This window comes from Rutidosis leptorrhynchoides, chromosome 3 (assembly GCF_046630445.1).
Source record: "Rutidosis leptorrhynchoides isolate AG116_Rl617_1_P2 chromosome 3, CSIRO_AGI_Rlap_v1, whole genome shotgun sequence".
Taxonomy (NCBI): Eukaryota; Viridiplantae; Streptophyta; class Magnoliopsida; order Asterales; family Asteraceae; genus Rutidosis; species Rutidosis leptorrhynchoides.
Window position 1 is genome coordinate 606,546,891 of NC_092335.1, and position 72,089 is coordinate 606,618,979.

At 32.1% G+C, this 72,089-nt stretch overlaps 1 protein-coding gene across 1 annotated transcript; it reads left to right on the plus strand.

Moving 5' to 3' along the window:
• The first annotated feature begins 1,632 nt into the window (after positions 1 to 1,632).
• On the plus strand, positions 1,633 to 37,394 carry LOC139902222 (uncharacterized). The gene is made up of 3 exons (XM_071884869.1): positions 1,633 to 1,701; positions 36,339 to 36,770; positions 36,882 to 37,394. The coding sequence occupies exons 1-3, from the start codon at positions 1,633 to 1,635 to the stop codon at positions 37,392 to 37,394; spliced, it is 1,014 nt and encodes a 337-aa protein (XP_071740970.1).
• The last annotated feature ends 34,695 nt before the right edge of the window (positions 37,395 to 72,089 follow it).

Here is a 72,089-nt window from a genome sequence, read left to right on the forward strand (position 1 = left end):
GGATTAAATTTAGAGGGCAAAGTGATAGGGTGATTGTAGAAATTTCCAATTTTTAACCTGTAAATCGTGGAACAAGTAGACGGATGCCGCTGAACTTACTGCCAGCATAAGAGCATCGTCTAGTCCGCGATTATCATCATACACACATCATAATATCAAATGTCGCTGAACTTAATGCCAGTCTTTGAAGTTCAAGCATGCTGCACAAAATAAACAAACCACACAAAGCATATAAAAAATAACGGTGTTTATACAACCACATCCGTTTAATCAAACCACACATTAGTATAATTATTACAAACCATAAATGTATCCAAATACATCACACAAATAAAATAGTCTCAAACCAATAGTACAAAATGATCAAATAGGCACGCAGGCCTAGTTACCGTATGGCCAGGAGTAGTTACCGGAACCATCGCGGTACGGGCGTCCATGCGGATATTCTCTCTCAAATCTTTCCCGGGCTTCTTGCATCGCAGCTGAGGAGTTATAAATCGGATGAGGTGGAGGTGGGTGTTCCGGATCCGTGTAATACTGTGGCGTCAGGCGTGTAGTACCGTAGTACTGTTCAGGGTTAAAATAAAATAGCTCAGAGTTATGGTTATTCCAATCAATACCATAACTGTTCCACCCCTGATCATGTACTTGAGCGATCTGTCGTCGCTCCATTCTTTCCTGACTATCCCACATTTGTTGGTTGTGCCTCCTTTGTTCATTCGGGCTCAATCGCATGTTGTTAACACTACCAACCAAACTGTCCCAATTCTCTTGGGACGGTTGCCACGGAACCTGCAAATTAACATTAGTTTGGGCCTCCATTTCAGCCTCCTCTTCCTGCTCCTGTTCCTGTTGAACACCACTGCCACTCGCGCCACCTGCACCGGCTGCTGCAAAGGGGACCAAATGCCCATTTCTGTCTTTCATAATGATTTCGGCATTAATATAAAAAACCTTTTTCAAAGGTTTCATTATACTCGGTAATTCCTGTAATCTGTCGAAATCAATGTTAAAGTGTCGGGCAAATCGGGTTATGTAGTGTCCTCCTAAGAGTGGCTTCCGTACCCGCGTCTCGGTAGCAATGGAAAGAAAATAATTACTGATTAACCCAGGAATATCGGTATAGGCCCCCCGCTTGATCTGATCCATAATCCACAAATCTAAGGTTTTCACCTTCTCATTACCCTCTATCCTTGCATTAAAAGTACATGCAATGAGTCGGTGAAGCAGCTTATCATCTCGGGCTGCGATTTCATTGTACCGATGTTTGCTTGATCGAAAATGAGCAGGCGCAATATTTGGCTTACAAATTCTGCGCCAATAAGAAGTGTCATCAAACTGATGTCGGCCAACATAATCCGAAGCCCTCAAATATTCACCTAACTGTGTGTCGGTGAATTCTTCAAAAATACCCAAAATTCTACACACCTGAAAACTGCTCAAACCCCTGTCTTGGCCTCCAAGACGAAACCGTAGAAACTCAGCGGATAAATAATCGCTTACATTGCTAAACCGCATTGTAGAGTAGAATTCTTTAAGAAGCACCGGGTAGATTGGTTCATTGATGCTAAAAAGATGTTCCCAAGCATGGGTGACTACTCTATTGTATGGAATGGCGAGTAAATTAGTAACATGACGGCGCATGCCCGCCTCCTCCAATGGCCCCCAAATGAAATACCAAGTAGCATTAATGGGCCTGCGGTTTATTCTTTCAAAGGTTTCGGTGTAGTCATCGTCATTCTGTACCTGATTTAACCAAACCCGAGGATCATTGAGATCCTCCCCTTCTTCTTCTCCCGAAGAAGATGATGAATGATGTTGTTCCTGTGGTGGTGGTGGTTGTCTTGGTGGAGCCAAACCCGATGGCCTTCCCCTTTTAGCCGCCGGTCCTCCCCTGCTAGTTTGTCCCTGCAAAACATTATACACAAAACCAAAAGAACATAGAAATCGTTGTGTTAATGTTAGCCAAAATATAACCGAATAGCAGGAGAGATTAATCACTCAATTCCTAGTTCAAAAGTAGTATGATTCATTTACACAAAAGTGCACGTTCACAAGTTTATACCAGAGTCAACCAAAGTCAACTTGAATTCATTAGCACACTTTCAAAAATGAAAATCATAACATCACAATGTAACACAAACATAGGACTTAAAAGATTCAAGTATGATGTGTCATAGGTCATAGCATTTAACTTTGCATTCTAAACATATTCAACACAAATCATAATGCAATTTTCACAATTTAGCTCAAATGACCATCTTAACACATACATTATGGCATTCTATTCTATTAAATTGATTCAACAGGCCCATACATGTGAAAAACAAGCATACATACTTCAAAAGTTCATTACAAATCCATAATATGCTTAGAAATTTACTATCATTCAAAAATGACCCGGCCAAATTGACATCAACATCACCAACACAATCAAATACTTCACAAGAATCATAAACATCAAACATTAACCCAACATCATGAATTAAGCACTCAAAATTCGGATTTAAATTTACAAACCCTAGCATCATGAACAAACCCTAAAGAACATGTAATCTTAGCAAAATAAACACATTAGGGCAATTTAAACAATCTAAGGCATGTTAATCTTAAAAATAATCAAGCAAATCAAACACCCCACACTAATCTTTAACCAATTTAAAGATATAAACATATAATTCAAGTAATTGATAAAGAAAAGTGAAGAAATGTAGAATCCATACCCAAAAGTTCATGATGAGAAGCTTGAAATCGAAGAGAAAATCACGAATTTGATGTAGAAATTTAGGGTTCTTGAGAGTGGTTCGGTTTTTGGGCAGAGAGAAATAGATAGAATGTGTTTTGTGGATAGGAAATAAGTGGGTAAGGTTTAAAAACGCGTAATTTTTCTGTAACAGGGGTCCGGGACGGCGTCTTCCCTTTTGGAACGGCGTCCTGTTCTTAAAAGTGAGACGGCGTCTACCCATTCGGGACGGCGTCTTGATATTAAAACCGGGACGGCGTCTTGGATATTTGGGACGGCGTCCCGTATAAGTAAAACCCACTGATCAGTTTTTTTGAGTTTTTCGCGTTTAGGGTCGTACGGTAATCATTTTGAACCAAACAAAAATTTATAGCACACACAATACTAACCTAATTACAATGGTGAACCATTTTTTACGAGTCGTGCACCCAACTCGTCCCCGTTTTGATTTAAGCGTTTTTGTTGAAGTTGAGGCTAACCTCATCCTCAATTTCCAGGGGACCATCAACGTAGTGTTTTACCCGGTGGCCATTCACTTTAAAAGTATCGCCTTTCCAGTTCGCTATTTCAATGGTACCATAAGGGTACATTCTTCTAACCACAAATGGTCCCGTCCATCGGGACTTTAGCTTTCCTGGCGATAACTTAAAACGAGAGTTATAAACAAGGACACGGTCTCCTTTCATGAATTCTTTTGGATGTTTTAACCTTTTGTCGTGCCATTGTTTAGTTTTCTCCTTGTAAATTAGAGAGTTGTCATAGGCTTCAAGCCTCAACTCGTCTAATTCATTTAATTGGGTCAAACGTAACCGACCCGCTTCTTTGTAATCCAAATTGCATGCCCTTAGCGCCCAATGTGCTTTATGTTCAATCTCCAACGGGAGATGGCATGCTTTTCCGTATACCATACGGAAAGGAGTTGTTCCAATCGGTGTTTTGTAGGCCGTGCGAAATGCCCACAATGCATCATATAACTTGTTGGACCACTCTTTTGGATTAGCACCAACGGTCTTCTCTAATATGCGTTTTAATGACCGGTTGGTGTTTTCTACTTGCCCACTCGTCTGAGGATGATAGGATGTTGAAATTTTATGGATTACTCCATATCTTTTCAACACCTTTTCCATTTGCTTATTGCAAAAGTGGGTGCCCCGGTCACTTATTAGAGCTTTAGGCGTGCCAAATCTAGAGAAAAGCTCCATCAAAAAATTTACTACTACTCGGCCATCATTTGTTGGTAGAGGCTTTGCCTCCGCCCATTTAGACACATAATCTATGGCGACAAGTATGTAGAGATAAGAGTGAGATTTTGGAAAGGGGCCCATAAAGTCAATTCCCCAAACATCGAACACCTCGCATACTTGGATGCTTTGTTGAGGCATTTCATCCCGTTTAGTTATTTGACCCGCCCGTTGGCACGCGTCACAAGCTTTGCAAACAGCGTAGGCATCTTTGAATATTGTAGGCCAATAGAAACCGGCCTCATAAACTTTCCTCCCCGTAATTTGGGGACCAAAGTGCCCACCTGTTGGACCACGGTGACAGTCAAGCAGAATTTCGGTGCATTCCTTCCCCGAAACACACCTGCGAATAATTCCATCCGCACATCGCCTGAATAAATAAGGGTCTTCCCAAAAATAGTATTTTAGGTCACTAAAGAATTTCTTTCTTTTCTGATGTGACCAACCAGTTTCTAGGTACCCTCCAACAATATAATTGGCGAAGTCAACAAACCACGGATCCTCCACCTTCTCTACTCTCATTAGGAATTCTCCGGGAAAATCATCTTTAATACTCGATTCATGGAGTACTTCAAGATTGGGATTTTCGAGTCTAGAAAGATGGTCCGCTGCAAGATTTTCTGCACCTTTCCTGTCCTTAATCTCGATATCAAATTCTTGCAAAAGCAAGACCCACCTTAACAATCGAGGTTTTGCATCCGGCTTAGAGAAAAGATATTTTAATGCCGAATGATCAGTAAAGACAACAGTCTTTGATAGGACAAGATAAGATCGGAATTTGTCAAAGGAAAAGACTATCGCAAGGAGCTCTTTTTCTGTTGTTGTATAATTTAATTGGGCTCCTTGTAAAGTCTTGCTCGCATAATAAATGGGTTGAAAACGTTTCTCAACCCGTTGGCCCAAGACTGAACCAACCGCAAAATCCGATGCATCGCACATTAGCTCGAATGGTAAAGACCAATTTGGAGCTATAATTATTGGTGCGTTAACAAGTTTTTCCTTTAAAATTTTGAATGCCTTAGTGCATTCACTTGTGAAAACAAAGGGTGCATCTTTTTCAAGAAGTTTATTCAATGGCGTTGCGATTTTTGAAAAATCCTTAACAAACCGCCGGTAAAACCCGGCATGCCCAAGAAAACTTCTAACACCCTTTACGTTTGAAGGAGGTGGAAGGTTGGCAATGACATCAACCTTTGCTGGATCCACCTGAATACCAACACTTGAGATTTTGTGCCCTAAGACAATGCCCTCTTTAACCATAAAGTGGCATTTCTCCCAATTCAGCACTAAGTTCGACTTCTCACACCTGATTAGCATTTTCTCCAAATTTAGAAGGCATGAATCAAAAGTGTCACCGAAGACTGAAAAGTCGTCCATGAACACTTCCATGCAATCCTCAATCATATCGTGGAAAATGGCCATCATACACCTTTGGAATGTCGCAGGAGCATTACATAAACCAAAGGGCATACGGCGATATGAGAAGGTGCCATAGGGACACGTGAAGGTAGTCTTTTCTTGATCTTCGGGGGAGATGGGAATTTGAAAGTACCCCGAAAATCCATCTAGGAAACAATAAAAGCTATTTCCTGCAAGTCTCTCTAACATTTGATCAATAAATGGTAGAGGAAAATGGTCTTTTCTTGTGGCTTCGTTTAACTTTCGATAATCTATACAAACCCGCCACCCCGTAACAGTTCGTGTTGTGATAAGCTCGTCCTTATCATTGGTGGTAACAGTTATACCACCCTTTTTAGGAACACAATGAATCGGGCTTATCCACGGACTGTCTGAGATTGGGTAGATTAGACCTGCATCTAGCAATTTTATGATTTCCTTTTTGACAACGTCTTGCATATGAGGATTTAGTCTTCTTTGACGTTGCACCACTGGTTTGGAATTTTCTTCCATTAAGATCTTGTGCGTGCAATAAGAAGGACTAATTCCTTTTATATCATGGATTTTCCATGCAATGGCCGGTTTGTGGGCCTGTAACAAGGAAACAAGACGTTCTTTCTCATTTTGAGAGAGAAGTGAGGAAATAATTACCGGAAGCTTTGAATCTTCCTGAAGGAAAGCGTACTCAAGATGATCAGGGAGCGGTTTAAGCTCCAAAATGGGAGGTTCCTCAATTGAGGATCGACTCCGGTACTCGCTATCCTTACTCAGGGTTTCTATTTCCTCATCAGTTGGTTCACACTCATTGGCCATCAAAAATGTGGCCATCACATCCATTTCTTCTTCAGTGAATTCATCATCTCCATTTGCCAAATCGTATACACCTGTTTCATCCGATTCGGGAGATTCCTGCAAGAACTCGTAATGCGAATCTATGCTTTGCATGAAATAACAAGTATCATCCGAAGATTCGGGATATTTCAATGACTTGTCAATTGCAAAAGTCGCACTAGCTTCACCAATTCTAAGGGTCAACTGCTGGTCATAAACATCAATGACACATCGAGCAGTATTTAAAAATGGCCTACCCAGAATAATTGGTATTCTCTCATCAACTTCCATGTCTAAAACCACAAAGTCAGCCGGAAAGATCAGATTTCCGGTCTTAACTAACAAATTCTCTATTATTCCTCGAGGGAATTTTATAGAGCGATCAGCTAGTTGAATAGCCATTCGTGTGGTTTTGAGTTCCCCAGGGGCTAATTTAAGGTAAATTGAATAGGGCATTAAATTGATACTAGCCCCCAAATCGGCTAATGCCCTCATGCAATCAAGGTCACCCATTAGACATGGAATAGTAAAACTACCCGGATCTTGAAGCTTTTCAGGAAGTGTGTTAGACACCAGCGCGGAACATCTAGCATTTAAAGTGACTGATGAAACGCTTTCCATCTTCTTTCGGTTAGTAAGTAAGTCTTTTAGGAACTTAGCATACTTTGGCATTCCTGAGATAACATCAATAAAAGGCATGTTTATGTTTATCTGTTTAAACATATCTAGAAATTTTAGCCTTTCGGCTTCCAGCCTTTCTTGTTGTTGTTTTCTTGGGAATGGGAGCGGTGGTTGATATGGTTTCACTACGGGTTTTTCCCGTTCTTCCTTTTCAACCACTTTTTCCGGCTCCTTAACCGGTTCATCGTTTTGGTTCAATGGAACTCTGAAATCAGAATTTTCGGGCATTTGTGGAGCATCGTATGCTAAACCACTCCGTGTGGTAATAACATTTGCGTGCTCATTTCTGGGGTTCTTGTTGGTATCTCCCGGTAAACTACCGGGTTTTCTCTCACTCAGTAAATTGGCTAAACCACTCATTTGTTTTTCCAAATTTTGGATTGATGCTTGTTGGTTACGAAACTGATGTTCGTTTTTCTCGTTGGTTTGATTTATGTTTGTGACAAGCTGAGTTTGTGATGCAATTAACTTCTCCAACATATTCTCTAAATTTGACTTTTTCTCCTCCTGTTGGGGTTTTTGATAATAACCCGGAGTTTGTTGTTGGAACCCACTACTTGACCCTTGTTGAAAATTAGAATTTTGACCTTGAGGGTTGTAGGGGTTGTTAAAGTTACGGTTAAATTGGGCTCTACCCTGAAACTGGTTATTATTTCTTTGGCTTATAAAAGCCACTTCTTCTTTTTGAGCCATGGTTAACCCGGCATCACAATCTTTTCCTAAGTGTAGACCACCACAGTATTCACAACCTACTTTCATACTATGGATTTCTTTTGTGATTTTGTCCATGTTTCGGACAACACCGTCTATTTTTACACCTAGGGAGCTGAAGTCATCATAAGCACCGGCGCTTTGGACTTGAGCATTTCGAGTAATTGGGCGTTCTTGATGCCACTCATGAGAATAATCGGCTAATTTCTCGATTATCTCATAAGCCTCTTGCTCGGTTTTGTCCATAATTGAACCTCCGGATGCTTGATCAATGGAAATTCGGGTTGCAACTTCGCAACCCTTATAGAAGATTTGAACCTGTTGAAAGGTATCCAAACCATGGTTTGGACAACCTCTAAGCATTTTGGAAAATCTATTCCATGCTTCGTACAAGGTTTCCATAGGCTTTTGACAGAACTGGGTAATCTCCTGTTGGAGTCTCGCTGATTTAGATGCTGGAAAATATTTCTTAAGAAATTTTTCCATCATACTATCCCATGTTCTTATCGTAGCCTCGGCTAATGAATCTAACCAACTTCTTGCTTCCCCGTGGAGTGTCCACGGGAAAAGTCTTAGAAATATAGCCTGGTCAGTTTCTGGTTTTAATTTGAAAAGAAGACATATCTCTTCAAAGAGACGAATATGTTCGTTTGCGTCTTCATTAGGACCGCCACTAAATTGACACCTATTATTAATCATTTGAAGAATAGGTCCTTTAATTTCAAAATTTACCTCACCCGTGAGCGGAGTAATAGCACTACCTTGTCCGGTTTGCGTCGCTTTCATCCTTTCTGCCATTGATTGTCTTTGTACCAACGGTCTTTCTCCTTCCATTTCAAAATTTGGTGGTTGAACTGGTTTACCAAAGTCTGAATATCTAGGCTTGGTGGTACTTGATTCTGAATCAAAAGTTTCCTGCTTTGATGAAGATTCAAAAATATCAAGCACTTCTTTTGGAATTCTACCAAGCTTTCTATCCGGTTCTGTCAATGGTGTAAATAATGGAGATTCTGAACTTCGGGTATGTGGCATATGCAACCTATAATCTGCCAATCACACAACTAACAAAAACTATCACACATACCGATTCTACAAAATTAAAAATCAAAAACTATTAATAATTTAAAATAATTAAGAAACTACTTAATCACAAATTAGTTAATAATCCTATTTTGACACAAAACTGTCCCCGGCAGCGGCGCCAAAAACTTGATGTGCGAAATCGTGTCTATAATTTATCTTATGGAAAATACCGGTTTTAAAGATTGCTACACACTAACGGGCAGTGTACCCGATCGTGTAGTAGTATAGATAATGGTAAAATCCGTGTATCGTTCCAAGGACAGTTATATCAGTCAAACTAGAATTAGCAACTATATTATGATTAACTAAGTAATTAAAGTTAAAAGTACAAGTTTTATATTTTGTGGCTGTTTTAACGATTTAGCCAAATCAAAGAAGGTTAAATGTAAAAACAATATTTTTAGTCTTTTGGTTTATAAGATGCAAATAAATACAAATAAGCAAGTAAGATAGTTTTGAATTAAATCAAAGAGATGAAATGTTCATCTAGATATTTTACCCTCGGTATTGGATGTAAATTAGATATTAAGTCCTGATTGAATAATTATGTGTGTAGTTATCTAATAGGTTTTACTAAGAGTTCTCTCGGATAAACACGCAAATACAATAACAAGCTCAAGGGTTCCCTTTTCACTATAGTTCTTGTATTTGTAATCAAATAACTATAAGCATGCTAATCACCTAAATCGACTCGCCAAGAGTTCTCTTTAGCAAGTACTCAAACTAGAATTACTAAGCGAGGGTTCCCTATAACTTAGACCTTTTCGTTTGTGACTAGTTGATCAACAAGATTAAAGACTTGAATAACAATTGCCTTTGCGTTCGCTCTACACAATTCATTCCTATTTTGTCTAACCATTTTAATCTAGTTTACCCCCTTGGTCCGGTTTAGCAAACAATCAATCTAAGACAAGTTGATTGTAAATCAATATGATACATTAACAAGAGTTCTCTTTATCAACAACATATCAATTAACTAGATACAAATAGTTCTAACAACAATAAGCATGGTTCTCAATTCAAGCTTCAATCTATCACGCATAATACATTCAATCAATAAGATTACATCCAATACCTTGGTTATTAATCTAGACAAACATTATAGAAACTAGCCAATAATCATTGTAACAGACAACAATTCATTCAAATTATAAACTGAAATCATTTCTGAGAACAAGTGAATAACCTACAAGAACAAGAGTTCTTGGATGAAGAAGATGTTGATGGATGATGCTTTGATGTTTTGGCCTCTTCAAAGAGGTTGGAATTCTCCAAAGTACTCCTGAAAATCGCCTCTAAACTTCTCTGTACGTAACTCTATGAAAACAGTCCCCAAAACTGACATTTTAAGGTGGAGAAATTAGGTAAAAAGCAGAAAGTTCGGTCACACCTACTTTGGGACGGCGTCCTAAAAGGCAGGACGGCGTCCCAGTTTATAGACCAAGACGGCGTCCCAAGTATTCAAGACGGCGTCTCCATATGAAGACCAGGACGGCGTCTTCCTTTGTGGGACGGCGTCCTGGATGTATTTTGGGCACTGTTTCGTTTTATTTTTAATATTAGTTCATTTGGACGAACTTTTATATAACGGAAGCCTTGTTTTATCATTTTAGAGTGCTATCTTGATACTAACTCGTATCGGGATCAACCGATGTCATAAATCATCGAAATTCTTTGCAAACTACTCTTCCGATACAAATTCGCGCATCTTGACATATCCCTTGTAGATCATCTTCATTATCTTCGAATATAGAGCATTTTTAGTGATATTGCGATAGATATATATGATGTAATTGAGCAATATCAATATAAAAAAAAGATTTTTATTTTTAGTTTACTTTTATAAAAATACGTTTTTGTAAAAATACGTTTTAAATATTCGAAAATATAAAAAGAAAAACAAAAATATAAATATTTTTAAGAGTTTGTTAAATATTTAAGTTTTATAAAGTTTCTTTATTTTTATTTTATAAAAATATAAGTATTATTTAAATATTTTGTGTTTATTTAAAACATAAAATCAAAAACCGAAAAAAAAAATATTTATAAATTTATTTTTAAGATTTTTATTTATAAAATTATAAGTATCTTTATTTTTATTTTAGTTTTTAAAATATAAGTTTTATTTATATTTTAATTAAATTAAAAACAGAAAAATAAAAAAAATATAAATATTAAAAACCGAAACCTGTCAAACGAAAGCACCTTATCTGAAATTTCAAACCCCGCGACTCGCGGAGTTTGTTGCCAGGTGGAACCGCAACTCACGGAGTTTACCTTGACGCGCCTGACAGAACCCTAATCAGCATTTAATACGGAGTAATTAATTATTATTATTATTTTAACCCTTATTAGTTTTATTATTATTATAATTTAGTTTAAGTTTTTAATTAATATTAATTAGTTTAAGTTATAATTTAATTAGTATAATTAATTATAATTAGTTTTAATATATATAAAAATTAATGCTTTTATAAAATAATATAAAAATAATATTTTTATAAAAATTGTACTTTTTACAACTTTTAGTATATTTTTATATTTTGTTCCTTTTTATTCGTTTTAGCGTAACTTTTGTATTTTTAGCTCGTATTTAATTTAAGTCATAGTTTTTGCCATAGTTATTTTTATTTCTAGATTTTTAGGCCTTGCCGTAAAATCCCTTAAGTGCTTTTTCTTTAAACTAAGATCTAGGTGTTTTAGAATTTTGCGACGCATTTTTAAGTTTTAGTACCTTTTTAAGATATTGCCATTTGGGATATAGTTTTTCTTGTAAGCTTTAATATTTTTATACGCAACTTTTAATGTCTAGTTTTTAGTTCCTTTTAAAGTTTTGATGCATTACTTTCTTATTTTTATTTTTTCGACGCCTTTTACCTATGTATCAATTATCACTCTAATTAGTAATCTCAATTTGCAATTTTAATTTTAAGTTAGTGATAGTAATAAGGTTGGGTTAGTCGAGTATTTTAAAGTTTTATAAGTCACTCTTTTTCTTTCTTATTTTTCGACGCCTTGTATTTTTCAACCCTTTTCTTTTTCGACGCGCTCTTTTTCTTTCTTATTTCTCGCCATTCTAGTTTTAGGACATAGATTTTTATTCTACTTCTTCTCTATATTTCTTTAAATTACAAAAATTTATTTTAAGTGGTTAAATTGATAGACATCAAAATTTTCTGGTTCGTAGTAATAGTTGGATTTGTACGTGGACCGGGTTATCAGAGCCAAACAGTACTCAATTATATTGAGACCAAACGAATCCTGCCCCTCTTCTGCATCTTTTGGCTATTCGAAACGTGAGCAAAATCAGAAAAGTCTATTAATTGGATAACTTATATAATTTTTCTTTCCTTTTGAAAACTAATAGGATATTCAGTGAATGCACCGAGCAAGACGTTCACCACCTTTTGTACGTTCACCACCTGTAACTCGATCAAGACATCTAGCTAATATTGTCGCCGTTGATTTTTCTTTAGAATCGTCATCCAGTCAACCAAGTACTCCAATTCAAATTTCCGATAATCCATTTTTTGAACCCGACCTCACAATTGAGAATCCGGAGAATATTCAGGGACGATTCATAGATCCTGAACCATTAATTTTTCCTCCGGAACCACCAATCATTCAAACAGAGATTGTTGAGGAACGAACCATTAAATCAGAATCCTCTAGTGATTCAGATTCAACAAATTCAATCATGGAGAATCTGGAACCTTTAAGTATGGAAGACCGAATGCGAGCTAAACGCACTGGCCAAGGTCACGCAATTACTCATCCTGACATTAATGCGCCAGATTATGAAATCAAAGGACAAATTCTACATATGGTGACTAATCAATGCCAATTTAGTGGTGCACCGAAGGAAGATCCAAACGAACATCTTCGTACCTTTAATAGGATCTGCACACTATTTAAAATAAGAGAAGTTGAGGATGAACGGATATATCTCATGTTATTTCTCTGGACTTTAAAGGGAGAAGCCAAAGATTGGTTGGAATCGTTACCTGAAGGGGCGATCGATACATGGGACGTTTTAGTTGAAAAATTTCTTAAACAATTCTTTCCGGCATCTAAAGCCGTAAGACTTCAAGGAGAAATTGTTACGTTCACACAGAAACCAAATGAAACTCTATATGAGGCGCGGACAAGATTTGGAAAGTTATTGAGAGGATGTTCGCAACATGGTTTAGACACCTGTCAAATAGTACAAATATTCTACCAAGGATGCGACATCACTACAAGGAAAGACATCGATATAGCAGCTGGTGGTTCTATTATGAAGAAAACCGAAACTGATGCTTACAAAATTATTGATAACACTGCTTCCCACTCACATGAGTGGCACCAAGAAAAAGATATCGTTAGATCATCTAAAGCAGCTAGAGCCGATTCTAGCCATGACTTAGATTCCATTTTCGCAAAGATAGAGTCGAGAGACGAATGGAAAAGACGACTAAGGATATTTACTCAATACGAATTAGTTGTGAACAGTGTGGAGGACCACATTTGACAAAAGATTGTCTCAGTATTGAGCTAACAATGGAACAAAGAGAGAATGTTTCATATCTAAACCAAAGGCCTAGAAATAATTATCAGAATAATTATCAACCGCCAAGACCGATCTACAATCAAAACTAGAATTATAACCGAAATATTCCATACAACAACCAACAAGGTTCTAGCAATCAACAAGTATCCAATAATACTTACAATCAGCAAAGACCTAATTTTCAAAACAAACCACAAACCGATGATAAAAAGTCGAATTTAGAAGATATGATGACGAAGCTAGTTGAAACTCAAACGCAGTTTTTCACATCTCAAAAACAAACAAATGAACAAAATGCTCAAGCATTTAGAAATCAACAAGCTTCTATTCAAAATTTGGAACAAGAAGTGAGCAACCTAGCAAGGTTAATAGGTGAAAGAAAATCGGGAAGTTTACCTAGTGATACAAATGCTAACACCCGGAATGAAACAGCTAAAGCCATTACCACAAGAAGTGGTATTACACTTAAACCACCTGAAGTACCTGTAATTTCTGATGAAGCTATTCCTACTCCACAAGAACCACAACCTGAGCAAGATAAGGAAACAGAACCGGTAGTTGAAAAGGTTAATGAAGATAACACAGTTAAGGCAAAACCTTATGTTAAACCATACCAACCACCACTTCCTTACCCGAGTAAAATGAAAAAAGAGAAACTTGAAGCCGAGCAATCCAAATTCTTGGATATGTTTAAACAGATAAATGTAAATCTTCCTTTCATTGATGTAATTTCAGGAATGCCTAGATATGCTAAATTCTTGAAAGATCTAATCTCCAATAGAAAGAAAATGGACGAACTCTCGGCTGTTACTATGAATGCTAATTGTTCAGCAGTGCTGTTGAATAAGATACCAGAAAAACTATCTGATCCAGGAAGTTTCACAATTCCATGTTTTCTGGGTAGTCTTAGTTCAATAGAAGCATTGGCAGACTTAGGTACTAGTATAAATTTAATGCCGTATTCACTATACACTAAACTAGACCTTGGAGAATTGAAACCAACACGAATAAGCATACAACTAGCAGATCGATCAATAAAATATCCTAGAGGGATAATGGAGAACATGCTAGTTAAAGTTGGTACTTTAGTATTTCCAGTAGATTTTGTTATTCTGGACATGGAAGAAGATTCTCAAGTTCCTCTCATATTAGGAAGACCATTCTTAAACACGACTAAAGCAATGATAGACGTGTTTGGTAAGAAACTGACCCTAAGTATAGAGGATGAGAGTGTTACCTTTTCAGTTGATAGAGCTATGCAATAACCGCAATCTGCAGATGATACATGTTATTATATTCAAACTATAGATTCACATGCAGAATTATTAGAAGAATTTCCAGAATTACAAGAAACAGGAGAATGTTCTTTAGGAGAAGGAACTGAACCAATTGATGAAGCTGAGATGTTAGCTACACTAATAGCTAATGGATATGAACCAACAACAGAAGAAATTCAAATGCTAAAAGAAGAAGACATATATCGATATAAATCATCGATAGAAGAACCTCCGAAATTAGAGTTAAAGCCACTTCCAAACCATTTGGAATACGCTTATTTACATGGTGAATCTGAATTAGCTGTAATAATATCGTCTTCTCTTACTGAAAATGAGAAATCACAACTCATTTCTGTGTTGAAAGCTCATAAACCAGCCATTGCATGGAAAATTCATGATATTAAAGGAATAAGTCCTTCGTATTGCACACATAAAATCCTTATGGAAGAAGGTCATAAAACGTATGTGCAACGCCAACGAAGACTAAATCCTAATATGCAGGATGTTGTTAAGAAAGAAATTATTAAACTACTTGATGCAGGTTTAATTTATCCAATTTCTGATAGTCCATGGGTAAGCCCAGTTCAATGCGTGCCTAAGAAGGGTGGCATGACTGTCATTACAAATGAGAAAAATGAGCTTATTCCTACTAGGACTGTAACAGGATGGCATGTATGTATTGATTATAGAAAATTAAATGACGCCACCAGAAAAGATCACTTTCCCTTACCTTTTATTGATCAAATGTTGGAAAGATTAGCCGGAAATAGTTACTATTGTTTTCTTGATGGTTTTTCTGGATATTTTCAAATTCCAATAGCACCCGAGGACCAAGAGAAAACCACATTCACGTGCCCTTATGGTACTTTTGCTTACAAACGCATGCCATTTGGACTTTGCAACGCCCCTGCAACCTTTCAAAGGTGCATGATGGCGATTTTTCAAGACATGATAAAAGAATGCATGGAAGTTTTCATGGATGACTTTTCAGTCTTCGGTGATACATTTGAATCATGTCTAGCTAATCTTGAACGAATGCTTATTAGATGCGAATAATCAAATCTAGTACTTAATTGGGAGAAATGCCATTTCATGGTTAAAGAAGGCATCGTTCTGGGTCATAAAATTTCAAAGGAAGGAATTGAAGTGGATAGAGCTAAAGTAGATGTAATTGCTAAACTTCCACATCCCACCAATGTTAGAGGAGTTAGGAGTTTTCTAGGGCATGCCGGTTTGTACCGACGTTTCATAAAAGATTTTTCTAAAATTGCCACTCCTATGAATAAACTCCTAGAAAAGGATGCTCCATTCATCTTTTCAGATGAATGTATCAAATCTTTTAATATTCTTAAAGAGAAACTCACTAATGCGCCGATCATGATAACACCAAATTGGAATCTACCATTTGAACTAATGTGCGATGCAAGTGATTTTGCAATGGGAGCCGTTTTAGGACAAAGGATTGAAAAACGATTTCAACCTATATATTATGCTAGTAAGACGTTACAAGGAGCACACACGAATTACACAACTACTGAAAAAGAACTCCTTGCTATTATCTTTGCTTTTGACAAATTTCATTCATATCTCGTTCTAGCTAAAACGGTGGTCTATACCGACCATTCTGCTCTTAGATACCTATTTTCGAAACAAGATGCTAAACCAAGATTAATCCGTTGGATCTTACTCTTACAAGAGTTTGATATTGAAATCCGAGATAAAAAGGGAGCAGAAAATCTCGCAGCCGATCATCTTTCTCTTCTTGAAAATCCTGAATTAGAAGTTCTAAATGAATCGGCCATACAAGACAACTTTCCTGATGAATATCTATTGAAGATAGATTATAATGAAATTCCATGGTTTGCAGACTATGCAAACTACTTAGCATGTGGATTCCTTGAAAAAGGATTATCGTACCAAAAACAAAAGAAATTCTTTAGTGATATAAAACACTATTTCTGGAAAGATCCACATTTGTTTAAAAGTTGTCACGATGGAATAATACGCCGATGTGTATTCGGAGATGAAGCTAGTAAAATTTTAAACCATTGTCACACAGGACCAACAGGAGGGCATTATGGGCCTCAACTAACAGCAAGAAAAGTTTATGATGCTGGATTTTATTGGCCTACAATTTTCAAAGACGCACACCTTCTTTGCAAATCCTGTGATGCTTGTCAAAGGGCCGAAAAAATAAGTCAACGTGATGAAATGCCACAAAATGTCATTCAAGTATGTGAAGTATTTGACATTTGGGGTATTGACTTTATGGGTCCATTTTCAAAATCTCATAATAATCTATATATTCTCGTAGCCATTGATTATGTATCTAAATGGGCGGAAGCACAAGCTCTCCCAACTAACGATGCACGAGTTGTAGTCAACTTCTTAAAACGTCTTTTTGCAAGGTTTGGAACACCGAAAGCTTTAATAAGTGATCGGGGAACTCATTTCTGTAATAATCAACTTGAGAAAGTTCTCAAAAGATATGGAGTAACTCATAAAATCTCCACTGCATATCATCCACAAACAAGTGGACAAGTTGAAAATACCAACCGAGCTTTAAAACGTATTCTAGAGAAAACCGTAGGATCAAATCCGAAGGAATGGTCCATAAAATTGGAGGATGCACTCTGGGCTTTTAGAACAGCTTACAAAACTCCAATTGGAACCACACCTTTCAGACTCGTTTATAGAAAAGCATGTCATCTTCCAGTAGAAATGGAACACAAAGCATTTTGGGCTTTGAAGACATGTAATCTTGATTTACATGAAGCCGGACGTCTACGGTTAAGTCAATTAAACGAATTAGAAGAATTAAGACATGAAGCATACGAAAATTCGTTAATCTATAAGGAAAGAACGAAGAAATGGCATGATAAAAGAATCAGAAGTTCAAAAGAATTTAAAGAAGGAGACAAAGTTCTTCTTTTCAATTCACGATTCAAGCTATTTTCTGGAAAATTGAAATCAAGATGGTCTGGACCATTCATAGTCAAAAGAGTTTTCCCATACGGAACGATAGAATTAATAAATTCAAATGGGATTGAATTTAAGGTTAATGGTCACAGAGTGAAACATTACATAGATAGTCCGATGGAAGTTGACAACGAAGTTAATCACAATTTCGATACCACAGCTAACTAAGTGTGGGGAGAATCAAGTCTTTAAAGGATAATATGTATTTCTGTTAGAGTTAGATTTTCTGTTTTCGTGTAGTTCTCGAAAATGGAACCCGAATGGTCTTTCCCTAGCAGACCCTAAAGAACTAGTCTTCTCCCCCCATTATGAATTTTTATTTTTTTAGGTTTTTACGAAATGAAGACTTTCTGTGAACTAAACCATGGTCTAATGCTACACGCTTTGATCACTAAACGTAATAATGACACACTTCCGAGTGAAATAGTATCATTAATCAGAGGTAAATTGGACGGAGTAAGAAAAGATTCCAGATGTGAAGATAATAAGTTACAATTTGGTAAAGGAAAATCAAAATCCGCAGCGAAAAGGAGAGCACGACACCTTGAAAAATGTCACAAATGCGGAAAATGGTCACACGAAGGTAAATGTTCAAATAATCAAACCTATTCAAACACCGAATTTGTTACTTTATGCAGAGATGGACCGTTCATATGTTTAGAAGAAAAAACATTAAATGCTCGAGGTTACGCCTATGTAGCCATGGAAAATCAATTAGTCCGACTATCTTATGAGTGGGCAAGAGCATATCACTAAGAATACTATCTCACAGGTAAGTCTGTACAGTTTTTATTTTTAACCTTTTGATAATAAACGCTAATTTATTCGCTATAAAGTATTAAATTGGTATTCGATGAAATTAGGTCTTGCGACCGAAATTATTGATATCATAAAAAAATTTATTACATCACTGCGAAATTTAACGTTTATTCTTAAGGTATAAATATCTTTAATCAATCAAACCCAAAATATTTCAAAAATTCGTCATGAGTTAAATTAGGTCATGGAATCGAAATTACTTTATCGAAAAGAGGGGCGTATATTTTTGATAATATTTGATTGATTAAAGTGGGATAAAAGCCAAAAAGATTTTTAATTTTATTTTTACCATGTTTTTAAAATTAATATATAAATCTTAAATTGATATTGTAAACTTTTTAAATCAATATATTTAAAATTGTAAATATTTAGAAACTTAATATTTTTAATATAAGTTTGTATGTATAAAAACAAAAATATAATTTAAGTTTGGTGTGAATTTATAATATGAATTTTTAATTAAGTTTGGTGTGAATTTTTTTTATTTTATGCATTTTAAATTTAAGTTTGGTGTGAATTTAAAAATAAAAATTTACTTTATTTCGCTAAGTTAAAAATATGATTTTTAAAATTCGTCGTGAGTTGAAGACTAGGTCTTTGAACCGAAATTGCTTTACCCGAGGGAGGGACGAAAACTTTTATTATCATTATTTTTAATCTTATTGAATTAAAGTATGCCAAAAAACATTAAAAAAAAACCCAAAAATCTTTGCTTTTAAAACCCCGCTTTAAATAGACAAATTTTAAAATTTTGTCGAGGGACGGACTAGGACATCGTTCCGAAACGACCTCGTCCTAAATAACAAGGGAAACAAAATTTTAAAATTAATTAATTAATTGTTTTATAAGTTAAGTTATTATAAAAAAAAAAAAACAAATACAAACTCCGCGACTCGCGGAGTTTGAAGAGGAAATTCACCGCAAGTCGTGGAGTTTAAAAATTCCAGAAAAAAATATAACGGACGAACAGATCAGTCCCCAACACAAAACACCCAAAAACTGCAAAAAACACCCGAAAAACACACACAAATCCGCAATTTTTGGCCATTTTTCATCAAATCTTTCACAAAATCATGTTGAGAAGAATGCTATCAAGGAATTACTCAAGGAAAACGGTAAATTTCTACACCTAAACACCATTTAATCCAAAAATTAGTGTTCTTGAACAAATTTATACCCAATTCGATTTTGATGCTTTTTAGTGTAATTATGCTTAAATTGCTTATGTGTTATGCTTGTATAACCTAGATTGATGCTATTTAACATGATTAGAAGCCTTAAACTTCAAATTTTAAGTAATCTAGGGTTTGTGTTCTTGAGCAAATTTGGGGCTTTTTGATATAAACAGGTTATGGCCGATTTTTGTCATGAATTATTGCTAAATTAAGTAGTGTAACATATTTAGGTAGTTAAATGATCCAAAGTTTGAGCCTAAACATGATTTTTGAGAATTAAAGTGGACTTTTTCAAGTCTAAAATTCATGAACTTGAATTTTGAGAGATAATGCCATTTGAAACTTGTTTAATTGCTAATAATGATTATTTTGACATGTTATTTGAGTTGAATGCTTATGAACTTGGCGAACATTTTCGTATATGATTATTTGAAAAAGTGTAGATTTGATAAAAATATGAAAATGAGCATAAGTTTGATATAAATTGAACATGTCATTGTAATTATTTTGATTGATGATTTTGCTGACACTAATGCATATTTGGATGCAAAAAAATTGTGTTTGATGTGTTTTGCAGACTGAAAGGGGTGAATCTTCATCTCAAGCTCGCATTGCTCCTCCTGAGAATGCGGAACAACAGGATGTTGATAACCATTACAAACAAGATATACCTCATCCAGTTATGACATTTTCAGATATGCACGTGGAAAATTTACACCCGAACTTGAGAATAGACAGACGTTGGATAGATTATCCAAAATACCAAAGGGGCTTGCATACTCTTCATTCTAAAGCTGTTGAAGTACCTAGGGTAATAGAATGGGAACCGTTAGAAGCCGTAGAATTGGCCGAACGGATTAGAGAATTACTTACACAGAGGTATGGTAATTCTACTTTTAACGATTGGGTACGATTATTCAACATGCGTAGACCTGTATATAAAGTATAGTGTGAAGAATTATTGTGTAGTATAGAAATAAATGATCGGGTAGCTAGTTTAACCGATCGAACTTTTATTAGATTTTTGTTAGGAGGTTCGATGCGCCACATGTCTCTACTAGATATGGCTCAGGCCTTACGTATATATACACCTGAGGAGCTAGCATCTGCCGATTGTCGAGGGTTGATATTAAATGATAGGAAGATTGATGAAAATTTTGATACGCATGGTGTATGGAGTCAAATGACTAGCCATCACCGATTTAAAGGGGGAAATTACTCTTATTTGGATATAGATAGAGCTGAGTTAAGAGTAATTCACAGGTTTCTAGCGAACTCGATTACACAGCGAGGTAAAAATAAGGAAAAGGTAAATGAGCAAGATTTATTTTACCACATGTGTATTCGAGACCCACAAAGCGCTGTAAGTATACCTTATTGTGTGGGTTATTATTTATCAGCTATGGTTAGGGGGATGAGACCGCACAGTATAATAGGAGGTGGTATATTTATTACATTAATTGTTGAGTATCTCGATGTGGATATAAGTCGGGGGGATTACTAATCGAAGAACTAGAACCCCGAGATACAATTGGTTTAAATGTATATCATGGTGCTAAGGTTTTGAAAAGGCGAAATAACGCCGCAGTAAGATATAGTGGAAGACATCCACAGGTTGAGAGAAATCAACAGCCAGGTAATGTGGGAGGGGGAAATGAAATGACAGAAATGCAAAGGTTTATAGCTTCACAAGAGTATGAAAATGCTAGACATCGAGCATTTGAAGATTGGCAAGTTCATCAAAACCAAATCATAGCTCATTGCCAACATGTAGGTAGAAACTATATTCCTACTCCAACGCCCATATTTCCTCCCTGGTCTATAGAGATTCAACCACCGTATCCTACTTATAACCCAGCTGAAGCATTCTATAACACATACGGTTATGCATGGAACCCCTACTGGTATCAGTGACAACCCTAGTTTATTTTAGTTTTATTTATTTTATTTTTGTAATGTTACTACATTTAGCACTTATGTTGATATTGTAATAGTTTTTATAATTTTCTAACTTTTGTTATTAGATTTTAATAATTTTTGAATGTGGGGTAATATACCAAACTTCAAAAATATGTATATATGTTTGCAGTTTATCTTATGTACACAACAGGGTAAAACAACGCATTTTCAAAGACTGGCATTAAGTTCAGCAAAAGCAACTAATTTTGACGACAAGATGCAAAATATATGTGAAATAACGACAAGACGGAATGAACAAATGATGTGCACCATTTATCATTCAACACAAACAACAATATGTTTGGAAACTTTGGTAAAATTTAATCATTTTTCTATGCTAATCACCCTCAATAATTTAAATTGTTACTGATTTCTTGCAAATGAGGGCATTGCAAGATCTTAAGTGTGGGAAGGGGTTAAATTCTTTCGTATTTTAAAATTTTTACTTTATGCACTTGGTTACCATTAAAAACACTAGTAACGCAGTAGTTGTATTAGAATCTAGTGCTCTCTGATAATAAAGAACAGCCCTAGTCTTATATACTGACTACCCAATTCTAGTAAAAATTTTCAAAATTTTCAATTAAATGAATTCAAAATCATGTTTATACATATTTATGAACGATAAAACTAGGTGTTAACACCGAAATTATTGATACCTCGGAAAGGACATAAATTTAGAAACAAACCAAAGTGTTAAAATTCATTTAAAATGGAATAGAGGACAATAAAAAGGAAAATAAAAGCCAAGTGTGGGAAAATTTACCAAGTTATTTTAAACATATGTCACATATTTCTGTAACAAATAACTGAAAATACTTTTGTTTTGGACTAAACTAAACAGTTTTACCCGATTTACTGTAAGAAAGATGGATCTACACGATGAATCAATTCCATCATTAAAAGGAAGTAAAGTCTTCCGAAAAAGAAATGCGCTTCTTGATTTAGGTCATGAAGTTGTCGTCTAGACCAGCTGTAGCTTGACGAAAAACCTAGAAAAGTCATCTCTAAAATCAGCAGGAAATCCATTGACCTCAGCATAAAACAGGGTCGCCAAGTGGTCAGATTTATCCTAACCATGAAAAGGATTTATCTCGTACAATGGGGGGCACCGTGCAAATTAGCTTGATAAGACTAATGAATCAGATCCTCAGAAAGGATAATCTCCTAAAAGATCAAAAATCAGCTTTTAAGACTGATATTACTCAATCCTAGAGATTGACCTTAAAGATTGAGAATTACAAACTCATGGAATTCAATGATATCTAAACTCGAGCTTGAACGAGAAAATATTTTGATCAAAAATTACAAACCGATTTGTTTTCTAAAAAGCCATTTTCAATGCATTCATTACCATTGAACGTAAAATCCTAGGAATTCACCTGGATATCATTAGGTCACCTGAACCAAATCAGGTGTCAACCGTAAGAACGGTGGTTGCATAGCATGGTCAAATACAGGACCTTGTGCCAGACCAAAAAATTATAAGGGTGAGCTTTACTATTGCTCCTACAAAGGATAGTAATTGCGTCCGACGCGTTATAGACCATAATTAAAAGCATATCAGGGGACATTGCCTTAACAGTTGCTTGTTCAACGCTTTCCTTTACAACTGGATGGTAGTTTATCGAAAGGTAATATACGGAGCAAGTATACTGGACATGTTGCTTTCCTAATACAAGGTTAGCAAGTGGGTGACACAAAATCGTAAGTTTTGAGCTAAAATTTTCAAATCTGAAACCCACCAAACCCACAAAAGGAATTTGCAAACACCGGTGAAGGGTTATTCCGGAAAACTTATCTAGGGTAAAAGCTAGATTTAATTTTCAAAAGATCAAATGTTTTCATAAAGATCCAATTTCCTTAAAGGATCTAAATTTTATAGTCATGTGGGACTGTAAACCACATCGTTACTACCATTGTTTATACCGCCGTAAAGAAATCACCGATGTACAAAGTGTGAAGAATAAAGAAGTGATTCTAGTATTTCAAGACTATATTGCTTGAGGATAAGCAACGCTCAAGTGTGGGAATATTTGATAATGCTAAAAACGAACATATATTTCATAGCATTATTCCTTAAGAAAGACAAGCTTTTAGTTGCAATTGTTCTATTTACAAGTGATATTCGTTTAAATAATAAAAGGTGAAGACAAAAGATAGATTCGATGAATTGAAGACGCAAACGACCAAAAAGCTCAAAAGTACAAAATACAATCAAAGAGGTTCCAATTATTGATAAGAAACGTCTAAAAATGACAAGAGTACAAGTTACAAAACGCAAAGTATAAGATATTAAATTGTACGCAAGGACGTTCGAAAATCCGGAACCGGGACCAGAGTCAACTCTCAACGCTCGACGCAACGGACTAAAAATTACGAGTCAACTATGCATATAAATATAATATAATATTTAAATAATTCTTAAAAATTATTTATATATTATATTTATATTTAAATACCATCGGCAAAGAAGATCCAAACTTGTGTGAGCTGTAAAAGCAAACTCCGCGAGTTACGGAGTTTGTAGTGAAAAAATACCGCGACTCGCGGAGATACCCTGGACAAAAATGCCTATAAAAGCCAACGCATTTTGATCGTTTTTTAATCATCTTTTTCCTTCTTCATCATACGTAAATTATATATATATATATTTTAATTTTAATTTTAATTTTAAATCCTAATAATAAGGGTATGTTAGTGAATGTTGTAAGGGTGTAAGTCGAAATTATGTCCGTGTAACGCTACGCTATTTTTAATCATTGTAAGTTATGTTCAACCTTTTTAATTTAATGTCTCGTAGCTAAGTTATTATTATGCTTATTTAAAACGAAGTAATCATGATGTTGGGCTAATTAGTAAAATTGGGTAATTGGGCTTTGTACCATAATTGGGGTTTGGACAAAAGAACGACACTTGTAGAAATTAGACTATGGGCTATTAATGGGCTTTATATTTGTTTAACTAAATGATAGTTTGTTAATTTTAATATAAAAATTTACAATTGGACGTCCCTATAAATAACCATATACACTCGATCATACACGATGGGCGGGTATTTATATGTACGAATAATCGTTCATTTAACCGGACACGGGAATTGATTAATAGTCTATGGAATTATTAAAACAGGGATGAAATTATGTACAAGGACACTTGGCATAATTGATAACAAAGTATTTAAATCTTGTTACAGTTTAAGTCCCCAATTAGTTAGAATATTTGACTTCGGGTATAAGGATAATTTGACGAGGATACTCGCAATTTATATTTATGACTGATGGACTGTTATGGACAAAAACCAGACGGACATATTAATAATCCAGCACAAAGGAAAATTAACCCATGGGCATAAAACTAAAATCAACACGTCAAACATCATGATTACGGAAGTTTAAATAAGCATAATTCTTTTATTTCATATTTAATTTCCTTTATTTTATATTTAATTGCACTTCTAATTATCGCACTTTTATTTATTGTCATTGTATTTAATTGCACTTTTAATTAACGCACTTTTTAATTATTGTATTTTATTTCATCGCACTTTTATTTATCGCAATTTCATTATCGTTATTTACTTTACGCTTTAAATTAAGTCTTTTATTTATTTAATATTTTACATTAGGTTTTAACTGCGACTAAAGTTTTAAAATCAACAAACCGGTCATTAAACGGTAAAAACCCCCTTTTTATAATAATAATATTACTTATATATATTTGTATTTTTATAAATTAAAACTAATATAGCATTAAGCTTTGGTTAAAGATTTTTCCCTGTGGAACGAACCGGACTTACTAAAAACTACACTACTGTATGATTAGGTACACTGCCTATACGTGTTGTAGCAAGGTTTAAGTATATCCATTCTATAAATAAATAAATATCTTGTGTAAAATTGTATCGTATTTAATAGTATTTCCTAGTAAAATTTAAGCTATTTCATATACACCTAGCATAACATCAATAATTTATATGTTTATATATTAATATCATAGTATTTATATATTAAAAGTTTTGATTATATAATATTTATTATATCATTACATTAATAATTTTAATAACTAATATTTATATTTGAATTATCATAATACATTTATTAATATAAATGTAGTAAGTACATGTTAAATATTTTTAATACATAATTTATATCACTATGTTTAAATATTCAAAGTTTTTAAAATGTTAATATTTTAAGTAAATATAAATTATATAGTTATATGAAAACGTAATATTTTACATTATTAATAAATATTTATATACTTATTAATACGCCATTTAAAAATATATGCTTATATTTATATACAGAAAATTATAATCAATATATATTGTATTTATTACTAATATTTATATATAACAAGTTATATACTTATTTTCCATTAAAATCATGTTTATAGAGTTTACTTATTCGTATATGCATCATTTTAAATGCAATTTTTACATCATTACATCTCTATACTTCTACGTATATCGTATTAGTATTTATTATACATATCATGGTTATATCCATAGTATTATCTTAATATATCATAACTTTAATCATACCTAATACAATCACAATCACATATTATCTTATACTTATTTTAGTAATCATGGTAATTATAATGATAACAAATAATAATAATAGTAATAATAATAATAATAATAATAATAATAATAATAATAATAATAATAATAATAATAATAATAATAATAATAATAATAATAATAATAATAATAATAATAATAATAATAATAATAATAGTACTCATAATAATAATAATAATATTTAGTGATATCACTTAATATTAACTAAAATGATAATAACAATAATCATATCCTAATTTTTAACGTAATAATAACAATCATAATATTAATGATGATAATAATAATAATAATAATAATAAATAATAATAATAATAATAATAATAATAATAATAATAATAATAATAATAATAATAATAATAATAATAATAATAATAATAATAATAATAACAAAATAATGATAATAGAGATAAAACTACCTTATAAGCCTTTTTTATAAAAATTTCGCCATCACCCGGACTCGAACCCTTGACCTCTCGTTCCCTCACTAACACACTTAACCACGGCTCCATCAATGTTTTTTCTGATTAAACCTCTTCCCATATATATATAACCTGAAATCAATTTTATGCTCAACTTCATCTTCTTCAATTAACATTCAATCGACCTAAATTCATATAATCATAACAACAATGTTTTATATTCTCCAAATAATTAAAATTCATCAATCTTAAATGGTTGTATTAGTAGAAAAATGAAAACGAAATAAAAAAATAAACTGCTGTGCAGTTCGCTGTTTAAAAAAAAATAAACTTTGATTCTTAAATTTGAGGATGTTATACAATATATTTACAACATAAAACATGTTGTAAATCATAATTAAAAACTTTATGGATCGTTAATTTTAGCAGAAACATCATAATATTTACAAATTTCACTATGAACACAAACATTGACTTTTGTTTCAAAAACTTTGACTTCATGAATTAGAATTCAATCAATGAAATTGAAAACTAAAAACTTGCAGATAGATTAACTAAATGATTCCTAACATAATAGCATTTATAGATTTTTCAAATTAGTTCAAAATTGAATTAAGAAAAAAAATGAGGCATATAGAGGAGAAAGAAAGAGAGAAAATAAAATAAATAATAAGCATCTGTTGTGTTTTGTAAATTCGCAGAAGCGAGTTAATAAGGCTGTTCGAAGGATTGATTCCTCAAAAATAATTGATCAAAGTCTTATGGTAGGGGTGCTACTAGTCGACATATTCACGGATGTAACAGAAGTATAGATAAGAAGAAGAATAAAAATAAAAAAAATGAATCAGATAGTGATATAAAAATAAATACGCGTTTATATCTATCATTTATATATAATATGGATTTTTTTATATTAATAGTTAATAAATATATTACTAAATATAATTCCATTAATATTAGTAATAATAATAAAAAAATACTAATAATACCATAATTATAATATAAATGATAATATTAATAATAATACTAATAATGATATAAATAACTAAAATATCAATAATAATATACTTTTAAATTTATAACAATAATATTATTATTAATACTAATAATAATACTAATTATAATGATACTATATCAATTTATATATAACAAATTCATATCTAATATTATATATGTAAAATAATAATATTAACAACACTAGTAATGATATCAAGATTTAAAGTAATAACAATATTATTATAACAACTATATTTGTAATTAAATTTAATATATTAGTATTACATATTATTGCTGTATAATATAACTATATAATATACGTTATATAATAACTTATATTGAGTCTTAAATTTTTATACATATTTTACATTATACATATACATATAATAACAATTATATATATAGAAATCATACGTTTATATATAAACTCATTTTAATTGCAACTAAATTATTTTGTATCTCATTTTACATATTCAATTTTAATATTTTTATTATTTTCAATTATTATATAAAGACATACATTTATATTTATATTTATAAGTATATATATAAATATATTCATTTACAAATAATTGTTCATGAATCGTCGGGAACAGTCGAAGGTCAATTGTATACAAGAACATAGTTCAAAGCTTTTTGAGACCTTAACATTACAGACTTTGCTTATCGTGTCGGAATTCTATAAGGATTAAGCTTAAATTTGGTCAAAAATTTCCGGGTCATCACAGTACCTACCCGTTAAAGAAATTTCGTCCCGAAATTTGAATGTGATCGTCATGCCTAACAATAAGAATGTTTTCATGACGAATATGAGTTGATAGATAGAGTTTTATTACCATTGAGTAATATAGATAAAACAATTGGATTACTCGAAAAGTATGAGTGAAGTTATCGTAAAAGAGTGAAATGAGAAAGACAAGTTTCATCATAACTTTTGACTAGTCATGGTTGAATTACGGAATTCAAGGGATTTAAAGAAAAATCTTCGAAAACTAAAAGATATGATTCTTCGGTGAATAAGAAAATTAAGATCTCTATAATTAAATACGGTGATCTACCTTGATTACTCTGTCTGATACTTCCATTATAAATTAAGCTCTTCCGTTCCATTATTCTCACCATTCCTATACTTTCTTTCTTAGTTCATACATCCAAAAGATTGTGAAAATGCTTAATCCAATTCTAATCCTTGATATTTTCCTAATTATCATTTCTGTCATTCTTCCTTTCAACCTTCCACCAGAAAAATCTGTTTACTTTCACTATTACCTTGGGGTGATACTATTCTTAATTCTACCGTGTCTTTGTATTGCTATTCGTATTAATATACACGGTTTGTAATTTCGGTGTTGTCATTGAGCTTTATATTTTCCCTTATATATCGGAGCTTCATGCTCTTGTCTTCTCTTCCTGACTTTTAAGTCAAGCGAGTAATGGTCCAGAATTCTTAGGTATGTAATTTCGGATGAACATAACAAATGTTCTAAGAGAGAGATTGTAATAGCACGATCTTGATTGGTTAAATCACCAGATTTCAGGAGAAAAGATAGATTTATCAGGAATTTATGTTCTTGATACGTTTATATATTAGATAGAATGTAAGAGTCGTGTAACACGGCACATGATGACATTATAATCTGTGAATCATCACATTCCATTAGAAACTCAGCATGACTTATTGTAATATAATCACGTTGATCAAGTGTCATTATATTATACTAACTCATGCATCAATTTTCAACACTACTTCAAAATCATTCATAATTCAAATTCGAATTTTTCAGAATTTTAGAAACAAAAACAGTTTCTTTTATGATATAACACAGATAGAGCAGAGAGATAATTAATATCGGACAAGATTATTTATGAAAATATCCTTAGAAATATCGATGATATTTATGATGATATTTTAGAATTTCCAAGTTCGAAGGTTGATGAAGAAAAATTTTCCGCAAGATTTTAACATGACTTCGGAGCAAGATATTCTCTAAAGATTTTCAACGAATCCATAATTATCTGGATTCTTTGAATATAGGGTATGGTCCTTGTATTTATCCTTGGTCTCCTTCAGAGTTAGCTCAATCTGTTTTTCAGTACCAAATTTTCTATCGAGCGTTCCCAACATTTCATTCTTTATTATCAAACTTTTGGCCGTTTAGACCATCTACAATTTTGCTGTTTCCTCTACATTTAATGCTACCATATATGAATCATCAGTCATCAATCCGAGGTGGTTTCAAGAGAATTGTGTTTTTAGATGATTAAACGCTGATGGTAATATGGTGGAATATAAAAGGTTCCCCGGTAACGATGACGAAGAGCAAACGTATATATTAAAGTTATAATAAGGCTAATCTAAATGATGGTTGAAGTTGATTTACTGGAGACGTGACCAAAATTTACTACCTTGAAAAGGGATTGTAAAGTTATTTTGGGTAATAATAATGCTAAAGGATCTAGCACCGATACATGTTAAACATTTACTCAGGTTCCGAGTGTTTTCAGGTGCATAACTATATGCATCAATCTTTTCTTCCATAGATGGAGTGCGGTTGGTTCATCCTCTCGATTGAGGTGTTTTCAAGAATCATGAAGGGTTTGAACGCAGATAGTAATCGACAAAATATAAATGAGGTTTTAGATGAAATCAAGTGGCAAACTTGAAGAAATGTTTAGTTTCATATGTTATAATCAATATTTTAATTTATTTTAATTGTCCAATAATATTAGTCCACAGTCGATAGTCCACAGTTAACAGTCCAATAATTCATATATAGTTTAATATATAATATTCGAATTAATTAATACGTATCGTGTCCCGTGTACATGTCTCAAACTCGATCACAACTCAAAGTATATATATTATTGTAGAATCAACCTTAACCCTGTATAGCTAACTCCAGCATTACTGCATATAGAGTGTCTATGGTTATTCCAAATAATATATATAGATGTGTCGATATGATATGTCAAAACCTTGTATACGTGTCCCGATATTTAAAGTGCGTAAAATAAATAACAGAAATTAAATGACGATAAATAAAATTGTGAGAATATAAATTGCAATAATTAAATTGCGATAAATAAAATGTAATCAGTTTGCTAGGAACAGTTAGCTAGGAGCAGTTAGCGTAGATTCTTAACAAAATTTCTCATAGTCAATTTGTTTGTTTCTAACAAATTTTATTTTGTCCAACGTTTTCTTCAGTATGCCACTTGTTGGATTCTGATAGATCAAAATCCAAATATGAAATTGAATGAAAATGGTTATTCGGCAGTGAACGGATACGTATATCGGTGGTTGTAAATAGGATAGTAAATGACTGTTGAATTAGATTTGAAAGAATGTACAGTGTACTTATTAATGTGAAATCTGAATATTCCTCGGATATTACCTACCCGTTAAAATATTTTCACCATTAACAGTTTATACAAAGAATTTTTAATTACAAACTTTATGAAAATATAGTTACATATATATTTTCTTCAAATGTAATCATGAATTTAATGAGTTAATATGATATTAATCTCATTTGATTTTCCGTCAAAACTAGAATACATAATCTCTAAAATATTAGAGATTACATAATCGTCATGAAGAACGAAGATAATTGATGTAGAACGATACGTAGAACGATGATTATACTCGAGATACAGAATGAGATGTTGAGGCATGGATTGTTGATGGTACGAGTGCTGTTACTGATGGTACTGTTGGTGCCGGTGATGTTGCTGAAGCTGGTACGTTTTCCACCATATTTTCAAAAGCTACAACTCGGGTGCGAAGCTCGTTGACTTCTTCTATTACACCGGGATGATTGTCAGTTGGAACAAACAGATGAATAAGGTTTAGAATTTTAGGTAGAATATCATCGTGGCGAGATATTCGGGAAATGAGAGTGAAAATGGTGTTTCGGATTGGTTCGCTGGTGAATGCTGCAGGTTCTTCGCCCAGAGGACAATATGGTGGATGAAAGGGATCGCTTCTTCTTGTCTCCAATGATTAAGTAGACTACGAACTCATCAAATGAATTGGGGATGGCTGATTGGCTGATTCATTCTGGTGACTCTGCTTCCGGAGCTTTGGTGAAACTCCATATCGAAATAGCTGTCAAAATCCGAGGAATTCGAACTGGTTGAGGGATTCATCTCGTACGATCAGATGAAGGATTTTTGATAAGAAATAGATTATAGGATGTAGATTAGTACCCTGCAATACATAATTTACATATGCATATATAATACTAAAATCCCATAAGTTATAGAGGAATCTACGGAATCTGTCAGGCAAAGGTAACAATAACAGATATGCTAAGATATGAATTAGCAGATACGCTAAGATATGAATTTTGTCTATACACTATTCATGCAATCATTGCAGTATGATGTGTCTAGACTAAAAATAATAAGCAGGTAATTTTTCGACAAAAATGATAAGCAAAACTTTTGACATGCAGACACGGTCGAAGTCCAGACCCACTAATGCATCTAAACAATTACTAGTTAGACACACTAATGCAAGACCTGGTTCACTAAGACCACCGCTCTGATACCCTATGTAGCGATCGGTTCTAATCCATCTAGACGAATACATTACATTTGGTTACATCGCGAGGTACTTGACCTCTGTATGATACATTTTACAAACATTGCATTCGTTTTTAAAAGACAAACTTTCATTTCATCGACAGTTGACGGCATGCATACCATTTCATAATATATCCAACTATAATTGACTTAGTAATAATCTTGATGAACTCGACGACTCGAATGCAACGTCTTTTGAAATATGTCATGAATGACTCCAAGTAATATCTCTAATATGAGCAAATGCACTGCGGAAGATTTCTTTAATACCTGAGAATAAACATGCTTTAAAGTGTCAACCAAAAGGTTGGTGAGTTCATAAGTTTATCGTAATCAATCATTTCAATATTTTAATAGACCACAAGATTCTCATTTTTCATAAATATCATTACACTCGCAAGTGTATAAAATCCATTCGTATGATGAACACCTGGTAACCGACATTAACATAATGTATATAGAATATTCCCCGCATACTCACAAGTATGCCATAAATATTGGCAATTGCAATCACCATTTAAATCGAAGTACTAAAGCATTCCAAATTCTAGAATGGGGTTTGTTAGGCCCATAGATCTATCTTTAGGATTCGCGTCAATTAGGGGCCATTTTCCTAATTCTTAGGTTACCAGACTTGAAGGGGCGATATTCGGTTTAATAATTCAACCATACAATGTAGTTTTAAGTACTTGTGTCTATTTCGTAAAACATTTATAAAAGCAGCGCATGTATTCTCAGTTCCAAAAATATATATTGCAAAAGAATTTAAAAAGGGAGCAAATGAAACTCACCATACGATATTTTGTAGTAAAAATATGCATACGACGATACTGAACAATGCAGGGTTGGCCTCGGATTCACGAACCTATATCATTTGTGTATATATATTAATACACATAATCGTAATCGAGCAGATTTATATATTACTAGTGATATAAATGTTATAGTAATAATTTATATGTTTATATATTAATATCATAGTATTTATATATTAAAAGTTTTGATTATATAATATTTATTATATCATTACATTAATAATTTTAATAACTAATATTTATATTTGAATTATCATAATACATTTATTAATATAAATGTAGTAAGTACATGTTAAATATTTTTAATACATAATTTATATCACTATGTTTAAATATTCAAAGTTTTTAATATGTTAATATTTTAAGTAAATATAAATTATATAGTTATATGAAAACGTAATATTTTACATTATTAATAAATATTTATATACTTATTAATACGCCATTTAAAAATATATGCTTATATTTATATACAGAAAATTATAATCAATATATATTGTATTTATTAGTAATATTTATATATAACAAGTTATATACTTATTTCCCATTAAAATCATGTTCATAGAGTTTACTTATTCGTATATGCATCGTTTTAAATGCAATTTTTACATCATTACATCTCTATACTTCTACGTATATCGTATTAGTATTTATTATACATATCATGGTTATATCCATAGTATTATCTTAATATATCATAACTTTAATCATACCTAATACAATCACAATCACATATTATCTTATACTTATTTTAGTAATCATGGTAATCATAATAATAACAAATAATAATAATAATAATAATAATAGTAATAATAATAATAATAATAATAATAATAATAATAATAATAATAATAATAATAATAATAATAATAATAATAATAATAATAGTACTAATAATAATAATATTTAGTGATATCACTTAATATTAACTAAAATGATAATAATAATAATAATCATATCCTAATTTTTAACGTAATAATAACAATCATAATATTAATGATGATAATAATAATAATAATAATAATAATAATAATAATAATAATAATAATAAATAATAATAATAATAATAATAATAATAATAATAATAATAATAATAATAATAATAATAATAATAACAAAATAATGATAATAGAGATAAAACTACCTTATAAGCCTTTTTCAAAAAAAATTCACCATCACCCGGACTCGAACCCTCGACCTCTCGTTCCCTCACTAACACACTTAACCACGGCTCCACACATGTTTTTTCTGATTAAAACTCTTCCCATATATATATATATATATATATATATATATATATATATATATATATATATATATATATATATATATATATAACCCGAAATCATTTTTATGCTCAACTTCATCTTCTTCAATTAACATTCAATCGACCCAAATTCATATAATCATAACAACAATGTTTTATATTCTCCAAATAATTAAAAGTCATCAATCTTAAATGGTTGTATTAATAGAAAAACGAAAACGAAATAAAAAAAATTAAAAAAATAAACTGCTGTGCAGTTCGCTGTTTTAAAAAAAAAATAAACTTTGATTCTTAAATTTGAGGATGTTATACAATATATTTACAACATAAAACATGTTTTAAATCATAATTAAAAACTTTATGGATCGTTAATTTTAGCAGAAACATCATAATATTTACAAATTTCACTATGAACACAAACTTTGACTTTTGTTTCAAAAACTTTGACTTCATGAATTAGAATTCAATCAATGAAATTGAAAACTAAAAACTTGCAGATAGATTAACTAAATGATTCCTAACACAATAGCATTTATAGATTTTTCAAATTAGTTCGAAATTGAATTAAGAAAAAAAAAATGAGGCGTACAGAGGAGAAAGAAAGAAAGAAAATAAAATAAATTATAAGCATCTGTTGTGTTTTGTGAATTCGCAGAAGTGAGTTAATAAGGCTGTTCGAAGGATTGATTCCTCAAAAATAATTGATCAAAGTCTTATGGTAGGGTTGCTACTAGTCGACATTTTCACAGATGTAACAGAAGTATAGATAAGAAGAAGAATAAAAAAAAAAAATGAATCAGATAGTGATATAAAAATAAATACGCGTTTATATCTATCATTTATATATAATACGGATTATTTTATATTAAGAGTTAATAAATATATTACTAAATATAATTCCATTAATATTAGTAATAATAATAAAAAAAAATACTAATAATACCATAATTATAATATAAATGATAATATTAATAATAATACTAATAATGATATAAATAACTAAAATATTGATAATAATATACTTTTAAATTGATAACAATAATATTATTATTAGTACTAATAATAATACTAATTATAATGATACTATATCAATTTATATATAACAAATTCATATATATATATATATATATATATATATATATATATATATATATATATATATATATATATATATATATATATATATATATATATATATATATATATGTGTGTGTGTGTGTGTAAAATAATAATATTAACAACACTAGTAATGATATCAAGATTTAAAGTAATAACAATATTATTATAACAACTATATTTGTAATTAAATTTAATATATTAGTATTACATATTATTGCTGTATAATATAACTATATAATATACGTTATATAATAACTTATATTGAGTCTTAAATTTTTATACATATTTTACATTATACATATACATATAATAACAATTATATATATATATAAATCATATGTTTATATTAAACTCATTTTAATTGCAACTAAATTATTTTGTATCTCATTTTACATATTCAATTTTAATATTTTTATTATTTTCAATTATTATATAAAGACATACATTTATATTTATATTTATAAGTATATTCATTTACAAATAATTGTTCATGAATCGTCGGGAACAGTCGAAGGTCAATTGTATACAAGAACATAGTTCAAAGCTTTTTGAGACCTTAACATTACAGACCTTGCTTATCATAAGGATTAAGTTTAAATTTGGTCAAAAATTTCTGGGTCATCACAAAACTGTTATAGGAAAACAGTTAAAACCGAAAGGGTGTAACCCTTCAACTTAGGCGGGAAATTCGGTTATACCAAAAGGCACAACTATTCGCTGACACTTATTCGAATGCAATGTTTCTATGTAAAACCGAAAGGGTGTAACCCTTCAACTTAGGCGGGAACCCAGCCAGGGCGCTGCCCCTTGGACCCCGCCAGGGGCGCTGCCCCTCGGACCCCTCAAGGGGGCGCAGCCCCCTTGACCCCCGCATTTTGCGTGACAGTTAGCAGCCAACTCTTACGGGCGTGTAATCCACACTCTCCGAACCCGTTGATAAGTATAGCTAGCTAACATCTGCATTCAAGTAAATCACAACTAACTAAAATGTACGTTGGATGACACTAAAATCACCAACAGTGGATCTACATGATAAATGGAAGCTGTTGAAGAGTGTCATTAAACCATGGGTTTACAACACGTAATAACGTTCAATCCCAGGTTCAATTAGCAATTGAAAGTCTAAGGGTGATTGAAGCTAAAATAGATGATAATTGTGTTTCTGAGATTGAGCTCGAAGAAAGGAGCAGGCTTCTAGCTGAGATTTTAGCTTTTCAAGATATTGAAGAAAGTGACATTGTCCAAAAATCGAAAGTTAAATGGGATATAGAAGGCAACGAAAATTCAAAATTCTTCCACGGTTTGTTGAAACAACGTATGAATAAGCAATCCATTCATGGGTTGTCTTTGAACATAGTTTGGATTACGGACCCAACGATTGTTGAAAATGCGTTCAAAGAATATTACCGAGTCAAATTTAATCGTGTTCAGCTCAATGAAAACTTTCCAAATTTTAATCATGCTAATCAGTTGTCAACTGCCGATAATGCTACTCTTGAAAATGTGGTGTTGGAAAGTGAGATTCGAGCTGCGGTATGGAACTGTGGAAGTGATAAATCACCGGGCCCGGATTGATTTACGTTCTTATTCATAAAGAAGTATCGGGATCTCATTAAAAATGATTTAGTCTTTTCGATTCAATAGGCATTTATTGATTTTCGTATGCCTAAAGGTGCGTCATCCGCTTTTATTACTTTAATTCCGAAAGTATCTAACCCTTCGTGTATTAAGGATTATAGACCGATCTCACTTATAGGCGTTCAATACAAGATTATTACTAAAATTTTAGCTAATCGCTTTGCTGCAGTGATCGATAAAATTATTAGCAAGGAACAGTCTGCTTTCATTAAAGGTAGACAAATTCTCGACGGACCTATGATTATCAGCGAGTTGATGAGTTGGTATAAACTTAAAAAACGGAAGCTAATGATTTTCAAAGTTGACTTTGAAAAGGCGTACGATACTGTAAGTTGGGATTTTTTGGATCATATGCTTGTATCGTTAGGGTTTGGTAATACTTGGCGCGGGTGGATTCATATGTGCTTACAATCTGCACGTACGTCTGTTCTCGTGAATGGGAGTCCTACTGGGGAATTTCGTCTACATCGGGGCCTTCGTCAAGGGGACCCGTTGAGCCCATTTTTTTTCTTTTGGTAATGGAAGGCTTGCATTTATGTTTGAAAGAGAAGGTTGAAGCGGGAGGTATTTCATATAACGACCCGACTTTTTCGACTTATATTTGTGTGCTTATTATTTTCACGAAACTACGTATTTGTGCGTACTGAGCTATATTATATCCTGGGATCATTATTCATGTTGATTACTTTCGTTTATATTTTAAAACGTGTTATTAAGTACGTAGTGACTTAACTTGATCCTCGAATTCTTTTATGACCGTTAGTGTCACTGGACGTTTAGAACGAGCTATGTACTCTGTACACGATTAATTTTGGTCATAATTTAATATTATGACTACGTAAAACTAATTGTTATTTTCTAATAACAATTACTTGGCTTATTGGTTGCTTAATTACGCTTAGTAATTTACTAATGCACACTAGTTAGTCTTGTTGGACTTTCTACCTTATTGGAATTAAGCCCACCCTACTCTAGTTATTGGACTTTTAAGTTAGCCCAACTTTAATAAGTTTATGACCCATTAAAATGTAAGACAAAAACCCATTAATATGAGCCAACGTACTAGTATTTTTGTTAACCATTACCATACATGTTGCATGGGATCCCAACAACAAGCACCACCTTTAGACCACCACTAAGCAAAAAGAAAAAGTTGTCCCCTTTTGTCCCCCCAAAACCCACGGCTACCACCACCCTCCACCACTATAAATACCAAGCTTATTTCACCCATTTCACACTTGATCTCATTCACATTTTACACACACTTGCTCTCTAATTCTCTCTCTAGTCTTTCTCACACTAAAAATTGTAAGTTTTAAATTTTCTTCTTCTTCTTCTTCTTTTCTTCTTATACACGACATCATCATCATCTTCATAAGATCAAGCTCTTTAGCTTTTTGATCTTGTTATATCTTAAAGTTTCAAACTTTGATTTGAATCCTTCAAGAACATGAAAGATTCAAGCTTTATAGCTTTGAATCTTCATTACTTTGTTGGATCTAAGTTTTCTAGCTTATGATCTCTTTATTTTGTTAAAAAGATCAAAACTTGTGTTTATGATCTTCATGAAACTTGAAGATCTAGCCTTTTGCTTTAATGATCTTCAAGAACATTAAAGATCCAAGCTTTCTAGCTTAGGGTTTTCATTATTTTGTTTAGATCTTAGCTTTTTAGCTTATGGTCTCATTACTTTACTAGGTCTTAGCTTTCTAGCTTATGGTCTCATTAATGTTGTAAATATCCAAGCTTTCTAGCTTAGGGTTTCTTAATACTTGAGATCTAAGTTATTATTGTATATCTCACTTACTTGGAACCTTTTATGATTTTTATGGTGATAAAAATCAAGTCTTCATCATCATCTCATATGATGAAGATGCATAAACTTGTGTCAAAAGGACAAAGGTTGAAGCTTTATTGTGTTTATGCAATAAAGAGACAACCTTGATGTTCAAAACTTGTAAAATGTTAGCTTTTACTCTTAGTTGTATGTTGATGGTTAAAACTTGGTCAAATTGATGCTAAAACATCAAAGAGTTGTACACTTGAAGCTTACACGCATCAAGGATGAGAACCGTGATGAGCATCAAGCACCAAGGAACGCACCGGAGCATTTGTTTTCTGTTTTTCGGTGTCTGATCAGACTCCTATAACTTCTGTAAAATTGATTTTCAGATATTTCGGTTCGAGTAGATGACTTTTCGTTCAAGACTCGCCTAAATCCGATATACGGTTTAGGATTTATAGTCTTCTGAAAATCACTACGCCTTTGTAATGACGTGCTGAAAATTCTGACCTACTCGCGCTTGAACCATCGCCATGGTCAAACGACATCGAGTTAGGATCTAAAAAATGGATAGCGGTACAAGGACTCGCATACGGAGCCTTGGCCACAGACCACGCATCTTTTCGGTTTGTATAGAGGTCGTAGCAGCTGTCCGAAGTCAGCATTTGTTTCGATCTCTATTCTTGTTGAAAACTTACTTTATCTTTTACGAATGATGAAGATGATGATGATACTTAAGGCTTAACTTATTCACTTTTAAAATTTTGGGTACAATATACTGACTTAGTAACCTTTGACTTAGGTTGAGGACCTTTCGGACCGACTTACTACTTGCATACTTTTTATAGCGACTTTTACCGCACATTCACTGTGAGTTATAGCTTCCCTTTTTACTTTAACTATTTTTGGGACTGAGAATACATGCGCTTTTTATGTTTTACATACTAGACACGAGTACTTAAACTTTATATATGTGTGGGTGACATAACGGCACAAAGATTCCCCTTAGCTCGGTAACATTTAGTCATTGGTTAATGAACCAATGAACGCAAATCTTAGATATGGATCCATAGGGTTTGACATCCCCACTCGGGCTAGTCGCGCTAGCATTCAACGGGTGTTTAATACTTCATAAACTTACGTACTTTCCAGGTGTTTAATACTGCACTAGCATTACAAGTCTAAAATGATACTAATACTAATAATAATAATAATAATAATAGAAATAATAGTTTGTATTGTTTTCATAATAATAATAATAATGATTCTAATCGTAATAATACTTATATCAAATCAATATTAATATACTAATAATAACATTAATAATACATAATGGTGTTACTTAATAACAAAATGATAATAATTTTAATCTTAGTATTTGTGTTTACATAGTAATAATGATAATGCTTATATTAGTCGTTAATAAATACAATATTAATGATAACTAATACTTGTATGATAAAATTCATAATAACAATTCTATTAATAATGTTACTAATAATAACAATAATGTTCATTTTACTTGTAATCATGGAAATAATAATAATTATTATAATCCTAATAATATTTAATAATAATATCATTAATAAATTATAACAATAATAATAATAACAATAACAACATTAATAATAATAATAATAATAATAATAATAATAATAAAAATAATAATAATGGAAATAAAAATCAAAGTGTATACCCTTCAAAAATGCTTTTCTAAAAAAAATTGCCCTAGACGAGGCTCGAACCCGCGACCTCCCGTTAACCCGAACACTCCTCTGACCACTCGATTGGATCCGTTTTTCTATCCTATAATACGAACGTAATTTACTAATCCCGTAAACTGTTCAATCAAACAACCGGATCTCGGCCCAAGCAAAACAAAACATCACGGCCCGATTAATATAGCCCAATTAATGTAACAATCCAAGTTTCAAAACAAATGAAGGGAACCAATTTTGTGATCCATTTAACAATTGCCATTCAAAAGAGGATAAATGGTTAGGGTTGTTGACCGATCGGAAACAGAGGGCAGAGATAGCAATCAATGAGGTGAGGGTCAAGCAGGGATCAATATTAACAGTTGAATACAACGATCGATAATAGCAGGTAATCGGTTCGTTTATCATTCTCTCAATTTCTTAAATCCCTCAATATATTCTGTACTCATATTTGATTGTACAAGAGTAGTAATTAATGGTTTTATTGGTGGATTTGATGAGGTCTTCGGACTGGGTGTGTTTAAATAGAAACAGGAAAACAAATAGTCCTCATATGGTGGTGTTTGATGGTATTGGGATAAAACTCAATGATTTGATGGTGGTTGTGGTGGTGATTGAAACAGAAACACAATCACAGCAGCGGCAGTAGTGAAGTGATGGTGTGTTAATGGTGTTTGAGTTCTTGTATTTGATCAAAGGAAAGAAACGGAAAAAATTGAAGGGGGTAGTTTTAGCCTTCGTCGACCATAGAAACAGGTGAGCAATTGATGATGGTTCGGTCTGGTGGTATTGTTTTAAGTCGAGCAAAATAAGAAGTAAGTAAACTAGATTGTCAACTGTTGTTCCTCCGTATAGTAAACACGGGTTAAGTTGGTCTTGCTTGATATAAACAAAATCACAAATGGGTTATGGTGTTAGGCCAGAATACATCTCACGACAACAAAGATTCTTTGATTGTAATAGATAAATAGATGTAGTAGCAGTTCAGGTTATGTAGCATTCGAACCAGAAAAAAAGTAAATAAGAGGGAGAGATGGCGAGGATGAAGATGATGGTTTGTTGATGCTCTCAATTTGACAGAAATAGAATACTCAACAGTAGCAGTAGCTGTAGCAACGAAAACAAATTAAATTGCAGGTTCTCTGTAGCAGTACTATGATGATTTCGATGGTGATGAGTTTATATGACGCAGGTAGTGACCGAAAGTTCTTGGTGGGGATGAAGTTGGATGTTGATGATGGTGGAGTAGTGGTGGTACTTCGATTTACAAGTGGTGGCAATTTAGTTAACCTGGTTTTGGGTAATTGGGTGTTAACTACAATTAAGGAAACTGAAAAAGGAAACCATAAAAGAGCTTTGATGATTCGATGAATATAGATGATGGTGTTTTGGGGTTGTTAATCATACAAGCAATTGTAGTAACAATAAAGGGAGTAATCATTCGAACAGTTAGTGTTGAGTTGATTGAATACTCAAAAAATATGGTTAATAGAATAGGATGTATGCAATTGTATATGTAATTCCCAAAAGAATGAAACGAATTTCAACATATAATTAAAAGAGATTTCCAATCAATGTCATTATTTAAATAAATAAATCCTAAAGTTCAATCAGTGTCAAACAAAAAGAAAAAGAAGAATAGTGTGGGAAATAATAAGTGATGTCTTTATATGCCTAAACTATATTACTCTGTAACCATAAGAGATAGTGGGCAGACCAGAAACAAAAACCCAAATAGTAAATTAATTTTTTTTTTCATTCACAATTCAATCACGATATCGATCATAAACAGTAAAGTCATCGAATCATTTGGATTCTAATTACCGACAGTTTTAATAGGAATATTATATTTTATTCTGTTATTAATCAGTGGCGAATAAAAGTCTTCAGGAAAATCCCATATTTTTACATTAACTATATTTATTTATTTTGGTCATTATGATATAAAATTCGATCCTAAATTTGTTAAATATAAATTACATCAACTGTCCCTCTCATTTCTGGGTAATATATAAAAAGTGTTAAAACTTAACAAATAGTTCCTAAATACATTTTTAATAAGCCTAAAATTTATAGAACTCATTTTCGTAACACCGTTTATTTTAAAACTTCATAAGTTTGAATTTAACTTCCTTAATATCAATCGAAACATCAAACGAGTATTACAATCATTTAATATTTATTTTAATATACTTTATTTATATATAGAGATATATTTTAAATAATAATCATTATAATATCCTATTTTTATTTTATTAATTTTTAATAACAACAACATATAATACTTCAAATTATATTTCGAATTATTATTTATATATACATACACACATATCTATTTACAATTAATTGTTCATGAATCGTCGAGAGCAGTCGAAGGTCAATTGAATATATGAACATCTTTCAAAAATTTTCTAGACTCAACATTACATACTTTGCTTATCGTATCGAAATCATATAAAGATTAAGTTTAAATTTGGTTGGAAATTTCCGGGTCGTCACAGTACCTACCCGTTAAAGAAATTTCGTCCCGAAATTTGAGTGAGGTCGTCATGGCTAACAATAAAAATGTTTTCATGACTAATATGAGTTGATAAATAGAATTTTATTAGTGTTGAGTAATATGGATAAGATAATTCGATTACTCGAAGAGTACGAGTGAAGCTATCACAAAATAGTGAATTGAGGAAAGTCAAGTTTGTCTTAACTTTTGACGTAGTAATGGTGGATTTCTGGAATTCCATGAATTTAGAGAGAATCTTCGTAATCTAAATAGGATTTGATTCTTTAGTGGACAAGGAATTTAGGATTTCTTTAATTAAATGCGGTAATCTGTTTCGATTGCTATGTCTGATATTTTACTATAAATTTATCTCCACCGTTCCACTATTTTCATTACTCTTATACTTTTTTCCTTAATCCATACTTTTAAAAGATTTTGAAAATGTTAAATCCAGTTCTGATCCTTGACCTCATTCTGTCTATCGCAACAATTATCCTTCTATTCCAACTTCCACCAGAGGAATCTGTTTACTTCCACTTCGCTCTTGGAATTGTTGTATTTATAATTCTTCCGTGTCTTTATATTGCTATACGCATTGATATACACGGTTTGTAATTTCTGTGTTGTTATTGTTCTTTATATTTTCCCTTACATTTTGGAGTCCCTGCTTCCGTCTTCTATAATCATTGTCATTTACAGTTAATGCTCTCTCTTATTTGCTGCGATTTATACCCCTTTCTATTTCGAAGCTTCATGCTTTTGTTTTCTTTTCGCAAGTAATGGTCCAGAATTCGTAGGTATGAAGTTTCGAATAAACATGACTAATGTTCTAAGAGAGAGATTGTAATAGCTCGATCTTGATCGGTTAGATTACCAGAATTCAAGAGAAAAGGTAGAACTATCAAGAAAATATGTTCTTGATATGTTTATAGATTAGATAGAATGTAAGAGTCGTGTAACATGGCACATGATGACGTTATGGCCTGTGAATCATCATGTTTCATTAGAAACTCAGCATGACTTACTGTAATATAATCACGTTGATCAAGTGTCATTATATTATACTAATTCATGCATCAATTTCTTTACATTTCCCCAGAATTCATTCATAGATTAAACTTAGATTTTACAGAACTTTTCAATATAAGGAAACACAGGAAGCACGAAGAGGTATATAATTTTGGACGAGAATATTTATGAAAATATTCTCAGAAATATCGAAGATATTTATGATGATATTTTGGAATTTCTAAGTTCGATGGTTGATGAAGAAAGATTTTCCGCAAGATTTTAACATGAGTACGGAGCAAGATATTCGTTGAAGGTTCCATCAGATCCAAAATTACCTGGATTCTTTGAATATATGGTATGGTCCTTGTATTTGGCCTTGGTCTCCTTCATGGTTTGCTCAATCTTTTTTTTTCAGTACCAAATTTTTTTATCAAGAGTTCCTAACACTCCCTTCTTTATCATCAAACTTTTGGCCGTTTAGACCATCTACAACTTTTCTGTTTCCTCTGCATTTAATGCTACGATATCTGAATCATCGGTTATCAATCCGAGGTGGTTTCAGGAGAATTGTATTTTTAGATGATTAAACGCTGATGATAATATGATGAAATATAAAAGGTTCTCTGGTAACAATAAAAGAGAACGCATATATATCAAGGTTATATAAGATTGTTTCGGACGAAAAGTCGAAGTTAACTTGCTGGAGCTGTGACAAAATTTGCTGCTTTGAAAGAAATTACCAAATTATTTTGGGTAATAATAATGCTTACAGGATCATGTACGGATTTGTGTAAAACTTTTACTTCGATTCTGAGAGTTTTTCAGGCGCATAACTATTTGCATCGATCTTTCCTTCCGTAGATGAAGTGTGGTTAGTTCATCCTCTCGATTGAGATGTTTTCAAGAATCATGAAAGGTTTGAACGTAGATTGTAATCGTCAAGATACAAATAAGGTTTAAGATGAGATCAAGCGGAAAACTTGAAGAAATGTTTAGTTTCATATGTTATAATCAATATTTTAATTCATTTTAATTGTCCAATGTTATTAGTCCACAGTCGATAGTCCACAGTTAACAGTCCAATAATTCATATATAGTTTAATATATAATATTCGAATTAATTAATATGTATCGTGACCCGTGTACATGTCTCAGACTCGATCACAACTCAAAGTATATATATTATTGTAGAATCAACCTCAACCCTGTATAGCTAACTCAAGCATTACTACATATAGAGTGTCTATGGTTATTCCAAATAATATATATAGATGCATCGATATGATATGTCAAAACCTTGTATACGTGTCCCGATATTTAAAGTGCGTAAAATAAATAACGGAAAATTAAATGACGATAAATAAAATTGCGAGAATTAAATTGCGATAAATAAATTGCGATAAATAGATGTAATATGGAATTAACAGTTAGCTAGGAACAGTTAGCTAGGATTTTGTTAGCGTGGATTCTTAACAGTTTCTCATAGTTAATTTGTTTGTTTCTAACAAATTTTATGTTGTCAAATGTTTTCTTCATTATGCCACTTGTTGAATTCTAATAGGTCAAAATCCAAATATGAAATTGAATGAAAATGATTATTCTGTGATGAACGGATTCGTACTTCTGTGGTTGTAAGTAGGATAGTAAATGACTATTGAATCAGATTCGAAGAATGTAGAGTGTAACTTATTAATTTGAAATCTAAATATTTCTAGGGTATTACCTACCCGTTAAAATATTTTCACCATTAACAGTTTGTACAAAAGAATTTTTTTTTTTTTTTTACAATCATTATGAAAATATACTTACATATATATATTTCTCAGATGTAATCATGGATTTAATGAGTTAATATGATATTAACTCATCTGATTTACCGTTAGAACAAGAATATATAATCTCTAAAACATTAGAGGTTACATAACCATCATGTCGAACGAAGATAAATGATGTAGAACGTCATGTAGAATGGTGATTATACTCAAGGTACAGAATATGATGTTGAGGCATGAATTGTTGATGGTACTGGTGCTGTTATTGATGGTACTGTTAGTGCCGGTGATGTTGCTGAAGCTGGTAAATTTTGCACCACATTTTCCAAATTGATTACTCGAGCGCGAAGTTCGTTGACTTCTTCTATTATTCCGGAATGATTTGTCAGTCGGAACGAGCGGATGAATAAGGTTTAGAATTGTGGATAGAATATAATCATGTCGAGCTACTCTAGAAATGAGGGTGAAAATGGTGTTTCGGATTGATTCACCGGTAAGTGCTTTGGGTTATTCGTCAAGAGGACAATTTGGTTGGTGGAAAAGATCACCTTCTTCGCGTCTCCATTGATTAAATTGACTACGAACTCATCCCTAATTCTTCCAGAATCGATGATGGCTAATTGGTTGATCCATTCTGGTTACACTGCTTTCGGAGTTCGAGTGGAAATCCATATCGGAATAGCTGTCGGAATAACTATCGGAATAGCTATCGGAATCTAAGGGACTCGAACTGGTTGAGGGATTCATCTCGTACGATCAGATAAAAGATTTTCGATAAGAAATAGATTATAGAATGTAGATTAGTACCCTGTAATACATAATTTACATATGCATATATAATACTAAAATCCCATAAGTTACGGAGGAATCTACGGAAGCTGTTAGGCAAAGGTATCAATAACAGATACGCTAAGATATGAATTTATCTATACACTGTCTATGCAATAGAGGCATTAAGATATGTCTAGACTTTAAGGATGATAAGCAAATAATTTTCGACATAAAATGATAAGCAAAACTTTTGACATCCAGACACGGTAGAAGTCCAGACCCACTAATGCATCTAAACAACTATCAGTTAGACACACTAATGCAAGACCTGGTTCGCTAAGACCACTGCTCTGATACCAACTGAAAGGACCCGTCCTAATCCATCTGGACGAATACATTACATTTGGTTACATCGTGAGGTACTTGACCTCTATATGATACATTTTAGAAACATTGCATTCGTTTTTAAAAGACAAACTTTCATTACATCAAAAGTTGACGGCATGCATACCATTTCATAATATATCCAACTATAATTGACTTAATAATAATCTTGATGAACTCAATGACTCGAAAGCAACGTCTTTTGAAATATGTCATGAATGACTCCAAGTAATATCTTTAAAATGATCAAATGCACAGCGGAAGATTTCTTTCATACCTGAGAATAAACATGCTTTAAAGTGTCAACCAAAAGGTTGGTGAGTTCATTAGTTTAACATAAATAATCATTTCCATCATTTTAATATACCACAAGATTTTCATTTTCAGTTCTCATAAATATACGTCCCATGCATAGAGACAAAAATATCATTCATATGGTGAACACCTGGTAACCGACATTAACAAGATGCATATAAGAATATCCTCGATCATTCCGGGAAATCCTTCGGACATGATAAAAAAGATATCGAAGTACTAAAGCATCCGGTACTTTGGATGGGGTTCGTTAGGCCCAATAGATCTATCTTTAGGATTCGCGTCAATTAGTAGATCGGATTACTAATTCTTAGGTTACCAAGCAAAAGGGGCATATTCGGCTTCGATCATTCACCCATATAATGTAGTTTCAATTACTTGTGTCTATTTCGTAAAACATTTATAAAAATTGCGCATGTATTCTCAGCCCAAAAATATAAAGGGTAAAAAGGCAAATGAAACTCACAATACTGTATTTTGTAGTAAAAATACATAAAACGATACTGAACAATGCAGGGTTGGCCTTGGATTCACGAACCTATATCATTTATTTTTATATTAACACATATAATTGAAATCGAATAAATATATATATTATTATTAATAATATGCTTGTTAAATTATTTGTTATATGGATGTAGATGTATTAATTTACATATTTTATTTAACTAGTGTTTATCTTTCATTATAACATGTTAATAATAATAATTAATATTAGAGTTTCTATATGATAAATATATATGTATATATTAGTTGATATATTTTATATGTATATATTTCATTTGTTTGTTAAAATAGTAATTTTAATAATACTAAAATAATATTAGTAGTGATTTAATTAATAATACTAGTATTAATAATAATGATAATGAAAATAATAATTTTGCTAATAATACATACTAATAATTATTATAACAATATTATTACTAATGGTAATCTTAATAATAATACTTTTGTTAATAATAATAAGTCTAAAATTATACTAATACAAATATTAATAATAGAAATAATAGTTTGTATTGTTTTCATAATAATAATAATAATAATAATAATAATAATAATAATAATAATAATAATAATAATAATAATAATAATAATAATAATAATAATAATTATAATAATAATTATAATAATAATAATAATAATAATAATAATAATAATGATGATGATGATTCTAATCGTAAATACTTATATCAAATCAATATTAATATACTAATAATAACATTAATAATACATAATGGTGTTACTTAATAACAAAATGATAATAATTTTAATCTTAGTATTTGTGTTTACATAGTAATAATGATAATTCTTATATTAGTCGTTAATAGATACAATATTAATGATAACTAATACTTAAATGATAAAATTCATAATAACAATTCTATTAATAATGTTACTAATAACAACAATAATGTTCATTTTACTTGTAATCATGGTAATAATAATAATAATTATAATCCTAATAATATTTAGTAATAATATCATTAATAAATTATAACAATAATAATAATAACAATAACAACATTAATAATAATAATAATAATAATAATAATAATAATAATAATAATAATAATAATAATAATAATAATAATAATAATAATAATAATAATAATAATAATAATAATAATAATAATAATAATAATGGAAATAAAAATCAAAGTGTATACCCTTCAAAAATGCTTTTCTAAAAAGAATTGCCCAGACGAGGCTCGAACCCGTGACCTCCCTTTTGAAATGTCCCGTTCATATTGATTATAAACGTTCCATATTAATTGATTTTGTCGCGAGGTTTTGACCTCTATATGAGACATTTTTCAAAGACTGCATTCATTTTTAAAACAACCATAACCTTTATTTTATCTATAAAGGTTTAAAAAGCATTACGTAGATTATCAAATATTGATAATCTAAAATATACCGTTTACATACGACCATTACATAATGGTTTACAATAAGAATATATTACATCAAAAATAAGTTTCTTGAATGCAGTTTTTACATAATATCATACAAGCATGGACTCCAAATCTTGTCCTTATTTTAGTATGCAACAGCGGAAGCTCTTAATAATCACCTGAGAATAAACATGCTTAAAACGTCAACAAAAATGTTGGTGAGTTATAGGTTTAACTTATATATTATCAAATCATAATAATAGACCACAAGATTTCATATTTCAATATACATCCGATACATAGAGATAAAAATTATTCATATGGTGAACACCTGGTAACCGACATTAACAAGATGCATATAAGAATATCCCCTATCATTCTGGGAAATCCTTTGGACATGATAAAAACGAATTCGAAGTACTAAAGCATCCGGTACTTTGGATGGCAATAGATCTATCTTTAGGATTCGCATCAATTAGTAGATCGGTTTACTAATTCTTAGGCTACCAAGCAAAAGGGGCATATTCGGCTTCGATCATTCACCCATATAATGTAGTTTCATTTACTTGTGTCTATTTCGTAAAACATTTATAAAACTGCATGTATTCTCATCCCCAAATATTAGATTTTAAAAGTGGGACTATAACTCACTTTCACAGATTTTTACTTTGTCGGGAGTAAGACTTGGCCACTGGTCGATTCACGAACCTATAACAAATATATACATATATATATCAAAGTATGTTCAAAATATATTTACAACATTTTTAATACATTTTGATGTTTTAAGTTTATTAAGTCAGTTGTCCTCGTTAGTAACCTACAACTAGTTGTCCATAGTTTGATGTACAGAAATAAATTGATATATATATTATCTTGAATCAATTCACGACCCAGTGTATACACGTCTCAGGCTAGATCACAACTCAAAGTATATATATTTTTGGAATCAACCTCAACCCTGTATAGCAAACTCAAACATTACTGCATATAGAGTGTCTATGGTTGTTCCAAATAATATATATACATGGGTCGATATGATATGTCAAAACATTTGCATACATGTCTATGGTATTTCAAGATTACATAATATATTAGAATACATATATAATACAATATAAGTTAGCTAGGATATGATTTGTATAGAATTGTTACAATATTTCCCGTAGCTACAACAATAAAAAAATATCCAATCTTGTTTTACCCATAACTTCTTCGTTTTAAATCCGTTTTAAGTGAATCAAATTGCTATGCTTTCATATTGAACTCTATTTTATGAATCTAAACAGAAAAAGTATAGGTTTATAGTCAGAAATATAAGTTACAAGTCGTTTTTGTAAGAGGTAGTCATTTCAGTCGAAAGAACGACATCTTGATGACCATTTTGAAAAACATACTTTCACTTTGAGTTTTACCATGATTTTTGGATATAGTTTCATGTTCATAAGAAAAATAATTTTTCCAGAAGAACAACTTTTAAATCAAAGTTTATCATAGTTTTTAATTATCAAACACAAAACAGCCCGTGTTGTTACTACGACAGCGTATGTCCGGTTTTACGGTGTTTTTCGTGTTTCCAGGTTTTAAATCATTAAGTTAGCACATCATAAAGATATAGAACATGTGTTTAGTTGATTTTAAAAGTCAAGTTAGAAGGATTAACTTTTGTTTGCGAACAAGTTTAGAATTAACTAAACTATGTTCTAGTGATTTCAAGTTTAAACCTTCGAATAAAGTAGTTTTATATATATGAATCGAATGATGTTATGAACATCATTACTACCTTAGGTTTTGTGGATAAACCTACTGGAAATGAGAAAAATAGATCTAGCTTCAAAGGATCCTTGGATGGCTTGAAAGTTCTTGAAGCAGAATCATGACACGAAAACAAGTTCAAGTAAGATTTTCACTCAAAATAAGATTGTTATAGTTATAGAAATTGAATCAAAGTTTGAATATGAGTATTACCTTGTATTAGAAAGATATATTACTGTAAATAAGAAAGATTTCTTGAGGTTGGATGATCACTTTACAAGATTGGAAATAAGCTAGCAAACTTGGAAGTATTCTTGATTTTATGAAACTAGAACTTATAGAATTTATGAAGAACACTTAGAACTTGAAGATAGAACTTGAGAGAGATCAATTAGATGAAGAAAATTGAAGAATGAAAGTATTTGTAGGTGTTTTTGGTCGTTGGTATATGGATTAGATATAAAGGATGTGTAATTTTGTTTACATGTAAATAAGTCATGAATGATTACTAATATTTTTGTAATTTTATGAGATATTTCATGCTAGTTGCCAAATTATGGTTCCTACATGTGTTAGGTGACTCACATGGGCTGCTAAGAGCTGATCATTGGAGTGTATATACTAATAGTACATACATCTAAAAGCTGTGTATTGTACGAGTACGAATACGGGTGCATACGAGTAGAATTGTTGATGAAACTGAACGAGGATGTAATTGTAAGCATTTTTGTTAAGTAGAAGTATTTTGATAAGTGTCTTGAAGTCTTTCAAAAGTGTATGAATACATATTAAAACACTACATGTATATACATTTTAACTGAGTCGTTAAGTCATCGTTAGTCGTTACATGTAAATGTTGTTTTGAAACCTTTAGGTTAACGATCTTGTTAAATGTTGTTAACCCATTTTTTATTATATCTAAAGAGATGTTAAATTATTACATTATCATGATATTATGATATATTAATATATCTTAGTATGATATATATACAGTTAAATGTTGTTACAACGATAATCGTTACATATATGTCTCGTTTCGAAATCATTAAGTTAGTAGTCTTATTTTTACATTTGTAGTTCATTGTTAATACACTTAATGACATGTTTAATTATCATTTATCATGATTAAACATAGTGTAACAATATCTTAATATGATTCATATGTATTTAGTAAGACGTTGTTATAACGATAATCGTTATATATATCGTTTCGAGTTTCTTAATTCAATAAACTCAATTTTATGTATATAACTCATTGTTAAAATACCTAATGAGATACTTACTTATCATAATATCATGTTAACTATATATATAATCATATATATGTCATCATATAGTTTTTACAAGTTTTAACATTCGTGAATCACCAGTCAACTTCGGTGGTCAATTGTCTATATGAAACCTATTTCAATTAATCAAGTCTTAACAAGTTTGATTGCTTAACATGTTAGAAACACTTAATCATGTAAATAACAATTTAATTTAATCTATATAAACATGGAAAAGTTCGGGTCACTACAGTACCTACCCGTTAAATAAATTTCGTCCCGAAATTTTAAGCAGTTGGAGGTGTTGACGTATCTTCTGGAAATTAGTACGGGTATTTCTTCTTCATCTGATCTTCTCATTCCCAGGTGAACTCGGGTCCTCTACGAGCATTCCATCGAACTTTAACAATTGGTATCTTGTTTTGCTTAAGTCTTTTAACCTCACGATCTTCGATGAATTGAAGTTTTTCGTTTATTTGGATTTCGTCTAACGGAATAGTGAGATCTTCTTTAGCAAAACATTTCTTCAAATTTGAGACCTTGAAAGTGTTATGTACAGCCGCGAGTTATTGTGGTAATTCAAGTCGGTAAGTTACTGGTCCGACACGATCAATAATCCTGAATGGTCCTATATACCTTGGATTTAATTTCCCTAGTTTACCAAATCGAACAACGCCTTTCCAAGGTGCAACCTTAAGCATGACCATCTCTCCAATTTCAAATTCTATATCTTTTCTTTTAATGTCGGCGTAGCTCTTTTGTCGACTTTGGGCGGTTTTCAACCGTTGTTGAATTTGGATGATCTTCTCGGTAGTTTCTTGTATTATCTCCGGACCCGTAATCTGTCTATTCCCCACTTCACTCCAACAAATCGAAGACCTGCACTTTCTACCATAAAGTGCTTCAAATGGCGCCATCTCAATGTTTGAATGGTAGCTGTTGTTGTAGGAAAATTCTGCTAACGGTAGATGTCGATCCCAACTGTTTCCGAAATCAATAACACATGCTCGTAGCATGTCTTCAAGCGTTTGTATCGTCCTTTCTCTCTGCCCATCAGTTTGTGGATGATAGACAGTACTCATGTCTAGACGAGTTCCTAATGCTTGCTGTAATGTCTGCCAGAATCTTGAAATAAATCTGCCATCCCTATCCGAGATAATAGAGATTGGTATTCCATGTCTGGAGACGACTTCCTTCAAATACAGTCGTGCTAACTTCTCCATCTTGTCATCTTCTCTTATTGGCAGGAAGTGTGCTGATTTGGTGAGACGATCAACTATTACCTAAATAGTATCAAAACCACTTGCAGTCCTTGGCAATTTAGTGATGAAATCCATGGTAATGTTTTCCCATTTCCATTCTGGGATTTTGGGTTGTTGAAGTAGACCTGATGATTTCTGATGCTCAGCTTTGACCTTAGAACACGTCAAACATTCTCCTACGTATTTAGCAACATCAGCTTTCATACCCGGCCACCAAAAATGTTTCTTGAGATTCTTGTACATCTTCCCCGTTCCAGGATGTATTGAGTATCTGGTTTTATGAGCTTCTCTAAGTACCATTTCTCTCATATCTCCAATTTTTGGTACCCAAATCCTTTCAGCCCTATACCGGGTTCCGTCTTCCCGAGTATTAAGATGCTTCTCCGATCCTTTGGGTATTTTATCCTTTAAATTTCTCTCTTTTAAAACTCCTTGTTGCGCCTCCTTTATTTGAGTAATAAGGTTAGTGTGAATCATTATATTCATAGCTTTTACTCGAATGGGTTCTCTATCATTTCTGCTCAAGGCGTCGGCTACCACATTTGCCTTCCCCGGGTGATAACGAATCTCAAAGTCGTAATCATTCAACAATTCAATCCATCTGCACTGCCTCATGTTCAGTTGTTTCTGATTAAATATGTGTTGAAGACTTTTGTGGTCGGTATATATAATACTTTTGACCCCATATAAGTAGTGCCTCCAAGTCTTTAATGCAAAAACAATCGCGCCTAATTCCAAATCATGCGTCGTATAATTCTGCTCGTGAATCTTCAATTGTCTAGACGCATAAGCAATTACATTCGTTTGTTTTATTAATACACAACCGAGACCTTGCTTTGAGGCGTCACAATATATCACAAAATCATCATTCCCTTCAGGTAATGACAATATAGGTGCCGTAGTTAACTTTTTCTTCAACAATTGAAACGCTTTTTCTTGTTCATCCTTCCATTCAAATTTCCTCCCTTTATGCGTTAATGCAGTCAAGGGTTTTGCTATTTTGGAAAAATCTTGGATGAATTTCCTGTAATAACCAGCTAGCCCTAAAAATTGGAGTATTTGTTTCGAAGTTTTCGGGGTTTCAAACTATTTAACGGTTTCAATCTTTGTTGGATCCACCTGAATACCTTCTTTGTTCACTATATGACCGAGGAATTGAACTTCTTCCAACCAAAATGCACACTTTGAAAACTTAGCGTACAGTTTTTCTTTTCTCAGCAACTCTAGCACTTTTCTCAAATGTTCTTCGTGCTCTTCATCATTCTTCGAGTAAATAAGTATGTCATCGATGAAAACAATGACAAACTTGTCAAGATATGGCCCACACACTCGGTTCATGAGGTCCATGAACACAGCTGGTGCGTTAGTCAATCCAAACGGCATAACCATAAACTTGTAATGACCGTAACGCATCCTAAAAGCAGTCTTCGGAATGTCATCCTCTTTCACCCGCATTTTGTGATATCCAGAAGGTAAATCGATCTTCGAATAAACCGACGAGCCTTGTAGTTGATCAAATAAGTCGTCGATTCTCGGTAATGGGTAACAGTTCTTGATGGTAAGTTTGTTCAACTCTCGGTAGTCGATACACAACCTGAATGTACCATCTTTCTTCTTGACAAACAGAACAGGAGCTCCCCATGGTGATGTACTTGGTCGAATGAAACCACGCTCTAAAAGTTCCTGTAACTGGCTTTGTAATTCTTTCATTTCGCTGGGTGCGAGTCTGTATGGAGCACGAGCTATTGGTGCAGCTCCTGGTACAAGGTCTATTTGAAATTCAACGGATCGATGTGGGGGTAATCCCGGTAATTCTTTCGAAAATACATCGAAAAATTCTTTTGCGACGGGAACATCATTGATGTTCTTTTTTCAGGTTTAACTTCCTCGATGTGTGCTAGAATGACGTAACAACATTTTCTTATTAGTTTTTGCGCCTTCAAACTACTAATAAGATTTAACTTCGCGTTGTTCTTTTCTCCGTACACCATTAAAGGTTTTCCTTTTTCACGCATAATGCGAATCGCATTTTTTTAACAAACGACCTCTGCTCTTACCTTCTTCAACCAGTTCATGCCAATTATTACATCAAAACTCCCTAAATCGACTGGTATTAAATCAATCTTAAACGTTTCATCACCCAGTTTAATTTCTCTATCCCGACATATATTATCTGCTGAAATTAATTTACCATTTACTAATTCCAGTAAAAATTTATTATCCAAAGGCGTCAATGGGCAACTTAATTTAGCACAAAATTCTCTACTCATATAGCTTCTATCCGCACCCGAATCAAATAAAACATAAGCAGATTTATCGTCAATAAGAAACGTACCCGTAACAAGTTCTGGGTCTTCCTGTGCTTCTGCCGCATTAATATTGAAAACTCTTCCACAGCCCTGCCCATTAGTATTCCCCTTATTCGGAAAATTTCTAATAATGTGGCATGGTTTTCCACATTTATAACAAACAGCGTTGGTATTACTTGCTCTGACACTATTCGTTTCGGCATTACTTGTTCTGACACTATTTGTTCCTTTAGTTCTGTTAAACTTTGGTCCGTAGACCTCACACTTTGTCGCGCTATGACCATTTCTTTTACACCTATTACAAAATGTCGTGCAAAACCTCTGATGATTTTCTTCACACCTATGACATGGCTGTTTTTGGTTTTTGTTGCTGTTGTTGTTATTGAGGTTGTTGTTGGGATTGTTATTGTTGTTGAAACGGTTGTTGTAGTTGTTGTTGTTGTTGTTGGGATGTTTGTTGTAGTTATTGTTAGGATTGCGGTTATTGTTGCGATTGTTGTTGCAGTTGTTGGGATAGTTGTTGCGATTGTGGTTGTAATTGTTATTGTTGTTGTACTGGTGACTCTTGTCACCGTTTTCCTCCCACTTCCTCTTGAGTTGTTTTGTGTTGGCTTCTTCGGTCGCCTGCTCTTTAATTCTTCCCTCAATTTGATTTATGAGTTTATAAGCCATTCGACTTGCCTTTTTTATGGAAGCGGGCTCGTGTGAACTCACATCTTCTTAAATCCTTACTGGTAACCCTTTTACAAACGCGCCGATCTTTTCTTCTTCATCTTCGAACGCTCCCGGACATAATAGGCACAACTCTGTGAATCGTCATTCATACGTGGTAATGTCGAACCCTTGTGTTTGTAACTCTCTAAGCTCTACCTTGAGCTTATTGACTTCGTTTCTAGGACGGTACTGCTCGTTCATCAATTGCTTGAATGCCGACCACGGTAGTGCATAAGCAGCATTTTGTCCTACATGTTCAAGATAGGTGTTCCACCACGTTAACGTAGTACCTGTGAAGGTATGCGTAGCATACTTAACTTTGTCCTCTTCAGTACACTTACTTATGGCAAACACCGATTCAACTTTCTCGGTCCACCGTTTCAATCCAATTAGTCCTTCAGTTCCATCAAATTCCAAAGGTTTGCAGGCAGTGAATTCTTTGTAGGAGCATCTTACACGATTTCTTGCGCCGTTAGTTGCATTGCTAGATTCAGAGTTATTGTTGGTATGTAGCGCAGCCTGTACTGCGGCTATGTTTGCAGTAAGAAAGGTACAAAATTCCTCTTCGCTCATATTCATGGTGTGTCGAGTAGTCGGTGCCATTTCCTTTAAAATAGCCAACTGAATCGAGTTAATCCTACAGAATATTAAGAGTAGTCAATAGTATTTCGTAGCATAATATGAACTCATTTATAAAAGCTTTTTCTTCATATTAGCGTTTTTTAAGTTTAAATACGGGTACTACCTACCCGTTAAGTTCATACTTAGTTGCTAATATACAATTCAACTACTACAATTCCATATGAAAAACTGATTATAATAATATATGTTATATATCACATATAAATATTCTTCAAACTTACAACATCGCTATATTACATATAACATGAAACATAGTACACTTTGATACATGACAATTTTGAAGATAAATCTAGTTAATACGCAAGTTGTTCAGCAAAGGAAATAAAGACACGTAATTCATAAGTCCAAAAACAAGTCATGCATTCTGGTTTTACTAAGACGACTTCCCATCCTTGGTCTTGTGGAAAATAACCGTTATGACCATTGGCTAGGCAGCATGTTGTAATGTCGTCAAAAGGACGAGGGTTTCGTAATGTCCAACAGCCCCGTAATAATCTAAAAACCTTGTTTCTCACCCCAACTACTGAATCCGTCACTTGTGGGAAGGTTTTATTTAAAAGCTGCAATCCGATGTTCTTTTTCTCACTTTGGTAAGAAGTGAACATCACTAACCCGTAAGCATAACATGCTTCTTTATGTTGCATGTTAGAAGCTCTTTCTAATTCACGAAATCTTATGTTGGGATATGTTGAGTCAAAATAGGTTCTTAACCCGTACCGTAAAATTGCATTTGGATTCCCCGCATTTAACGCTTTAAAGAAAACACGGCGTAACTTACGGTCTCCCCAATGTGATATACCCCACCTATCAAAGGAAAGCCTTTAATAAACTAAGGCATTTCTGGAAAGTCTTTCAAATGTTTGACAAGTTAATTTTGCCATAATTAATTGTGCTGATGAATTCTGACCGACTCTAGACAAGATTTCCTCAATCATATCCTTTGGTAGATCTTCTAAAATATTCAGTTGTCTACCCTTAACGTCCATTGTGTTTTTATACTGTAAAATAGACAAAGATTAGATTCATAAAAGATAATTAACAAACAATACAAGCAATTTTTACATAGAACATAAAAGTACAAGCACACTACAATACATATAATACACAATATGATTACAACCCTCTAATTTGAATCACTAGTTTCTTCTTCTTCGCGCTTGGTTCATTTTCCTAGTTTTCTAGGAATATATGGTGTTCCTCTAATATGAGCCGTCGTTTTCCACAATAGTTTAGAAAAACCTGGTGGTTTAGAGGTTCCCGGGTCATTGTTACATTTTAGGAAATACGGATGTTGCCGATACATATAATTTCATCGGGGTTGGAATCGGGTTTCTCTATTTTTATACTTTTTCCCTTATTATTTTCTTTCTCTTTATTAAATTAGGTCGAGGTAATTTCTATAACATCATCGGAATCCTCATCGGGATCCGATTCATCAGAAAATTGGTAATCTTCCCAATATTTTGCTTCCTCGGCGGAAACACCATTGACCATTATTAACTTTGGTTCGTTGGTTGAGAATTTTCTTTTATTTAATCAATTTACTATAGGTATCAATATTTCTTCCTCCGGAACCTCTTCTTCTTCCGGTTCCTCCTCTTCCGGTTCCTCTTCTTTCGGTTCCTCTTCGGGAATTTGTGAATCTTCCCAAAATATATTCGACTCTTCATTATTATTAGGTGAATCAATGAGATTTGTACTAGTGGTAGACATCTATCACACAATATCAAACACATTAAGAGGTTAATATATCACATAATATTTACATGTTAATAATATATATTTTCCAACAAAAGTGTTAAGCAGTCGTTTTTAAAGAAAACACAGTCGAAGTCCAGACTCACTAATGTATCATAACAAACTCGATAAGACACACTAATGCAAATTTTTGGTTCTCTAAGACCAACGCTCGGATACCAACTGAAATATCCCGTTCATATTGATTATAAACGTTCCATATTAATTGATTTCGTCGCGAGGTTTTGACCTCTATATGAGACGTTTTTCAAAGACTGATTCATTTTTAAAACAACCATAACCTTTATTTTATCTATAAAGGTTTAAAAAGCCTTACGTAGATTATCAAATAATGATAATCTAAAATATACCGTTTACATACGACCATTACATAATGGTTTACAATAAGAATATATTACATCAAAAATAAGTTTCTTGAATGCAGTTTTTACATAATATCATACAAGCATGGACTCCAAATCTTGTCCTTATTTTAGTATGCAACAGCGGAAGCTCTTAATAATCACCTGAGAATAAACATGCTTAAAACGTCAACAAAAATGTTGGTGAGTTATAGGTTTAACCTATATATTATCAAATCATAATAATAGACCACAAGATTTCATATTTCAATATACATCCCATACATAGAGATAAAAATCATTCATATGGTGAACACCTGGTAACCGACATTAACAAGATGCATATAAGAATATCCCCTATCATTCCGGGAAATCCTTCGGACATGATAAAAATGAATTCGAAGTACTAAAGCATCTGGTACTTTGGATGGGGTTCGTTAGGCCTAATAGATCTATCTTTAGGATTCGCGTCAATTAGTAGATCGGTTTACTAATTCTTAGGCTACCAAGCAAAAGGGGCATATTCGGCTTCGATCATTCACCCATATAATGTAGTTTCATTTACTTCTGTCTATTTCGTAAAACATTTATAAAACTGCATGTATTCTCATCCCCAAATATTAGATTTTAAAAGTGGGACTATAACTCACTTTCACAGATTTTTACTTCGTCGGGAGTAAGACTTGGCCACTGGTCGATTCACGAACCTATAACAAATATATACATATATATATATCAAAGTATGTTCAAAAATATATTTACAACATTTTTAATACATTTTGATGTTTTAAGTTTATTAAGTCAGTTGTCCTCGTTAGTAACCTACAACTAGTTATCCATAGTTAGATGTACAGAAATAAATTGATATATATATATATATATATATATATATATATATATATATATATATATATATATATATATATATATATATATATATATATATATATATATATATATATATATTATCTTGAATCAATCCACGACCCGGTGTATACATGTCTCAGGCTAGATCACAACTCAAAGTATACATATTTTTGGAATCAACCTCAACCCTGTATAACAAACTCAAACATTACTGCATATAGAGTGTCTATGGTTGTTCCAAATAATATATATACATGGGTCGATATGATATGTCAAAACATTTGCATACATGTCTATGGTATCTCAAGATTACATAAATATTAGAATACATATATAATACAATATAAGTTAGCTAGGATATGATTTGTATAGAATTGTTACAATATTTCCCGTAGCTACAACAATCAAAAAAATCTAATCTTGTTTTACCCATAACTTCTTCATTTTAAATCCGTTTTGAGTGAATCAACATGCTATGGTTTCATATTGAACTCTATTTTATGAATATACACAGAAAAATTATAGGTTTATAGTCAAAAATATAAGTTACAAGTCTTTTTTGTAAGAGGTAGTCATTTCAGTCGAAAGAACGACGTCTTGATGACCATTTTGAAAAACATACTTCCACTTTGAGTTTTACCATGATTTTTGGATATAGTTTCATGTTCATAAGAAAAATAATTTTCCCAGAAGAACAACTTTTAAATCAAAGTTTATCATAGTTTTTAATTATCAAACCCAAAACAGCCCGCGGTGTTACTACGACGGCGTATGTCCGGTTTTACGGTGTTTTTCGTGTTTCCAGGTTTTAAATCATTAAGTTAGCATATCATAAAGATATAGAACATGTGTTTAGTTGATTTTAAAAGTCAAGTTAGAAGGATTAACTTTTGTTTGCGAACAAGTTTAGAATTAACTAAACTATGTTCTAGTGATTTCAAGTTTAAACCTTCGAATAAGGTAGTTTTATATATATGAATCGAATGATGTTATGAACATCATTACTACCTTAGGTTTTGTGGATAAACCTACTGGAAATGAGAAAAATAGATCTAGCTTCAAAGGATCCTTGGATGGCTTGAAAGTTCTTGAAGCAGAATCATGACACGAAAACAAGTTCAAGTAAGATTTCCACTCGAAATAAGATTGTTATAGTTATAGAAATTGAATCAAAGTTTGAATATGAGTATTACATTGTATTAGAAAGATATATTACTGTAAATAAAAAAGATTTCTTTAGGTTGGATGATCACTTTACAAGATTGGAAGTAAGCTAGCAAACTTGGAAGTATTCTTGATTTTATGAAACTAGAACTTATAGAATTTATGAAGAACACTTAGAACTTGAAGATAGAACTTGAGAGAGATAAATTAGATGAATAAAATTGAAGAATGAAAGTGTTTATAGGTGTTTTAGGTCATTGGTATATGGATTAGATATAAAGGAGGTGTAATTTTGTTTACATGTAAATCAGTCATGAATGATTACTAATATTTTTGTAATTTTATGAGATATTTCATGCTAGTTGCCCAATGATGGTTCCCACATATGTTAGGTGACTCACATGGGCTACTAAGAGCTGATAATTGGAGTGTATATACCAATAGTACATACATCTAAAAGCTGTGTATTGTACGAGTACGAATACAGGTGCATACGAGTAGAATTGTTGATGAAACTGAACGAGGATGTAATTGTAAGCATTTTTGTTAAGTAGAAGTATTTTGATAAGTGTCTTAAAGTCTTTCAAAAATGTATGAATACGTATTAAAACACTACATGTATATACATTTTAACTGAGTCGTTAAGTCATCGTTAGTCGTTACATGTAAATGTTGTTTTGAAACCTTTAGGTTAACGATCTTGTTAAATGTTGTTAACCCATTGTTTATTATATCTAAAGAGATGTTAAATTATTACATTATCATGATATTATGATATATTAATATATCTTAGTATGATATATATACAGTTAAATGTTGTTACAACGATAATCGTTACATATATGTCTCGTTTCAAAATCATTAAGTTAGTAGTCTTGTTTTTACATATGTAGTTCATTGTTAATACACTTAATGACATGTTTAATTATCATTTACAATGATTAAACATAGTGTAACAATATCTTAATATGATTCATATGTATTTAGTAAGACGTTGTTATAACGATAATTGTTATATATATCGTTTCGAGTTTCTTAATTCAATAAACTCAATTTTATGTATATAACTCATTGTTAAAATACATAATGAGATACTTACTTATTATAATATCATGTTAACTATATATATAATCATATATATGTTATCATATAGTTTTTACAAGTTTTAACGTTCGTGAACCAGTAGTCAACTTGGGTGGTCAATTGTCTATATGAAACCTATTTAAATTAATTAAGTCTTAACAAGTTTGATTGCTTAACATGTTGGAAACACTTAATCATGTAAATAACAATTTTATTTAATATATATAAACATGGAAAAGTTCGGGTCACTACACCGTTAACCCGAACACTCCTCTGACCACTCGACTGGATCCGTTTTCTATCCTATAATACGAACGTAATTTACTAATCCCGTAAACTGTTCAATCAAACAACCGAATCTCGGCCCAAGCAAAACAAAACATCACGGCCCGATTAATATAGCCCAATTAATGTAGCAATCCAAGTTTCAAAACAAATGAAGGGAACCGATTTTGTGATCCATTTAACAATTGCCATTCAAAAGAGGATAAATGGTTAGGGTTGTTGACTGATCGGAAACAGAGGGCAGAGATAGAAATCAATGAGGTGAGGGTCAAGCAGGGATCAATATTAACAGTTGAATACAACGATCGATAATAGCAGGTAATCGGTTCATTTAACATTCTCTCAATTTCTTAAATCCCTCAATATATTTTGTACTCATATTTGATTGTACAAGAGTAGTAATTATTGGTGGATTTGATGAGGTCTTCGGATTGGGTGTGTGTAAATAGAAACAGGAAAACGAATAGTCCTCATATGGTGGTGTGTGATGGTATTGGGATAAAACTTAATGATTTGATGGCGGTTGTGGTGGTGATTGAAACAGAAACACAATCACAACAGCGGCAGTAGTGAAGTGATGGTGTGTTAATGGTGTTTGAGTTATTGTATTTGATCAAAGGAAAGAAACAGAAAAAATTGAAGGGGGTGGTTTTAGCCTTCGTCGACCATAGAAATAGGTGAGCAATTGATGATGGTTCGGTCTGGTGGTATTGTTTTAAGTCGAGCAAAACAAGAAGTAAGTAAACTAGATTGTCAACTGTTGATCCTCCGTATAGTAAACACGGGTTAAGTTGGTCTTGCTTGATATAAACAAAAGCACAAATGGGTTATGGTGTTAGGCCAGAATACAGCTCACGACAACAAAGATTGTTTGATTGTAATAGATAAATAGATGTAGTAGCAGTTCAGGTTATGTAGTATTCGAACCAGAAAAATAGTAAACAAGAGGGAGAGATGGCGAGGATGAAGATGATGGTTTGTTGATGCTCTCGATTTGACAGAAATAGGATACTCAACAGTAGCAGTAGCTGTAGCAATGAAAACAAATTAAATTGCAGGTTCTCTGTAGTAGTACTATGATGGTTTCGATGGTGATGAGTTTATATGACGCATGTAGTGACCGAAAGTTCTTGGTGGGGATGAAGGTGGATGTTGATGATGGTGGAGTAGTGGTGGTCCTTCGGTTTACAAGTGGTGGCAATTTAGTTAACTTGGTTTTTGGGTAATTGGGTGTTAACTACAATTAAGGAAACTGAAAAAGGAAACCATAAAAGAGCTTTGATGATTCGATGAATATAGATGATGGTGTTTTGGGGTTGTTAATCATACAAGCAATTGTAGTAACAATAAAAGGAGTAATCATTCGAACAGTTAGTGTTGAGTTGATTGAGTACTCAAAAAATATGGTTAATAGAATAGGATGTATGCAATTGTATATGTAATTCCCAAAAGAATGAAACGAATTTCAACATATAATTAAAAGAGATTTCCAATCAATGTCATTATTTAAATAAATAAATCCTAAAGTTCAATCAGTGTCAAACAAAAAGAAAAAGAAGAACAGTGTGGGAAATAATAAGTGATGTCTTTATATGCCTAAACTATATTACTCTGTAACCATAAGAGATAGTGGGCAGACCAAAAACAAAAACCCAAATAGTAAATTAATTTTTTTTTTCATTCACAATTCAATCACGATATCGATCATAAACAGTGAAGTCATCGAATCATTTGGATTCTAATTACCGACAGTTTTAATAGGAATATTATATCGTATTCCGTTATTAATCAGTGGCGAATAAAAGTCTTCAGTAAAATGCCATATTTTTACATTAACTATATTTATTTATTTTGGTCATTATGATATAAAATTCGATCCAAAATTTGTTAAATATAAATTACATCAACTGTCCCTCTCATTTCTGGGTAATATATAAAAAATGTTAAAACTTAACAAATAGTTCCTAAATACATTTTTAATAAGCCTAAAATTTATAGAACTCATTTTCGTAACACCGTTTATTTTAAAACTGCATAAGTTTGAATTTAACTTGCTTAATATCAATCGAAACATCAAACGAGTATTACAATCATTTAATATTTATTTTAATATACTTTATTTATATATAGAGATATGTTTTAAATAATAATCATTATAATATCCTATTTTTATTTTATTAATTTTTAATAACAACAACATATAATACTTTAAATTATATTTTGAATTATTATTTATATATACATACACACATATCTATTTATAATTAATTGTTCGTGAATCGTCGAGAGCATTCGAAGGTCAATTGAATATATGAACATCTTTCCAAAATTTTCTAGACTCAACATTACATACTTTGCTTATCGTATCGAAATCATATAAAGATTAAGTTTAAATTTGGTCGGAAATTTTCGGGTCATCACACAAAGGTATGTTCCCATTCACTTATTTAGGACTACCTATGGGCGCTAACATGAAACGAATCTCCTCATGGAACCCTCTCAAAGAAAGGTTTACAAAAAAATTATCGGGCTGGAAAGCTAACTTACTCTCCATAGTGGGTCGTTTAACTCTCGTGAAGGCGGTGCTGGGTAGTGTAGGCAATTATTATTTATAGCTTTTTAAATGCCCCGAACTTGTGCTCAATGAGTTAGAGAAGTTGAGAGCTCAATTTTTTAGGGATCTGCAAGTGATTCTAAGAAACTACATTAGGTGCATTGGGATCTAGCTTTAGCTTCTCGTGATAATGGAGGACTCGATATCGGAAGCTTACGATCACTTAATCTCGGTTTAATCTTCAAGTGGATTTGGCGTTTTATGGATAGTTCAAATGCATTATGGGCCATGGTTGTAAAAGCAATTTATGGTGTGAGTTTGGATTCAACAATAAAGGGTGTAGGAATATGGCCAACAATTGTCTCAGTTTTTAACAAGACAAAAAAGCAGGTACGTTTCCTTCGAATGTTCTACACATGAAGTTAGGTAATGGTTCGAATGTGTGGTTTTAGAAGGATAATTGGCTAGGTGACGGACCTTTAAAAGATAAATTCGGAAGATTATTTCATTTAGAGGTGAATGAGGACTGTTCTGTTGTCGAGAGAAACGTTAATGGCGATTGGAGGTGGTACTGGATTCGTCCAAACATTGGTGCTCGCAACTTGGCTGCTCTTAACGATTTGTGTATAAAGTTAAGTAACATCATTTTGGGTGAAGTGAGGGTTCATGGATATGGACGCTTACAGATGATATTGGTTACTCGATTAATAAAACTCGGTCTCATATAGATGATATTGTGTTACCTTCATCAAACCTATACACCATGTGGGTTAATCAGGTACCTTGTAAAATTAATATTTTCATATGGAAATTAGCTTTAGATAGGTTACCAGCTCGACTCAATCTATCACGTTGTTGTTGTTACGACCCGTAAATTTCCGACCAAATTTAAACTTAATCTTTATATAATTTCGACAAGATAAGCAAAGTTGTAATGTTGAGTCTCAAAAATTTTGAACTGTTTCATATATTCATTTGACCTTCGACTATTCCCGACGATTCACGAACCACTATCTGTATATATATATATATATATATATATATATATATATATATATATATATATATATATATATATATATATATATATATGAAAGAGAAACTTATGTGATTTAATTCATTTGTGTAAATAAAAAAATAAAAAAATAATATATGATATTACTATCTATATATATATATATATATATATATATATATATATATATATATATATATATATATATATATATATATATATATATATATATATATATATATATATATGAAAAGTATATTGAATATATATATGATTTAGAATTTATTTAATAAACGCTCGTAGCACTTGTTTATCATCTTGATAGTTATTAATCAAGTTGAAAAACGAACTTATGTGATTTTAAATTAAACGGTGATCCGAAAATGAGTTCTATAAATTTTCGGCTTACTAAAAATGTATTTAGGTTTTAGTTATTAAACTTTAACACTTTTTATATTTTACCCAGAATTGAGAGGGACAGTTGATGTAATTTTTATTTAATAAATTAATGATCGAATTTTATACCATAATGACCAAAATAAATAAATATAGTTAATTTAAAATTTTGGAATTTATCTGAGTGCTTTTTATCCGCCACTGATTAACAACGTACTACGAAATATTATCCTATTAAGACTGTCGGTAGAAGAGTTAAAAATCTCGGCTGCTGAACTGTTTTCTTTCAACTAATCATACGTATTAGTTATCATGTTATATTATAATATTATTACTTTATTTTATTATATATATATATATATATATATATATATATATATATATATATATATATATATATATATATATATATATATATATTATAATTATATATATATAGACATGTACCACTTATAATTACTAACTCCACTTAAAGAAATCCTTACCAGGCAACTAAGCTAGTTAAAAAGCCAAAAACCCATCTTACTTAATCAAATTGAAAATAAACGATGGGCATTTTGGTTAGCATTTCATATTCGTCTTTGGCCTTTATATTGGTTTCTACTACAGACCTACTATACTTCTAGAGATATTATTACGTTGTCTTTCATAAGAATCTTTTCTATGTCCTTAGTTTGGTGTTTAGTCGCTCGTCAACAAACGATGCTGTTGTAGGTGTCTTAATGAGGTAATTATCATACTATCATGGTGATCAAATGATGTCTGCAGTTTTGTCAAATGTTCAAGATTCGCTATCTTCGCTTTTGGTGATAGTCATGACTCACTCAGCTGGTTGCGGTGATGTTAAACGGTAAGAGATGACGACGATGAAGATGAAGTGGTGATTTGAGATGATGATGATTATGATCATCATCTTCACCATCCAACAACTACCGCCACCCTACAACTTTCCGCCACCACTTTTACACCACCTTCATCATAAACGTTAACCATTAATAAACCCACTTTGATCAACCTACAACCAAAACCGTAATCATCACCACCTTCTAACAATCGTAAACCACCTAAACCCACCACTACAGGTAACATCGTTGTTTTGTTTTGTTTTATTGATCAAAAACAGCAGTTTGCTGCTACCATGATTTTGTTCCTACGCCACCACCACCGTAAATTACCATGTGTACCATGTTTCTATGTTGAACCAAACAACTAACAACTATTTTAATATTTTGTCTTTCGAAACACCATTAAACCATCATCATCCTTTGGTCAACACCTCCACTAGTCGAACACCTCCCTTTTACTTCTCATGCTCCAAACATAATCACAACCGCCATCACCCTCTTCATTTGAATACCATCATACAACCACCATCGTTTGTTGTTGTTACCCGTTCACTGTTGTTCGGTTACAAAACCCACTTGTTTTTATTTTTATTCTTGTCGACTGCTGCTACTATCCTCTTCTATTTATGTTTTGTTCGAACCACGAATCATCATCTCTTACCTATTACTGCTGCTTCATTGTTTTCGGTTTCAACCGTCGCAAAACATCACTAACCACCATGAATAACCATTGTTTTGCTACTCAGTTACTGTTTCAGTTCGACCACCATCAAAAGAATCACATAAACCGCCACCACTATTGAACCCAAATCAGCCATTTAGCCATTATCAACAAATCACCGATCATCATTACCATCTTTTATCTTTGATACTCGAAATCACCTCAACCGAAACCTTCATCAAACCCCATAACCACCATCGAGAACCACCCAAAAACCAACTTAATACTTGATCAAATGTTGTTGTTTTCTGTTTCTTCTGATTGAACGGATATGGATGATGACGTGATTATGAATGATGAAGACAATGAATAATGAAGCATGATCATCGAAGAAGATGATGAATAGTACTATGACGATAAACGAATGATGATGATAATCTAAGTTAATGATTCTGTGAAGTTTATGATCATGATAATAATTTAAGTATGATGATGAATCGAGGTCGAATTGGTTGTTGTTCGTGGTACAGTGACGGCTCAATGATATTTAGGATCAATATAAAACCGAATGAAAACTCAAACCCGAAAACCTTTTGTTGATTTAGGATAGATACTAGGCCTGCTGTGTTTGGTCAAATTGTAATTGGGGTGCTTTTAAGTGATAATGGACTTGTATTCTTGGGCTTTAGTGATATGGACTTCCAAATCCATTAAGGTTATATAAAATTTAATCCGGGTTAAATCAGAAATGAAATGCTAGCGGACTGGTTTGGGGGTTTGTGTGATAACCGAGAGGTCTCGGGTTCGAGCCCGGTCTGGGACATTTCTTTTGGTAAAATTCTTTAAGGTAGTATTACTTCTATTATTATTATTATTATTATTATTATTATTATTATTATTATTATTATTATTATTATTATTATTATTATTATTATTATTATTATTATTATTATTATTCGTATTATCAATATCATTGTTATTAGAATTATTATGATTAGGAAAATAAAGGATTTAATGATGTTATTAGAGTTATAATTATAAATATAAGGATTTTAAATGTGAAAATAAAATGTTATTATAAAAATAATGAAGATTATAAATTAAAATTCAAATGTAATATTATTGTTATTATTAATATCATTAACACGATTTCTATATATATTTATTAACACTATTTTTATTATCATTATTATTAAAATTATTATTATTATTATTACCTAATTATTATTATTATTTTTCATTATTATTATTAATATCATTATTACTATAATAAATAAACATTTTTATGAAACTATATATTATAGATAATAAAATAATTATGTATGAAAACATTAATTCTAATACATTATAGTATATAATCATATATATAAACTTTAATACATTATATATATTTTAATTAAAATACTTTAATATGCATCTAATATATAAATATTAAGTATTTATTTAAAATATACAATTAGATGTAACTAAGTTATTTATTAATAAATATTAATATATAAACTTATGAATTATTATTATGTGTGTTAATATATATACAAATGATATAGGTTCGTGAATCCAAGGCCAACCCTGAATTGTTCAGTTCGTCGTATGAATATTTTTACTACAAAATATAGTATTGTGAGTTTCATTACTCCCCTTTAAAATGCTTTTGCAATATATATTTTTGGGACTGAGAATACATGCGCTGCTTTTATAAATATTTTACGAAATAGACACAAGTAGTCGAAACTACATTCTATGGTTGGATTATAGAATCGAATATGCCCCTTTTTAGTCTGATAATCTAAGATTTAGGGAACAGACCCCTTAATTGACGCGAATTCTAAAGATAGATCTATCGGGTCCAACAAGCCCCATCCAAAGTACCGGGTGCTTTAGTACTTCGAAATTATCATGTCCGAAGGTTGTTCCGGAATGATGGGGATATTCTATATGCATCTTGTTAAGGTCAGTTACCAGGTGTTCACCATATGAATGATTTTTATCTCTATGCAGTTTGCGAAATGCCTGATATGAGATGATGTTTATGAGAAATGAAATGAAAATCTTGTGGTCTATTAAACTAATGGAAATGATTATTTATGATAAACTAATGAACTCACCAACCTTTTGGTTGACACTTGAAAGCATGTTTATTCTCAGGTATTAAAGAAATCTTCGGCTGTGCATTTGCTCATTTTAGAGATATTACTTGGAGTCATTCATAACATATTTCAAAAGACGTTGCATTCGAGTCGTTGAGTTCATCAAGATTATTATTAAGTCAATTATAGTTGAATATATTATGATATGGTATGCATGCAGTCAACTTTCGATGTAATGAAAGTTTGTCTTTTAAAAATGAATGCAATGTTTGTAAAATGTATCATATAGAGGTCAAGTACCTCGCGATGTAACCAAATGTAATGTATTCGTCCAGATGGATTAGGACAGGTCTTTACATTTGGTATTAGAGCGGTGGTCTTAACGAGCCAGGTCTTGCATTAGTGTGTCTAACTGATAGTTGTTTAGATGCATTAATGGGTCTGGACTTCGACCGTGTCTGCATGTCAAAAGTTTTACTTATCATTTCATGTCGAAAATTATTTGCTTATCATCCTTAAAGTCTAGACATGTCTTACTACCTCTATTGCATAGATAGTGTATAGATAAAATCGTATCTTAGCGTATCTGTTACTGTAAACCTTGCCTGACATATTCTGTAAATTCCTTCGTAATCTACGAAATCTTTTATTCTATATATATAGATATTCTATGTAATTAGAATACCATCTGAGAGCCAGAAATTATTTCATATCGAAAAATCCTTTATTCAATCGTACGAAATAGAATTCGCCACTAGTTCAAGTCCCTCGGATTCCGATATGGAGTTTCACTCGAGCTCCGAAAGCAGTGTGACCGGAATGGATCAACCAATCAGTCATCACCAAATCTGGAGAAATTGGGGATGGGTTCGTAGCCTACTTAATCATTGGAGACAAGAAGAAGGTGATCCCTTCCATCTACCACATTCCCCTCTTGGCGAAGAATTTGAAGCACTTACCGGCGAACCTGTTCGTAATACCGTTTTCTTTCTCATTTCCCGAATAACTCGCCATGATTATATACTATCTCAGATTCTAAACCTTTTTCATTCGCTCGTTCCTACCGACAATCATCCCAGAGTAATAGCAGAAGTCAACGAGCTTCGCGCCCGAGTTGTAGCCTTGAAAAATATGGTGCAAAACGTACGAGCTTCAGCAACATCACCGGTACCAACAGTACCACCAACATCAATACCAGTACCACCAACAACCCAAGTTTCAACATCACACGCCTCAACATCTCATTATATACCTCGAGCATAATCATCGTTCTACGAATCACTCTACATCATTTATCTTGGGTTCTACATGACGATTATATAATTTCTAATGTTTTAGAGATTATGTATTCTAGTTCTAACGATAAATCAAATGAGACTAATATCATAATTGACTCATTAAATCCATGATTACATCTGAAGAAAATATATATGTATATATGTTTTCAAAAAGATTATAATTAAAAATTCTTTTGTACAAATTGTTAATGGTGAAAATATTTTAACGGGTAGGTAATACCCGAGGAATATTTAGATTTCACATTAATAAGTTACACTGTACATTCTTCGAATCAGATTCAACATTCATTTACTTTCCTACTTTCATCCACAGATATACGTATCCATTCACCGCAAAATAACCATTTTCATTCAATTTCATATTTGGATTTTGACCTATCAGAATCCAACAAGTGGCATAATGAAGAAAATATTGGACAAAATAAAATTTGTTAGAAACAAACAAATTAACTATAAGAAATTTTGTTAAGAATCCACGCTAACAATCCTAGCTAACTGTTCCTAGCTAACTATTAATTCCCTATTACATTATTGCAATTTTTAATTATCGCAATTTATTTATCGCAATTTAATTATCGCAATTTATTTGTGGCAATTTTAATTTTCTCAATTTTATTTATCGTCATTTAATTTCTGTTATTTATTTTACACACTTTATTTATCGTCATTTAAATACTGTTATTTACGCATTTTAAATATCGGGACACATATACAATGTTTTGACATATCATATCGACATCATCTATATATATTATTTA

Bases quoted from the DNA above. Each gene is read 5' to 3' on its own strand.
- LOC139902222 (XM_071884869.1), top strand. From the start codon at position 1,633: ATGACGGCGCATGCCCGCCTCCTCCAATGGCCCCCAAATGAAATACCA. The intron at 1,702-36,338 runs GTTTATTCTTTC...GTTCAATCCCAG, and splicing joins GTAGCATTAATGGGCCTGCG to GTTCAATTAGCAATTGAAAG. The intron at 36,771-36,881 runs GTATGGAACTGT...TCGATTCAATAG, and splicing joins AAAGTGAGATTCGAGCTGCG to GCATTTATTGATTTTCGTAT.